The sequence below is a fragment of the Leuciscus leuciscus genome (genome assembly GCF_965113295.1).
Source record: "Leuciscus leuciscus genome assembly, chromosome: 12".
Lineage (NCBI taxonomy): Eukaryota > Metazoa > Chordata > Actinopteri > Cypriniformes > Leuciscidae > Leuciscus > Leuciscus leuciscus.
Window position 1 is genome coordinate 15100098 of NC_138736.1, and position 71851 is coordinate 15171948.

The 71851-nt window shown below is 37.1% G+C and overlaps 3 protein-coding genes and 2 long non-coding RNA genes across 7 annotated transcripts in view; 2 read left to right on the forward strand and 3 right to left on the reverse strand.

Annotated features, from left to right (window-relative positions):
- Positions 1-860, reverse strand: part of LOC309510470 (cyclin-dependent kinase 5 activator 1) — a 9465-nt gene extending 8605 nt beyond the window's left edge. Inside the window, exon 1 of the mRNA XM_082185250.1 lies at positions 321-860. The gene's annotated coding sequence lies outside the window, so the exon portion shown is untranslated. The remainder of the gene's footprint in view (positions 1-320) is intronic.
- Positions 861-7217: 6357 nt separating this feature from the next.
- thbs3b (thrombospondin 3b) lies at positions 7218-43383 on the reverse strand. 3 transcript variants are annotated; one of them, XM_082186368.1, is made up of 29 exons: positions 43241-43383; positions 37312-37381; positions 36955-37034; positions 34142-34234; positions 32939-33121; positions 31865-31941; positions 31610-31767; positions 21827-22033; positions 21436-21689; positions 20558-20660; positions 18804-18830; positions 18634-18716; positions 18500-18551; positions 17878-18026; positions 15746-15883; positions 15494-15568; positions 15216-15368; positions 14912-15022; positions 14305-14412; positions 13987-14146; positions 13782-13900; positions 12970-13022; positions 12575-12768; positions 11799-11977; positions 11636-11684; positions 11098-11294; positions 9250-9422; positions 8300-8439; positions 7218-8084 (listed from the first exon to the last, which is right to left on the reverse strand). In XM_082186368.1, exons 1-29 carry the CDS (start codon positions 43319-43321, stop codon positions 8029-8031), a joined length of 3522 nt encoding a protein of 1173 aa, XP_082042494.1. In that variant the 5' UTR covers positions 43322-43383; the 3' UTR covers positions 7218-8028. The 3 variants fall into 3 exon arrangements, with proteins under 3 accessions (XP_082042494.1, XP_082042493.1, XP_082042492.1); XM_082186367.1 differs by lacking the exons at positions 31610-31767; positions 31865-31941; positions 32939-33121; ... (2 more) ...; positions 37312-37381; positions 43241-43383 and adding an exon at positions 26160-26708 and having other exon boundaries at positions 18804-18827; XM_082186366.1 differs by lacking the exons at positions 31610-31767; positions 31865-31941; positions 32939-33121; ... (2 more) ...; positions 37312-37381; positions 43241-43383 and adding an exon at positions 26160-26706.
- Positions 34718-36884, forward strand: LOC309511293. Its single transcript, XR_014210572.1, has 2 exons — positions 34718-35193; positions 35745-36884. It is a non-coding gene; the product is annotated as an uncharacterized lncRNA (long non-coding RNA).
- Positions 43384-45057: 1674 nt separating the features above from the next.
- On the reverse strand, positions 45058-45758 carry LOC309511289. The gene is made up of 2 exons (XR_014210569.1): positions 45339-45758; positions 45058-45235 (listed from the first exon to the last, which is right to left on the reverse strand). It is a non-coding gene; the product is annotated as an uncharacterized lncRNA (long non-coding RNA).
- Positions 45759-45918: 160 nt separating this feature from the next.
- On the forward strand, positions 45919-49780 carry txnipa (thioredoxin interacting protein a). The gene is made up of 6 exons (XM_082186381.1): positions 45919-46374; positions 46932-47007; positions 47098-47245; positions 47401-47760; positions 47881-48195; positions 48486-49780. Exons 1-6 carry the CDS (start codon positions 46119-46121, stop codon positions 48531-48533), a joined length of 1203 nt encoding a protein of 400 aa, XP_082042507.1. The 5' UTR covers positions 45919-46118; the 3' UTR covers positions 48534-49780.
- The last annotated feature ends 22071 nt before the right edge of the window (positions 49781-71851 follow it).

Genomic DNA, 71851 nt, shown 5'->3' on the forward strand with positions numbered 1-71851 from the left:
CCTATATTCACATCAGCGTAATTGATTTGTAGAGCTGTATTTGCATATGCTATTTTATTAATGTTGTGAAAATAGCAACATTAAAGTACGGTACCTGAATAGCCTACTTGAACCAAATTGTTGTAATTAGTTAAGTTATTGTCACTGCAATAAAATTGGTCATTTGGTATAAGCTGCCTCTGTCATCAAGAAAGTTTAAATGACAGAAGGATTCTCACTCTGAGATCCAATTTTAATCTATTATTGTTTTACATTAATAGCAATGGTCACTGTAGGCTACTATTTAGGTGATCACTATTAGGTTACAGTGTTTTGCTCACCTGTTCGGAGGACATCAGTGGATCGCATCAGTTCAACCCTGCGTCTTGACTGCGTCCTGCACATCACACGCACGCGCTGAAACGCGCCGCACGCGCTTACTGCATTAATGTTTGCATTAAATCCTTCCGTCGCGCAACTAAACCTGAATCTGACAACATAGTAAACTTAAGCGCATCCAACAGGAGCTGTTCTCTGTGTCCGCTCCAGTTAGAAACAAAGTCGTTCAGGTTCACTGATGCCGTTCCTGTTCAAATATGTCCATTATCCAGAAACGCTGCTTGTTAAGTGTCCTCATTTGAAGTTGCGCGAATTAATTTGAAGAAGAGGATTTATTACACCACTTAACACTTTCACGGCATTCCAGTTCCATCTCTTATGCACTATGAACAAACAGCTGATGAATCCGAGTAGCCTATGTTTGGGCCAGTTACAGAAAATCCGCCAAAAATATATCCTATATGCAAAGGCGCACGCATATAAGTCTTTATAATAGAGCCTCCAGTCCTGGTATTGACAGCAGGAGTTTGTGCTCTGGTCCTCTTTGCTGCACATCAGGCTCTCTGTTTTCAGCGGAGACTCCTCCTCGAGACATGTGACCTCCTCCTCCTCCGCTAATATCGTCCGATTGACTGACTGACTGACTGACTGACTGGCACGCAACAGCTTTGTAGATAGGCCTACTCATGATGAACACATAGGTATAGCCTACAGAAATACATCGGCCCCAAAATATATTTATATATTTTTAACGTGTATCAACGTTAGAATTAATATTTTTTTCTTTTATTTGGAATGTTGCAGTTTTTATAGACTATTTCTTAAGTAGGCTATTTAATATAAAAGATTTATCCGTGCATATAATTGTTTTTGTTTTTTAAAATTATTATTATTGTTTTTCTTTTCATACACCCTCGTAATTTTTTTTATCAAAATAACTTCCCAGCCATCTTGCAGCGTCATCTTCTCTTCTCAGATGACGTGTTTACTGGCGTGAGGGCGGGGCAACCTATCACTCACATGACATCACAGAAATAGCAAACCACAACCATCCAATCAATTCCATATGGACAAATTCAAATCCGAATCTACATGCAGTTTACTTGTTCGAGAAGCCTTTTCACTCATCATAATAGGGAAGAAAAGACTATCGCAACTTCCATTTCATGTCAACTTAAAAAAAAAAAAAAACGTTTTTTTTTATTTTAGTTTTTTACTTTCTATGAATTAGAAACCCTAACCCTGACTCCTGAATTTTTTTTAATCAAAAACAGGCAATTCAGTTTAATATAAAAAATTAAGCAGCACAACTATTTTCAACATTGATAATAATAAGAAATGTTTCTTGAGCAGCAAATCAGCATTATTAGACTGATTTCTGAAGGATCATGTGACACTGAATACTGGAGTAATGATGCTGAAAATTCAACTTTGCCATCACAGATATACAAATATAATAAAACAAGATTTAAAAAATAAAATAATTAATAAAATTTCTCAGTATTATTAATATTTCACATGTTTTGATGAGGAAAAATTCGATGAGGCTTTACACAAACACACACACACACACACACACACACACACACACACACACACACACACACACACACACACACACACACACACACACACACACACACACAGGTAGGTTAGGTGTAGGGGATAGAATGCAGTTAGGTGTAGGGGATAGATATACAGTTTGTACAGTATAAAAATCATGTATATCATGGAATGTCTTCATAAAACATGTAAACCCAACATGTGTGTGTGTAGAACGCTGAAATGCAAGACCTATTTAGCCTATAATCTACTTACTGACATATATAGGCTACTGTAAATTGTATCATAATTAATTGAAATGCATGTTACAATTGTGAGCTTTTCATACATAAAAGTGAACAAATATCTCAATGCAGGATCTTTCTAAGGTTTCACGTCTTCCGGCATAGAGAGAACAATTGCCCCTTGTTGAGTAATAACAGCATAGAGCTGATAAGATCACAGTAGCACAAGAACTTTGTTATATCACTTGATTACAAAACGGCTCAGCAAATACAACAAAGTGTTCCTCAGAAAGAGTGAGTTGGAACAACTCAAGCTAACAGGTGCCCGTGAGTGGTTTTTTGTCAGAGTTGACATTTTCACCATTCAGCAAACAAGTAATTCTGTGTATTTGCTGCTGCACATGCTTCCTTTTCTGCCTAAGAAGGATTTATGACCAGGGTTCAGCACATGGCACTTCATGTATTGTGTTATTCACTGAATGGGGAATGTGCAGTTTGCAATGATGAAGGATCTGTGAAGAAATCTTTCTTGTTGTCTTTTTTTAGTCTTCATACTGTACCTGTTGTCATACCATTTCACCTTCTGTTGGTGTTGGAGCGGTAGAATGCAAGAGAGAGTTACTACCGTTGTAAAAAATATATATATAATAAATAAAAATAGTGTGCTTAATTGTATTGACTGTACTTTGTTGTGCTTTAAAGAAATTGTAAGAGTATGTAAAGTACTTGATTACAAATTCAACATTAAACATTATTCAATGTTCAAAGTTAATATATTTTAAAAGTACTAAAATTCAACATCACATGTAAGTACAAATATATTTAAATATATGACAGACACGTTTTAGTAGAAATGACATTATATTTTAGTTTACCATAAATGCTGGCAAGCATATACTTCAACCATAAAAACAATCAAATTATGAAATTCCATATAAAGATGTCATTTATTAAGTCCAACTTAAATATGTCAAATAGCACTTTAAATATTAGATAATTGCATTTAAAACAAATTTAATACATTTTAATTTAATTGCACTTAACATGCAGTAAAGTTCTAAAATATTACATTCAGTTTGCACTTAAGTATAATCTTTTAAAATATAATATTTCCGTGATAAGTACTCTTTATAAAGGTATGCTAAAAATGTTTTACTTCCTTTTCAAAAAGGTAGACAGATATAGTAGTAACTTTGGAAATGGAGCTACTGCGATTCCAGTCCTTCAACACTACAGCACATTTGAGTGAGACTGACTGATAGTGGACATGAATAGTGACTTGTGACCACTGAATTTGCAATCTCAAAGACAGTGAAATCAAGTGAGTAACAAACAGACTGCCAGAGATTTGTTTGTTTTCGACACTGTTGAATTTTACATTCAGGTATATGCTGCCCTCTAGTGGTCAAAAGCAAGAAAGCCTAAACGTCTATAGACTGACTTGGATTTGAACTCCACTGGTAGCAGACACGGCTTTCCCTGCTCTACAGAATGAGATATAAAGAAATTACATCTGACATCATATACCATGGCCAAACGTTTGAATGATTGCCTTGGCAAATATGTAAAGGAAAAGGGGTTCACCACTTAAAAATAGTAGCTATTTGACCAAAAGTGATAGAGCATGAATGACTATGTGAATAAGTAAAAGAGGAGAAAGAAGGACATTAAAATGACAGAGGTTATATTAAAATTCCTTTTTATAAATGCTAAGTATTGAATAAATGTATGTAGGGGAAAACCTAGATGCTTATTCAGTTGAAACATTTTAAAATGACTGTCTCAAAATGGCCAAAACATGCTCTCCCACTTTAGTTTAAATTTGGATTTTATTATAGCCTATGTACAATATCAGCAATATCTGAATATCTGAATCAGAAATATTTACGCTCTTGTTTTTTCTCCTGTCACAGTGACATCAGACCCATAAATCAAGTGATCTGAGTCAAACGGTAACCCAGTTATAATATAGAAATGTTTACATAGACTAAATAGAGCAAACATTTTCCACATGACCCAATTTCCGAGATTAACCTCATTCAGCATGTGATCAAGTTTCTCTTTCATTGGTTGAAAATCTAAAAGAGATAGAAACCTTGCATGAGTTTTGCATAAAAAAATAAAAAAAAACTCTTGATAGAATTGCAAGAAACATTTGTACAGGGACAAATGGAATATTTTAATAATCAAACACAGAAGAACACATACTGGTTGATCTGAGCATTGATTTATTTATTTTTTTAAAGTCCTAAAATAGCCTTTTATTTTCGTTTTTGCTGCATCCACTGCGTGACAGAACGAGGCAAAAGCCAGGCAGCATCATTTATCAAAGGCTTCTTGAAGACTAAAAATGTACTGTTTAATGTTATTTAGTATTATTTTTCTTTATTCATTTTCATAATAATTTCATAATGTATTTTGTGAAGTCAGAGTATGTTGTACCATGTGTAAGCATGAGGTATACGTTCCTTTTTAAACAAAAGCAACATGTTGTTCTACCTTACAAGGAAGTTGTAAGTCCCAGAGTGGTGTATATAAGCTCAATCCTTACTGTTTTGACTCAGAGAAACAGAGGCATGAAGGGGTGAGAAAAAGGAGAAACACTGAGAAACCATTTACAGCTGGCATGATGGGGTGAGGGGATAGAGAAATGGGGAACAGATAAATTTGGAATGAAGACCACCTCTCATGTAGCCTTAAGGCCTCATTATGCTTCTGCGTCAACTCCACGGCGTAGCTACGCCGTCACTCCAACGGCGTCGTGACCGTTTTATGGTTCTGCGTCGGGTTGCGTTGCATCGCGGTGCATTTCACCGCCAGAACGCTAGGGGGGTGGTGTGGTTCGCGAATCTCTTTCCTATATTTTCTAACATTATAAATGTCTTTACTGTAACTTTTGATCAGTTTAACTCATCCTTCATGAATAAAAGTATTGATTTAATTTATTTCTTTCCCCCCTAAATAAAATTAAAATTCTTATTGTTCCCAAACTTTTGAAGGGTAGTGTTTAATGTTACAAAAGCTTTCAGTTTCAGATAAATGCTGTTCTTTTGAACTTTCTATTCATCATAGCATCATGAAATAGAAATGTAAATAACTGTTTTCAACATTGATAATAATCATAAATGTTTCTTGAGCATCAAATCATCATATTAGAGTGATTTCTGAAGGATCATGACATTGAAGACTGGAGTAATGATGCTGAAAATTCAGCTTTGATCACAGGAATAAATTACACTTTAAAATATATTAAAATAGAAAACAGTCATTTTAAATTGTCATAAAATATGTTTTGTTTTATTGTTTTTTATATACTAAACACAGCCTTGGTGAGCAGAAGAGACTTCTTTTAAAAACATTAAAAATCTTACCGATCTAAAACTTTTGACCAGTAGTGTATAACACAATAAAAAAAAATAAAAAAAACAGTTTATCACCCATATACATATGCATATATTTTTGTGGGCTTTATACAAGAATTGAGCAGTATAAAAATGTTTAGAGGGTATGTAGTGAACTTTTATAATTATTGCCACACATTTCTATACAATGAGTATATTATATTCCAAGACATTTCACTTTATTAATTATAGAAATACTTTTAGATACTTTACCTTGTATGTATCTGATGTGTGGTTTCCAGCTTAAAGGGATACTCCACTTTAAAATGAAAATTCTGTCATCATATTCTCACCCTCATGTTGTTTCAAACCTGTATGAATTTCTTTCTTCTTCTGAACAGAAAGGAAGATATTTAGAAGAATATCAGTAACCAGACAGTTTCTGGTCTCATTGACTTCCATATTATATTTTTTCCTACTATGGAAGTCAATGGGACCCAAACACTGTCTGGTTACTGACATTCTTCTAAATATCTTCCTTTCTGTTCAGCAGAAGAAAGAAATTCATACAGGTTTGAAACAACATGAGGGTGAGTATATGATGACAGAATTTTCACTTTAAAGTGGAGTATCCCTACTATTTCTAATGCAACACCATCAATACTTAATAATATTTCTGCGTTTTCTTTATAATTACCAAACATCATTACCTTCGTTTTATTTAAATTCAAAGATAATTTATTAATATCCATCCATATTTTTAGTTTTACTAATTCTTTATTTACTGTCTTTATAAGTGTATTATAATTATCAGTATGAGGGTGCAAATGTTCAGTCTCATACAACATCTTGTGAACACTTGAGGCTTTAAAGCGGGAGGGGGAAACCGGAAAAGCTACACTCCGGAAATGATGTATAATCTGACCAATCACAGCCCCTGCGGTCTGCGTCACCGCGACGCGTAGTTACAATTTTTTGGAGGTGCACGTCGAGCTACGGCGGAGGGGTCGCGTCGACGCAGAGGGGTCCGCGGGGGTACGCCGTCGATTCGACGCAGAAGCATAAAACAGGCTTTATTTCTCTCGTATGTCTGATACATGAATACAAATAATAAATATAAGAGATCTCTTTGCAAAGTAACTGGTGTAGCTTCCGTGATTCAACCATAACGGGGAAAAGCATGATTTTCAAATCTACACTTCTAAATATTCTATCAAAATAACTGGTTTGTATCTCTGTATGATATAACATTACTTTTTATGCTAAATTATTCTCATAACATTTTTAACTGTGGAGTTAATTTCTATTTTTACATGAATGTTTGAAATATCGCTCATGTCCACACCTTGACCCTTGACAGGTTTTAATCAATATAATATCAAGGAGTGTGGGACGAGAGGTCAGATGTTACATTTTGTGACAGCTTCCATTTAGGAACCAGAACCCTGTCCCCTGTTTCACAGACAAGACTTTAGTCTAGTCCCAGACTAAAATGCATGTTTGAGCTATTTTACCTGAAAAAAACTTGCACTGACAATCTTAAAATATACCAGCACTATTGTTTTGTCTCAAGAAGCACACCAGTAATGTTTTTTTCTAAAGCACATTTAAAAAAGATACTTAAATGTCCTAATTGAACTAAAGCCTAATCCTGGCTTAATCTAAGAACTGTCTGTGAAACCAGGCCTATTCCAACCGACACACATCAATATTAAATTAATACACTGGATAGCATGATTTAAAGTGCATAAATCATAACAGTACAGATGTCTGGCTTAGATTTATTTTATTCTGTTAATATGTTTGAAATGTAAAATGCTAGATCAGTGAATTTGTTTAGCTTATTGCTGGCGTGCCCTTGTCTTGCTTATACTGCCATGGCTTCCAATTTCACACCAAACCAATACCGAATGGCTTATGTCTGGGATAAATCATACAAATACACCTGTTATGCAGTTTTGTAAATGTCCTTATTCATTTTCTTCACTAAATTCTTGCAGCACACTGAATAACAAGTACATAGATCACTGTCCATGGTGCTGAAATGAACAAAATAACCTCACAATCACAGCCTCTTTGGATGAAAAACAGGCGGGGAAAACCATTAGAAAAGAACAATTACTGAATTTAATAACACATTATGGGTTTTTATAATGAAACACAACTGTGTGTATTTTTAAATGTATGTAAATGTAGTTTAACTACATAAGGATATTTTTATTAGTATTTTTTGCAAATTCACAGTCAACCTATTTAGTTATATGTATTGCCTTTTTTAATTTACAACCTTATTAATTGCTTTTAAAACTTAAGGACATTTATTCCATTAGCTTTGCATTTTAAGGTTTGCTGATTCTCATCCAAATAGCACACAGATACCACACTCATATTTCAAGCATACATGATGGTGCACGATGCAACCTTGTGCAGTGTAGTGTATCATTTTGATTGACAATATTTCTACCCTTCAAAATTTCACAATATAAAAAACTAATTTTAATCATGATCTCCTCCTACCTCTCTGAACACACACATATACACAAACACACAGGTAGACATGATGAGGGGATGCAGCGCGATGCTTATGTCCTCAGTTTCATCTGCTTTTGGTACAGCATAAAGTCATCTGGTATGGAATCTGTGCAAAATACCAGAAGAAAAAAAGTCACCCTGAGACTAAAACACTGTATCGAGATGTACACGCTCTGAATGATGTGGCTTCAGTTTGAAGCTCACAGTACACTGAACCATTACAATTACGATTTTATATTTCTATATATAGCCTATCATTTTCAAATTGACCCTCAGATACTGAGATTCCATTTAGAATGCATCTCACATCATGTTACTTACCATTGCATCTATAGCCGAGATTAGACCATATGACGTTCTCCTGGGAGAAGCAGAAGACGCCCAACCGCCCTCCTCTCATAGTGGTGTCTATCACGACTCCTGAATCGGCCACCAGGGCTGTACCTTCATACAGTCTTAATCTGTCCCATAGATATAAAGAACCCAGTCAGACTCTACAAAACTAAATATTTCCAATGGCGCCACCAGGGGGTGGCCAGGGGTGGCCGTATAAATACCCGCTGGCCAGTATAAATTTTAGTAGCATCAGTTATGCATTTCATCCCTAATGCACAGCCAAGCAGGCAAGCTTGGCAAGCTTATTATGGTTTTGCGCACTGAAAGATTATTAAAAGCCTATATTTTTTATACCTAGCCTGCTCAATACATTTAAAATAAGCATAATTTAATTGTATATTATTTCTTTGTAGTGTAGGCTATATAAATATATACACTTCTGAATTCTTGACATTAATAAATATAATATATTTATATCTGCCAGTATCTGCTTTTCCCCAGTAACTGTTTTGTTTGCAATAAATGTACACCTTATGCCAAATATAATTGCAAAATACAACAGAATTGTTGTGCAACTCAAAATGTTAACTGTACTGTTAATAGTCTATGCACATTATATCATAGTAACATTAAATATAACACAATAAACCATCATATAGCCTAGTATATCAGTAGGAGTTTCCTTAAGTCTTTCTAAAAGTTTACTACAGGCCGGTTTACTACAACAGTAGAAAAAAATTCTGAAATTATGGTTTATAGTTTTGGTGTGCCACCCCAAGATTTTAAGTGGCCCCATCTGGCCACCCCTATGAAAAATTTCTGGAGGCGCCACTGAATATTTCAAGTTCTAATGGTAAGAGATACGATTGTGTGAGTCCTCATTCATAGAAAAATGTTTTGTGTCTCTCTTAAAGTTAAATCAGATCAGCTCTCACCTTATGTAGCCCACCTGTGGGCGGTGAGAGAGGTGCCAGCGATAGGACGTTCTGTCCTTCCAACCCACATTTCTTGGGTCCTTCCAAAGCAAAGTAACTTCCCCTGATGTGTCTCCTGTGTGCCACAGGGCATTACGCAGATACTCACCAGGGCCGGTACGAGACTTCACTGCCTGGAAGAGTGAGGTAAAAAGAGACAGAGCAATTTCTGAGTAATGTTAATAAAAGGCATTTAAACATGAATATATGCACTACTGTTTAAAAGTTTCCCGTCAGTGAGATTTTTAAAAAGAAATTTTAAAATTCTATTTCAAATAAATGCTGTTCTTTTGAACTTTCTATTCATCAAAGAATCCTGAAAAAAAATAAAAATAATAATAATAATAGGCAGCACAACTGTTATCAATAATAATCAATAATAATAAATGTTTCTTGAGCAGCAAATCAGAATATTAGAATGATTTCTGAAGGGGCAAGAATGTAACACTGAATACTGGAGGAATGGTGCTGAAAATTCAGCTTTGCCATCACAGGAATAAATTACATTTTAAAATATATTCAGATAGAAAACATTTCATAATAATGATATATTTTACTGTATTTTTTGATTAAATAAATGTTACCTTGGTGAGCATAAGAGTTTTTTTTTTTTTTTTTTTTTTTTTAAATCTTACTGTTGCCAATTTTTTTTATAATTTTTGAATCAGGCCTACATTATGTCCCAAATATTCTCCTTTCTCCCTCCACATTCCTTTATCACATTCGTAAAAATGCAACACTGGTGAATTTTTGTGTATTCAACTGCCACAATAAAGTACTACATTTGCTTTGCTTTTCTCAGCAAATATTCACATTCAATTCATTCATTAACATTAATCTGCATACTGTATCAGGATCCTTACAAAAAATAAGTATACTTCTTTAAGTATACTTAAGTAAAGTTCAAGTATATTTTGAAGTATAGGCTACTTTATGTATTATACTAATATCAATGTACCAGTAGTTTCCTTGTAAGTGTACTATTTCAATACTACTTGGGACTAAACTGGCCCACTTTTTAGTGTATAAAAGTATACTTTTAAGCATACTTTAAGTGTAACAGTAGTAATTTTACAACTGCGTTTTTCATTTGTACTGAAACTATAATACAAGTGAACTTATAGGTGTACTGATAGTTTACTAGTCAAATACTTGTAGCACATTTCTTAGTTTTACAGTAGTTTATTCGTAGTTTTATACTGCAAGTATACTTCTATCTTTAAGTGAACTTAACATCATACATATAGTTTACAATTTACTATATAATTTTTACACTTTAAGTATACTACTATATTTCTATTTAGCTATTCATTTTTATACTTTAAAAATACTTTTCACTGTACTTTAAGAAAATTTGAAGTCAATTCCTATGTACACTACCAGTGGACACATTTTTTTAAATACTCAGAATTAGGAACATATCTGTTCTCTTTTTAAATCAATATTTTTTAAACAGTGTAAAACTATGAGAAAATACTAATTAATAGGTTACTCAATCAAAAGAGTAAACACAACTACAATCCAAGTATACTTAGAATACTTAATTATACTTTTAAGTACATCTCGATCAAGAATATTGAGTACAAGTATAGGCCAAATATACTTAGACATTTAGAATTCAAGTATACTTAAGTGTAATTTTAAGTATATTTCTGAGAAGTACATAAAAAGTAGACTGAAAGTTTTATTTTTAGTTTAAAAGAAGTATACTAGTAGCACACATAAACTTATTTTTTGTAAGGGGTGCATAATTCAGATAAATATCAATTGACAGCCCTAATTTTAATGCATATTTTAAATTGACTTTACCTTAAGCTGTAGCCCAGGCTGAGCTGAGGCTTTAAAGGGTAAATTCTGCCAGTATGTCTGTTCTGTCTGTTTCCACATCACCACATAGAAGCTGGAAGAGTCCTGATAGCCAAAGATGAAGCCCACGTAATCATCATCAGTGGCCGTGTTCACATGGATCGTGCCCTCAAAATCAACACCATTAAATGCTGTGTAACCTAAGTAAAAAAATAAAGAGGTTAATAGTTGTTGAGACAGAAATGTCAATTAATCTGTTGAAAGTGAAGTAAATGAACTGTAAAAGTCACAAAACATCAACTGTGATTTTATGGCTGTACGAAAATGTAAAAGAGTTTTATGTACACTATCAAAACATGTTAAAACAATGTTTTACAAGAAAATACTATTTCAGTCTTTCTACTTCAAAAATTCACGTTTAATTCAATGTATTACTTGCAATTTCTTTTTAATTATTTGTGACTTTTACAAGTAATTTCTGAGTATAAATTGTTATAAAGTAGGCCTAAACCTTACACAAATTTTTGTTCAGTGTACATACCCACAGCCAAACCAGGGTCGCTATTCATGGTCTGCACAATCTCCATTCCCTAAAAAAACACCAAAGTTGTTTTTATAATACTTCAAAGACTTTGTCTACAATAAGCACAACAATATAGGAAAAGCTAGCTGATCAAATAAAAGCCATTTTAATCAATAATCACCTTATTTAGTACCAGCCAATTGGGGTCGATCTGAGCATCTCCTTCGGGGTCAAGAATGACTGTCTGGAACGCCCTGAAATCTGTAATAGTGACCTCAGCACTTTCAGGGCACGCATCCAACAAGTCATTCACCTTATCGTTGTCGAAGTCTGTCTCACACATGTCACCAACTCCATTGGCTGAAAGGAGAGAGGGTACAAAACAAATATGTTAATTTCTAGACTGTGTCAATAAGGTATATATGTAACAGGTATCTTTGGAAAAGAATACTAGCATACTGGTTACTGCATCATATTTTTACAATCTGAAAAGTCTGTGAAACAGCACATGTTGTTTTTTAAAATGTTATACTATACTATACTATACTATACTATACTATACTATACTATACTATACTATACTATACTGTTGTCACATAATCTCATTACTTCAGAAGTTTAGTTCAGTGAGTGTTGGTCCAGATATCATCTCAGAAATAAAAAATAAAATGTTGTGTAAAATGTCCCACTCCAATAAAACATTATGACCTCCAGTCAAGCAAATATGTTTAAAGTTGTGGTTGATATTACTTTGAGTTCCTTCGTCACATTGGAAATAGAAAGCCAAGTTGAACAGATAGCATTGTGGAATATAGTATTTTGTGCAATGCGCTCTGTTACTGCACATTCTGGCAAAAATAGTATGAAATTTAAAATGTACATACTGTGCACTGAATATATACTGCATAAACAGTAAGTGTAGTATGCTTTTACAAAATACAGAATTAAGAATCAGACCATCAGTGTCTTTTTGACTGGGGTTGGGAACAAGTCTGCAGTTATCTGGACCAGGAGGGAGGATATCTGGAATTCCATCGTTATCATCATCATCATCACACTCGTCCCCAATGCCGTCATTATCCGAGTCCAGCTGAGAACTGTTGGGCACTTCAGGGCAGTTATCTCTCGTGTCCTGATATCCATCATCATCCCTACACACAGAGAATCATTTTAAGTAGGTCTTTAAACATTAAATAAGCTGATTTTTCTGAGTGATGAATTATACCACATAAGAATTTGAAATGGACTTATACTAAAAGAAAACAAACTTAAAACAACTATTACACTTTAAGAGAACTGTAAAAACACCCTGTTCTTGGGTAAAATAAACATTTATCAACACAAATACTTACATGTCCTTGTTTGTATCACACACATCTCCCACCAAATCGTTATCCATATCTGACTGCAAAAAAACAAAATATGAGAATGAATCATTGCATTCATATTTAAAAAGCAGGGTGGCCATAGTCCCTGCTCCATTGCCTTCAGTGGATTAAGTGCCACTATTTGTTCACAAAATCTAACCAATTTCCTTTTATTTATTATTTATATGCCTCTTTAATAATTATGGAAGAAATGTTGATACATTCAACTAATGTCATTGAAGCGCTCACCTCTTGTAAATTAAACAGAAGTTAACCCTAACATAAGCTACTGTTTCTGTAGTTATCAACAGTTCTGAAAAAGTGATGGGTTGAGCATGTTCATTTATAAATACATTTTAAGGAATATGATACAAGTTTGCTTAAGTAGTCATGTTGTGGAATTTGGCTATTGAAAATGCAACATTTTAATTTGACTGCTCAAATGAGCAGAGTGAAATTAAAGCAATGGGTGAGCAATGAGCAGTAAACAATTTATGCAAAATATTTTGTCAGGTAACCTAAAAAACCCTGGGGTGCCTCAAGGTTCAGTGCTTGGACCTCTACTCTTCTCGATATACACAACCTCACTGGGCACTAACATAAAAGCACACTACTTCTCCTATGATTCAACAGTTTTCTCCTAATGATAGAAAGTTTTACGTCATTCCGGCATCTCAGCTGTATCTCTGCCTCCATTTTTTAGACATCTCAACCCAAGATGAAGAACCTTCAGCTTCATCTCTGGATGGTGCCCCCTCTTCCCTTCCTTTAGCATTATATTGATCCCTTTGTCAAACCTGCAAAGGATCGTTGACCTCAGGACAGCTGTCACACGCGTCACCCACACCATCTCCGTCTCGGTCTGTCTGCATGGGATTGGGTATCTTAGGACAGTTATCCAAAACGTTAGGGATGCCTGCGCAGAGAATACAGTGGCAGGAGTAGATGATGTTGTACAATGCTGTAAAACTACAGAACAGTTAAAAGTGAGTAGGCCAGTACCATCTCCATCAATATCATTGTCACAGATATCTCCTTTGCCATTGCCATCCGTATCAAGCTGATCTCCATTGGGAACGTTAGGGCAGTTGTCGCAAGCATCACCATACGAATCTGTGTCAGAGTTCTGCTGGTCCTTATTGGGCACTAGACGACAGTTGTCCTAGAAACATGCAATTAGAATAGCTACTGCTTAGGATCTGTCCTACAGACAATTGGTTTAAAAATTAAAAATTAAAAAAACATCAGCCAATATGAAAACGGTGTGGTATCTAATTATTGCTCAATATTTCAACAATCCTTAGCCACTTGATCAGAAACCTCAACATTTTTGATTCCATCTCCATCTGCATCCTCATCACATTGATCACCAATCCCATCTCCATCTGTATCTTCTTGTCCAGAGTTTGGGGTATTCGCACAGTTATCCTGCACAGGGATATTCAAATTATTAATACTCATATTATACCAAAAAGCATGATTAAAAAATCACAACAGAGATGTTAAGCAGAAATCTGTTCACAGGGTAGTAAACAATGACTTGGACAGAATGTGGCAAATTCAATTCAGTTTCGGCTAATTTAACCAGGTGATATTTGGACTGGTGTTGCGATGCAATAAGCATGTTAAATTAAGTAATAGTCTGATGGCCAATGTAATTTTGTTTAAACAAGATTTTGTACACTTTGTATCAATCAAGATGGTAGTAATTCATCAATTGCTAAAGAAGAGTGCTATAACCAGTGTTTCTCAGTATTTTAGACATTATGATCTAGCCAGTGCAATTCGGCATGGATATTTTATTCAGCACAAGTGTTTGTCTTCTGATGATTAATTTCTTTAGTGAATTGGGTGATTAAACAAGGCAGATGAGCAATTTAAAGAACTATCAGTGCGTGCAATTTATTCTTTGTGAATGAGTATGTACCGCTCTGCAGTGTTGGTCATTGTCAATGCATGGAAGTGGTTCATCAGGGTAACCATCAATGTCTGAGTCTGGACCACAAATGTTCCCATTACCTGCCCAGCCAACGTTACACTGCGGGACACAAAATGAAGAGAAGGATCAGCCATTTGGACAATTCTGGCTTTTTGAGTTAAAAGAAGCAAAGAAGTAATCCAAAACATTAAAGAATGTGTCTTCTCACTTAAGAGCAGCATGTGCTTTAATTACAAATGAAGATTTTAGATTCAGAATTTCCAGGTAGGAAAATTAATTTCTAGATTCTCACCAAGCAGGAAATGTCATTATTGCGGCCCATCGCACAGTGTGCATTTACATCACAGGGGTTATAGCCCAGAGTTTCACATGTCCTCCTTGCAAAACAGCCAACAGTCTGATTACCCACAAATCCTGCTTTACACTGGCCACACTTGAACGATCCCTATGAAAAGAGAGAAGTCAGTTTGACAGTGGTACGTTTATGTTTCACCAATTATGGCTACTCTGTTTGACTTGCGAATTCTGGTGTTAACTTATTTAAAGTGCAAATTTTGAGAGTTTACTCACCACTGTATTTATACAGACTGAGTTGGGCACACAGGCACTTGAGTGCTCAGCACACTCATCAATATCAACACATTCCTGAAAAAAATTTACAATATTCTCACGGTAAAAGCCTGTTCACACCAAGAACATTAAACAGTAAAGCTAATCGCAGACATAATGTCTGTTCATTGAAATAAAAAATACTGAGGTCTGAATAGGCCATATCTTTACATTTTGTTATCCTCACTATTTTTGGTTGTAACACATTTTTACCTGCTTGTGGCTCTTGGCAAACTCCAAACCAACCCCCCTGAGTGTTGTACCGGTGAATCCTATGGGACAGGGCTCACAGGTGAAGCCTTTAGCTGTGTTCACACACAACTCTGCAGAGAAACAGGGCTGAGCAGTACACTATAACAAAGGGAGATATTGCGAGAAAAAAAGAAAAGTATGGCGAAAAACAAATTATGTTGAAACTGTAACTTCAATTTTCTGCTGCAGCATAAATATCTCAATATGCTATGTATTTACCAAGATGTCATGAGTGTGGCTATGTGGTTGCTAGCTGCTTGCTTACTGAGCATATATATATATATATATATATATATATATATATACGTATATTCTTTTTCACAAGGGTATCTAGAGATCAGAACACTGTAGAAACTTGGGGGTTGGTCAATTTGAATTTGCCCAGTAAGTAAGCAGCTAGCAACTACAGTTTATATAAATAAATAAACAAATAAATAAATAAATATATATATATATATATATATATATATATATATATATATATATATATAAACTGTACTTATAGATAATATAACATCAATTAAATAAAAGTCCACTTAAGAGTACTTAAAGAGTGTACATTTTTGTTTCTTAAAATACTTATGTACACTTTTAAAAAGTGCACTTCTTAATGTCAAATTACGTTTTACTTTAAAGTACATTTTAAAACATATTTTTATAATCTTTTGCTGTGCTTTAAAGAAATACACATATTTTGATATGTTGATTAACATTCTAATTTGATTGATTCTAATTTTAACTGTAGTCTGTTATTTAATATTACAATATTATGTTAAGTCATGTTTAGTTTCATGGTGTTTTGGTTTAGTTTTCCCTGTTCTTGGTCATTGTTAGTTTCTATGGTTGTCAATTAGGTTACACACCTGTTCCCTGTTCTGTTGATTATCCTCCCTTGTGTATTTAAGCCCTCAGTTCTCCCAGTTCTTTGCTCGGTGTCGTCGTTGTTTTAAAATGAGCGAACTAAGGCACGACTGCGCAAAGATGGTCCTCGAGGGACATTTTTGCCAAATTTGTGGAGTGGGAGCTTGCTAATAACAATTCGCTGTTGACTGTCTGCCTCACGGGTGAGCCGGAGTTGACGCCTGAGCCCAACTTCATCCCGGAGTCTGACCAGTTGCGTGAGCAAGCAACACTGTCCGTCCCAGTGGGTGTCCTCGTGGAGTACAAGGGCATGGATTGGAACCCTGACCATATTCCCGATACTGAGGGGGAGATGTGTCTGGCCTCTGTAAATGTTTGTGAGGAAAGTGGTTATTCCCCAAAGCCTCCAACTCCGCCTTGGCACGTGGATCCCCTGGTTCTGCCTTAGGCTGCCAAGCCCGTCACTCCACCTCGGCCCGTTGACCAGTCGGCTTCACCTTGATTCCTCACCCCCTCGGCTCCACCTGGGACCATCGTCCTCACGGCTTCACCGGGCTCCCTCGTCACTCCGGCTCCGCCTTGGTCAGTCATCACTGCTTACGCCACAGGACTTCCGAGCTTTTGGCTGCACCTTCCCCTTCAGCTCTGTCCGGCTCCTCCTTACCTTCAGCTCCACCTTGGGCCTCAGTCCCATCGGCTCTGCCTCAATCCTCCGGCACCCTGGCTCCTTCTGCCCGCTCGTCACCACGGTTCCACCTTGGCCTCCACTACCTATGGTGTCACTCAGTCTCTGTGTCTCCTCCTTTGCCTGGGTCTCCAGCTATCCTGGCTCCACCGGTGGGTCCACCTCCTAGTATCCGTCTGCTCCAGCTTTTCGACCACCTCCAGAGCCGCCACCCTTCCTCATATGCACAATGATGCACCTTCTGGGAGGTGGGTGTTTTGTCAGAGTTATGTTTAGTTTCATGGTGTTTTTATTTTGTTTTCACTCTTCCCGTTTTGCCTGTGTTCCTGGTTGTTAGTTTCCATGGTTGTTAATTAAGTTACACACCTGTTCCCTGTTTTGTTGATTATACTCCCTTGTGTATATTATTTCTGTAATAAGTACTAATAAGTAATAAGTGTCCTTCTAAGTGTATGACTCTGGTATTTTTGGAGCAATATAAAAAATACTTGATGCCTTAGCAAACACAAATAATTATAATAATCAACTTTGCGATATTAGCAGGAACCTCATCAATGTCCTGGCAGTGTGTTCCGTTGCCTGTCATGCCCTCTGGGCAGGGGCCACATTGATATCCTGGGTACGTCAAACTCTCCATGCAGCTTACGCCGTTATAGCAGGGGTTAGGATGACACCGTGATTGAGGCTCATGGAATCCTGATAAACAGAGAGAGAGCAACATACAGATTACTTCTCTCCACCTTATTTTTCATGAAAGAACGGGCACGGCCATTTGTAAATTTCATAAATTGTAAATTTCTTCATGTGTCTTGGCTTCTGGTGTCATCCGCTTCCAATTATTATTAGCTGTCCAAAACAGCTTTTTATGCTGCTTGATATTGCAAACTGGTTATTTCTTACCACATTATTTTAACGTATTGTCAATTATAAACCCACTGGTTTGTAGCGCAAATAGTTTTACCATTTACTGCACTTTGATATTATTTTTGTTATTATATATATTATATAACAGCTAAGGAATTGGAAGCCTCACATATTCACAGAAAACAGCTTACTTCCGTGTTGAAAAATAAGGTTAATACCATGACAATCTTCTGACATGTTTTAACAAAACCTAATAGATCCATTATCAGATCCATTATCCTTCCTGCTTTTTCTCCACCACTTACCACACACTTGACATTCAAGGATGGTGTTTCTTATGAGAGACATCTCTTTAGTCTAAAAACACAGAAAAGCAGAGAGAATTTGATTAGATAAAATCCCATACCCCAATTAAAAACAGAAATGTGCAATACAAAACCTGTTCTCTGATATCCTCTCTCAGCTCTCCCATGATCTGGTTAAAGATTATCAGCTGTCCAATCAGAGCTTTGGTGTGATCACCTGGCCATATGAGAGGGTATTTTTTATTATCACAGAAAAGCATTACAGGCATGGAGATAATTCAATTTGATTATATTTGATATTTACCAAGGATGGCGTTGATGTCACTGGCTACTGTAAAGAAACAACATCAACATTTTATATATATAAAACAAATCTTGTTCTAAAACAAAATAATATACAGACAAATATTTTTGAAGTTTTTTATTTTTTATTTAAAAATCTTTAATTAATAAATTTGTTTTGTGATGTTATTTTTAATGATTTTAAAAAATTGTAATGCATATATCTCATGCTCACAAAATTACAGTAAAAAGAGTACTGTGAAATTGTCTTACAATTTATACTTTTCTATTTGAATATATTTTAAAATGTATTTTATTCCTGTGATGTCAAAGCTGAATTTTCAGCTTAATATTATCAATTTTAAAAACAGTTGTGCTGCCTAATATTTTTGTGGAAATTGTTTACATTTTTTTCAGGATTCTTTGATGAATTGAATGTTTAAAAGGACACCGTTTATTTTAATTTGAAATTCATTCAGTTAAAATCATAAAATTACAAATGCCTGGTGTCAGATAATGACAGTTCTACAGTGATAAGTCTATGGAAGCCACAGAATAAAAAAATTAAAAAGGTAATTTTGAGTTTATATCTCACAATTATGAGAGGAATGAGTGAATACATTGATGTTTTTAACATGACTGTGGTATGAAGCAGGTCGCGATTGCTAATGAGAGACAGATATCAGCCCCACACGCGAGTCCCGCGGATATAAAGGAATAAGGACATTTCATTCTACCAAAATACACGCAAGTGCAGAATTACTACTCACACAGGTCAGTTTATTAGACGAAACAACAACAGTGTGAGCGTGCCGCTAGACATAACACAGTTGTCCATGTCTGTCGCCATGGTTACTATGGCAGTACGAGGGTAAACCAGGGATAACGCGGATATTACGTCATTGACAGTGAACAGGGACGAGCCATTATTTAAAATAGGAATTTCTCTGAAATTAAAAATCTTTGGGAACTTTTGGGATATTGTAAGTACTCGACTGCAGGAAATATATCACACTGTGCAAGTGATTTTGGGATATTTTATTACAAAAATCTTACATATTGTACCTTTAACTGTAGGCCCAATACATTGTGTCCCATTTGAACTGCATATGTGAAAATTATGTAGACTTATTCATGCTTTAATAGTAGACTAATCATTTCACCAGTCCAGTCTGTGGCTTGTAACATAAATGTCTTTGTATAGTTTTAAAGGGCGTATTTGACGACGGAATTCTATACATCTATACATATGACATTCTAAGGCACAATAAATATAAAAATGATTATTCTGTGGATTTTGCCAGTTATCTCCAATTGTTACCACTGTTTTTCTGCCACCATAATGCGCATGCAGGTGCAAGTGACGTAATTGTGACGTCTGCTCCCAAATGGTCTATCTATAATGGGCATAATTTCTGCATTGCCACAAGAGGGCAGTATGATGACATGATAATGGAATACTATACCGCATATGGTATACTATGCAGTATGTACTGTCCTACCTAATATTTAAAAACAATTGTCTGAAAAAACATTATAGTATGTATTAATAACGGTCTGACAAAAAGTAGCATGCTTTAGTGCTGTCACATGATATACCGGTAGGTGGTTTATATTATTTCTAGTTTATTTGTCACAGTGTAAATGAAAGGATGAATTGAGTGCACTGTTGGACATTGAGTGCCCAGTGTGCTCTGCTGTAAATTGTGTATTTTTTTAAGATGTCTTGTAAGTTACCACATAGTTAAAGTTCCTCTGATACTGTGAAGTCATTACCTGCATTGTTTATAGCTGAATCTCCTTGAAATGGACAGTCAATGAGAAGACCAGCTGTAGCCAGAGAGCCTCCGAGAGCCAGTTTGACAGACTCTACTGAGCCCTAAAATGTATACAGTACATGTATATATGAAACACTCATTACTAGCATATTTACACATGTATCCTTATCCCTCTTCTTCCAGACTTCACCATTTAACACACTGACCTTCACTCCTGTGCACGCAGGAAAATGTATAAAATATCCGTCAGACCAGTATTTAAGTCACTTGAAAAGTTCAAACCACACAATTTGAAATATCATTTATGAACTGTGCATTATGTGTGTTCCTTTAACGGTTAAGTTCACCAAAAAAACTAAATTCTGTCATCATTTACTCACCCTCATTTCAAACTTACTTTCATTCATCTTCGAAACACAAATTAAGACATTTTTATCCTCTCATCCTTTTACAAAATTTGTATACATTAACAAAGCAAAAAAATATACTATGAGTGTAATTCATATATGAATCGAGAGGTTTAACCCAAGTCTTCTGAATATGTATGTATAAACGCCTAAAATAAATCTGTTCATCATATAAAGCGATTGTGTCTCTTCAGAGGACAATTCATATGGATTATCTTTACAATGTTGAAGCATCCGAGTTTTGGTTGCGTGGACTTGAAGGGACAGAAATCTCTCAGGTTTTATTAAAATTATCTTCATTTGTGTTTTCGAAAAAGAAAAAAGTCTTATGGGTTTGGTACAACATGCATTTGAGTAAATGACTAAATAAAAATTTTTACCTTCAAGTTTTCTAAACAGTTACTTTGATTCACACAGACTGCAAAACATGACAAAAAATGTGAATTAATTGTTGACCTAAATGAATCACCTGTATCCTGGCATAAGACTTCTGTCCGGTGCGAACATCCACAGATTCTGCCTCTGATGGAAGCCCGACAAAGGAAGGGAGGCCCTGAGCAGAGTCGACCAATCGGCAGTTTACATAAAGCTCTAAGTTTATGTGACTCCGTCTAAGTCCACCCATTCTGAGAATAAGTGATTGGGTGCGTCCCTCAGCGAGGACAGGATTTTGTAAATTGACAGCATGAGCTTTTCCATCAGAGCGCAAGTATCGCACGAGTACTGAGGAGGGAAAGGAGAATTGATCTTTCCAATGACAGGAATCATAAACAAAGACTTATTTAAACTATTGAGAACCTTTTGAAACACAAATGACATTTGGGGGAATGTTTGCAAAGGTATTTGGAAAAAGCACTTACTTTTGTTGATCTTGCCTACGGCAGCAATCTCCAGGTACTTCTTGTTGTCCTCCTTATCATAGAGGCCGAATAAAACGCCGCCGAGTTTGGGTGGCAGCATGAAGGTGGAGGTGATGTACAGATCTCCCACTGTCTGCAGAGATCCAGACAGATTCTCTATAGCTGCAGCTGTCTGACGTGGATCACGGAGCTCCAAAATATTTATCACTGAGAGAGAGACAGAACAGATTTTAAGAGATTTGTTTGCTTCAGGCAGGTATTATGCACAGATCATTTTGTTGAATACATATTCATTATATTTTTATTTAACCTGTTATATTCATTATTTAAAGAGGACATTTTAGGCCCCTTTTCAGTCTTGATTTTGTTTTTGGGGTCTACAAGAATAGGTTTTAATGCTTGAATGTTCAAAAGACAAATTATTTGTTACATATTTTGACATTGTTGCAGCACACTCTCTGCCCAGTCCATCAGTAACACTCTGTTTAGTTTTTGCCTCTATGAAGCCCCTCCTTCCGAAAAGGACAAAGGGCTCTTATTGGTCAGATGGACCAGTGTGTTGTGATTGGTCATAGCGAGTTTGGAAATGTCACGCCCCTTACCAAAACCGCAACTTTCTACACCCAAGTGTACCGCACACTACCTGAAAAGTGAAGCCAAAGCATTTCGATCGCCCCCTGGTGGCTGGAAGCAGTCTAAGGTCATAAACCCTAGCCTCTCCATGTAATTGAATGGGACAAGAGTCAAACTAAAAAATCCAATTACACGTCCATTATTTAATTTTTTTAAATGGTTTCTGTCATTTTAGGTAGTTCTCATCACACAGACGTATGTTAAGGTGTTCGTTTTAGCAATAAGTTTGGATTCAGTTAGTTATTTGATAATGGGGTGTAACGTCATGATTGACAGCAGTGTCTGCGGGAGTATGGGCAGGACCTTGATACACAACTCCACCTCAGGATCACTACTGCAAAGACTCAAGCTCCAAATGACGTAATCGGCAACAACCGTTTCTGGGATATTTTGGCTTCATTTCCCTATACAGTGGAAGGAAGCGGAGATGCGCTGTCCATCTTTTTTTCAACATAGGGCCCTGTTCCAAATGGAACCCTAATGGTGCGTTCACACCAAACGCGAATATGCGTCTGGCGCGAGTGATTTCAATGTTAAGTCAATGGTAAGACGCGTTTACGCGCGTCTGGAGGTCTTGCGGCGCGAATGAGGCGTTTAGCGCGGCGCGGTAGACGCGAATTCGCCTCATTCGCGCGAATTGAGCGTTTGGTTACGCGCGAAATTTATTAGTGCTATTTGTGCATTCACGCGTTTGACGCGAATTCGCGTCTGCCGCCCGAGTTGAAAAATCTGAACTTCTGCGTCAATTCGCGCCGCGTTAACCAATCAGAAGCCTGCTTGCTGCTGTCACGTGGTGAAGTGACAGTTTACAATGTTATTTTATGTTTGGCCTCAATAAATTATTTTGTAATATGACTAAAATGCACAACAAAGCAAATCTTTCACATAAAAACTCGATTTCAATATATGAGAGATACTCATTTTGTATTGAATGCTATTTATTCCATATCTATTCTAGATTATAATGAAACATTATTATTCTAATGTAAAGACAAAAATCACAGGACAGGTTTCACCTTTGGAGGCTGACTCCATTTATTATCAAAACAAAAATAAATGACAGATTAGGTGGGTGCGGGCGAGGGTGAACCTCGCGCCGGGCTGTAGAGCGCGGGCTCGTCAGGCAGCGACCACTCGAGGCCGAGGCCTTACGGCCTACGCGGTCCTCGTCAGCGTCCTCACCGTTAGGTCCACCAAACCTAGCTCCTGGAGCAAATTGTGAAACTCCTGAAACCCTCCGGAGGGTCTGGTGGACCCGAGTACAGCGACGATGATCCCTACGCCGCTGTTCTGCTCTCCAGAGCAAATACAGAGCGGCGACTCTCTCGATAAATGACCGATCAATAACAGACATCTTGTAAAAAGATGGCCGCCAACGGGGTTCGAAACTTTCGCCTCTGACGCGCGTGACGCGCGTAAATTTCGCTTCAAACTTATTTCGCTCTTGACGCGCGAATGCACACAAAGTGGTCACGCGTATAACTAGACGCGGCAGGCGCGAATTTTGACGCAGATTCGCGTTTGGTGTGAACGCAGCATAAGCCCTCGCGATCTTCCTCCGAGTCCACACTTTCGTGACGTAATGCTGCTTTGACTGACAGGTAGAAGTCTTCTGCGGAGCTTGCAGGCTTGTGGGCTCGGTAAAAGTGCACATCGAAGGCGCATAACGACCAAAAAGAGCCCCTTCTGAAACCTAAAATGACAAATGGGACACCCTATGGTCTTGTCAAAGTCCCTTTCAAGGAAAGTCTGTTCACTCGGCAGCCATATTTAAAACACCTCATGGCAGCGAGGCATCCAAGACCAAGTCCTATCTATTTGAGAGGGGGAATCCTGAAATCTCAAATCATGAACTTTCCCATAAATGTTGTTTCTTATTACTCAAATAGTGTTTAAAAAAAGCAATTTTTTCAGGCTAGACCAGCCAATGTGCATGTGCAGTCTCAGGTTTCTATGGGAGCTGGAGCTTCTATGGCAGCTGCAGTGACGCAATGACTTTACCAATCAGCGATTGGCTCTTTTACTTAGAAGGTGGGATGCATTACACCATATTGCACGTTGCAGTTTCACCAAGTCATAAGTAATAGAAGTGAACCGTTTTCCTATATCGATAGTCTTTGGTCTTGTGAACTTAACGGAAACGTGCACACTGCAGAAATCGTAAGTTCAAAAGACCGCAAGTGCACATGAAGTGAGCCATTTGGGACAGGGCCACACTACTAACGCAAATCAATCAGGCCTTGTCCCATTTTTTTTTTTTTTTCGTATGCCTAGGAATTATTTAAATGAGGAATATTGTGACGTGGATATTCCCAGAAGAAAACTCAAGACTATAATCGAGGCATTTCAGGGTGTTCAGAAACAGTGCTTACTGATACAGAGAATAACTCCCTTTGGAGTGGACTTTGTAACTTTGCAGTCCTTTTTCATGTTCAGACAGCAACAATACAGACTAAAGTAAGTTGAAAATGTAAAATAAGTTTGAATAAATCTGTCATGAAAACAGACACCTTTTAAATACCTTTTAATCCATCAAGAATCCATTTTCCAAACCATGTTTTTCTCTTATCCTGAATCACTACTGTACTTCTATAATAAGTGTTTATATTCAGACTATTTTAGACTGGTACGGGTCGTACCACTGCAGAGTAGCGCCCATTACACGCTTACAGTCAGGTGTAAATATTGAATGAAAACCTGTGCACACAAGTAAGCACTTGTATGAGATTGAGTAGGCCTATAATTGGCCAAGTAAGTGGTGTCTGACCAATATGTAAAATGACCAGCCAAATGCTTTTGGTCAGTCATTATGGGTGCAGGTGCACCAAAACATTTAGGCTGTCTCCATAGGCTGTACAGACAACACTGAAGAGTTTGGAAAATATATATATTTGCAATCGAAATTGTTCAACTCCCATTGCAAATCAGGTTCATTGTCAAAATGTACAGACTTTCAGCTGTTCACACTGCAACGGTCACAATATGACCACACTCTGCACTCATGGATTAAAAAACATAATTCAACATATAAACAACACTTTTTTTACTTAAAGTGTTTATTACAAATAAATCGTTAAATGCTAGAAATTAATACATGTAAATGAACAATCCTGTGAAAACCAATTATTGGTTGTTCAACTGAGTTGATTTTGTTAATAATTACATTTTCCATTTAAAATAAATGCATTTAGCAAACACTTTTATTCAAAGCAGAATATGCTAATGCAGAACATTGCATAAATAAACTAGAGCTTTTAAACAATATGCCACAAAGACAAAGAAGGCCCATGAAAATCAATTATAAGGGGCAAAAGGTTGCCCCTCAATAGAAATGTAATTTATTTCTACAGTCAGAGTTTGTACTGGGTAACGTTAACAGCTTCCACTTATTTGCATGATATTACCTCATTGTCTGGGGACATTGTCTGACCACTATAGGACTGGGTCACTAGGGGGAAGCATTAAGTGAGCCAATAAAGAACAGTTTTAAATGAGGAATTAACGGTTTAACAGTGCAACCCGCTGAACCCTTCATGAATGTGAAAGTTTTATAGCACTGAACGTGCACCATCACTTGTTATTTTCACATTGAACACAGTGGGGGGGAAATAATCAGGATCTAAGTCCAATGGAAGAAATCCCCCACACAAATTAGTGTTTCTATAATTCTATTACATTTTAAGATGTATAAAAAACCCACCTTTAATTTCCGATGATTCGGAGAAGTGGCCAAACGCAACATACAGGACAAGCAGGTTTGATACAATTTTCCTCAACTCCATCCTCTTAAACAAAGTCCAGCAAATATTGGTTGATAAAACGATTCGAATATATTCCAGTTTAAAGTCCTGTTTCCCAAAGACACGAACAGCTCAAAGCGCACAAGATCTTCATAACATCACATAAACCCGCTGACCGGAGAGTCGCTGTGACCTGAACGGCCCGGGGTTCAAAGTGTCTGAGCGGGTGCCGGGTGAGTCTGACTCTGCGGGTCCTCTGAGACTCTGCGGCGCTCAACACTTTCTATCCGAAATGAGAAACAGAAGTTGAGCTGTAGGACGGCAGGGGGAGAGATAACGAGCCTTGTCAATCAACTTACAAGTATTTATTGCGGGTCTCTCCCGCTGCGACTTCAGCTTACCGCACTGAGCTCGTCTCAGACTATTGCATTTCATCCCATTTCATCGTGCAAATGAAAATCTATGAAAGTTTTTGTTTCGGTGAACTAAAAATAGATATTTGAGTTTGGGTTCAATAGCCTACTACATAAAGCATAGACGACAGAGTGCAAATTAAAGCTACGACAACGGTTTGATAATTTTGAGGGCGGAATTCGAAGCTCACTGTTTTCGCTTGTCTTAATTAAGAGAAGCAGAAAAGAAAAAAAAAACTTGTTAAGTTATGATAAATGACATAAGTGCTTTTTTAATGTTTTTGCCACAAGTGTCTGGCTCTGGAACTGGCAGCCGGAAACTAGCGGAAAGCGCTAACTTACAGTAGTTCACTGTTGCTATGGCTACTTCGGCGAGCGTTTGTTTGGCGCTTTTACCCAAAAAAAAAAAAAAGAAGAAGAAAAAACACACACACGCACAACAACTTTGGTTACACGTTGATTTTGTATTATAACTGTTTTGTTTTTTAACACACAAATATGTAGATATAAGGGCTCAATGCAAACGATAACGTTTTCAAAAACTTGCACTTTGAAACCTGTTTTCAAATGTTTGCGCTTTCAGGACCCCAAAAACGCTGTTGTTGTGTAAATAAACGCTAAAAAATATCAAAAGTTTTCTTTTTCTTTAGTTGAAAATAGTGTAGCCTAGTGTAAACAGCCTCTGAGATTCTATGGATTATAACTTTATGATCGTGTCAAAAATAGTTTCAAACGCAAACCCTATGGCACTCTTTGCAATTGATTGGTTTAACCAAACTGGGATTTGAAACACTCTCAAATTACATTTAAAACCCAAACACCTCGAATCCCATGGGAAGTAGGAGGCAGAAATGTTCAACTAAATCTTTAACTTGATGCTAAACAGCAGCATAATTGGAACAAGACTACTGAAAGAATTTTGATCAAGATATGTCTGAAGATCATAAAACAAATGATAAAGTTAAACGCATGCAAGCTGTGTAAACAACCATCTACATTCTATGTTAATCTCGACCGATGATGACCTAATACTTAATGCTGAAAGAATTTTTTTTTTTAAAAAGGGAAAAAAAAGCCCTTAAACCTGTCTACTGTTGTTATAACCATTAAACGCTGCTTCAAAGTACACTTATGTCGATTTTTTTTATTATTATTTATGGACCAGCATTATACAGAAAATGCATAGCAGCCTGTATTTGTTTTAAACAAAACATTGTGTCATTAAATGTGGAATCCTTTCATGATTACACAGTTGCACAAGTTACTGACAGTAAAATACTTTTGTAGGAACTTTGAGAAGGTTTAACCCTGTGAGGTACAGCGTAGGTCTGGCCTCAGAGCAACAAAACGGATGAGCCCACTGTGCTTTGGGTTTCCGGTGAGAGATTGGGATGGAGAAGCCCAGCTGTATAATGGCCACAGACTCCAACTTAACTGCAGTGTTTGGCATGTAATAATAAAGTTCTCGTCAGCAGTTCTCTGGGGAGCTCTAAAATCTGGCTGATTTATAAAGCTTAGCATCTTGAGTGGTCAAAGAGCTCCAAGATGGTTGGTTTAAGATAAGAAGTCTCTGACAAGCTTACTCTGCAATGTGTTGGAAATGTTAATAGTTTGACAGTATGTTTAGTCTGCAGGACAGCATATTAGGTCACTGCACCATATAAATGTAATATTTAGAGTGTAAAAAGTGATGGAAGCATTACAATGCAGCTGTTAATGTTAACAACCTTTCTTCTGCATCTCTAATTTCAGAGCTGGTAACAGTCGGTTTCCACGATGATGTATGATGTACATTATACGAGCATACGGATTGCTACGTTGTACAGTTAACGGAGCATAGACCGATTTGCTCATATTAATGTGTTTAAAACTCACCAATACGCCGATAACTCCCAAAAATCAGTTTATTGAATTAACCCGTTGACCTGGTTAACATATGCAAACCAATAACCCTGTAATGCAAGTGAACCACGTTTACAAGATTTTATTCAAAAATCAGGTTATTCCCCGGTAAACCTAATCATTAGTGTATCTGACTCTGAGGGCCCTATCATACACCAGACGCAATGCAGCGCCAGGCAAGACGCAAGTGTTTTTTGCTAGTTTCAGCCCAACGCAGTTATCATTTTCACGTCCTGAGCCACGTTGTTTAAATAGCAAATGCATTTGCGCCCATTTGTGCGCCCATGGGCGTGCTGGTCTGAAAACGAGGTGTGTTTAGGCGCATTGTTGGCGCGTTGCTATTTTGAAGCAACTGAAATAGACTGCGCCATTGACCAAATGAAACCTGGTCTAAAATCAATAGCGCAATTTTTTAAATTTTTTTTAAAGAACGCATTAGTAATATGCGCCTATAGGCGGGTGCACAACGCACGTACACTTTGTCCCGTAGATGGTCAGTTCGCGCGCTTTAAGTTCACGCATGAGCAGATCTGTTTCCTCGCGTGAGAAACGTTCAGTTTTTCCGCTTGCAAATTCCACCATGTAAATAGGAATCCACCATGGTGCGAGCGCAAATGGCTTTTAAAGGGAATGAGAGATGAGACCCTGATTGGTATATTGCACGTTAGGGACAACCCTTTTACACCATGCGCGCCCACCATTTTCATTAAAAACTAGGAAAAAGTGGATTCAGACACGCCCTAAGTGCACTTGCTATCATTAGTTACTACTTGCTAAGTGCTCAGGCACTTTAGACCATGCACTTAGATCGTTAAAATAGGGCCCTGAGTATTCCATTTGTTATGTGAGAATGAATGCTTAATAAAGAAGCAGTATTTTGACAGTAACATTTCTACTTCTGCTGCATGGGATGAGAACACATTTTTATAATTTCTTGGAAAAAGAAAGAGTCTAGTTTAGCGATGCATTTCCTCCTCCCCCATCATGAAACGCTCGCTCTGTCTGGATGTGCTTAAATCCGCAGTAAGAACACTTTCCAGTTACATATCACATGTATGCACTTCAATAGGCCGACAGAACCAGGTTAATGTGTTTACATGCCAGGCGAAATCAGGATATGGGGTAAAAATCTAGCTGTCTCGATCGGTTTATGCTAAAGCCGTTTATAACCTTACTCCGATAAAGGAAAAAGGGTAAAAGACTTTACATGACCACATGCATTGTCGACTTAACATATAATCGGGTTAAGATCATACATCTAAACGTGCTTAATATTTCCCAGGTTGAGAGTTTTTTGAAGTGGCATGTTTACGTGAATGCAGACCAGGAGATAAAACTGTGAGATATATTTTAATGACCTAAAAAACAAGTTAAAATTCCTGCCTGTATGAGACCTGACAAAATGACAGACCACTGAAGAATCACAAGTATAACAATTATATTAACAATAATTAAAATAAAAGGAAAAGCACCAATATAGGGCTCGCTTGAGGCTACATCAAGTGAGCGATTCTGGCAGAGCGCACTCTTGCATGATGTAAAAAGAACTGAGGTAATAGTATGTGCAGCTCTGCTCTCGATGGCTGGTGAGCTAGAATGTGCGCTACTTGTCCCTAGTGGCACCCATCCCACTTTTCCTTTTGCATTTAGTCCTCGTCTTCTTCATCCTCGTCATCATGGCTAGAGTTGTTCAGCTGTGGCCGCTCACGCTTGATCTTAACAATCCCAGTGAAGATGGCGTAACCCAGCATGGCTCCCACAGCGAACAAAACAGAAAGAATCTGGTTACGGCGCTTGTGGGGCTCATTGTCGAAGTCGCCGCTTTGAGGTTGAACATGAATCTTGTGACCTGGTGCCTCTGAAAGGGGGGGGGGAGGTAAAGTTTAATTAAGTTAGTTTCAGAAAAAATGTCAAGGGTTATTTGAGTCCTCTTTAACTAAACCAAACTCAGATCCATTTAAATGGACCAAAAAGTGACCAGAAATAAAAAGAACCCAGTTCTCTGCATTTACACTATCAGCGGTCATAAAAGGAGGCTCAGATCTAATTTTACTTCATTTAGTTTACGTCAATGTTTTTAGAACCTTATTAAAATAAGTTAAAATATTCATTGATTAGTAATAATAATAAAGCATTACATTAAATGATCTTTTTTGGCATTATTATTTATATAATATTCATACTACTACTACTACTACTAATAATAATACGATTTTTTTTAAATTAATTTAAATTAACCTTTTTAAAAAGAAATGATTAAGTTTTAATATCATCATCCTTATTATTATTATTATGATTATTATGATTATGAATAATAATACTTATTCAATTAAGGAAAGGTTTTTCGTAATATTATTCATATAATATTCATATGATAATTAATAATAATGATAATTTGTATTATTAATTATATTATCATCATTATTATCATCAGTAGTAGTAGTAGTAGTAGTAGTAGAAGTAGTAGTAGTAGTATTGTTGTTATTAATAATACTTATTAAATTAATATAACATACATAATGTTAATATTAGGCCTACTACTACTACTACTACTACTACTACTGATAAAAATGAAAAAAAATTATACATTTTACTAGTAGTAGTAAAATACTACTAAAATTAAATGATAATTTAATTTATAAGGTTAATTTAAATTAATAAAAATAAAATGTATTAATAATTGTGTAAATATTATATAATTAATAATAATAATAATAATAATAAAAAAACTTTCCTTAATTTAATATTCATATGATTATTATTAATAATAATCATTTGTATTATTATTAACTTAACCTTTTACATTAAATTATTAATTATTATTATTGTTGTTGTTACTTATTACATTAATATAATATACATAATATTTGTATTATGCCTACTACTAGTCCTCCTACCACTACTACTACTAATATTATTAATAATGCATTATTAATCATTTAATTTAAACATTAAATTAAATAATAATTTACTATTTTTGGTATTATTATTTGTATTAGCTTCATAATATTTATTAACTACTAATAAAAATAATGATACTACTTACTACTACCAAGACCAAAATCTTTAACAAAATATAATACAGCAATATCCACCTCGTGCATCAGAGGGGAAGTAGAGTTCTAGGATGTTGGAGCAGTATTGCTGCAGGTTGTTCAGAGAGTTGAGGTGCTGCTGAAGCTTTCCATTAGGCAGTTTGATCTTCAACAGAGGAGCCAGGTGTGCAAACACATACGCATCCAGCGACGAGGGACTGGAAGCACATGAAACATCATGGTCACATACGCACGTTCTCACACAAACACATACATACACAAATTATGCAATTACACACAATTAGTGTTGCTTACGAGTCTCCAAAGAAGAATTTTTGTGAGCCCAGTCTCTGCGATAGGAGGGTCATACATTCAAATGCATCGCGATAAAGCTACAGAGCAGAAACACAAACACAAAGATTAAGTTGATCAATCAAAACTGCTGCCAATGTTTTTGTAAAAAAGGACATGTACATCTGTCTTTGCTCATAACTCAAAATTAATCACAAAGCCTTCCTCTAAACCCAACAAAGCAGTGATAACATGAAGACATGTTGCCATGGCAATGAGTCATCTGACCCAATTCTTTCTATGTTGTGTAAACATATGACGGAGATCCTGCAGAATGGTCCAGGACTCAGGAGTGTCTTTGAAACAAATGTAGACCACCAAGAGACTGTCAAAAACAAAGCCCACATATAGAAATTCTCATGGTTTGAATGTAGCAGCTTATATTGAGATAAGCTAAAAGAACTTCTTCCCCCTGGTTTCACAAACAAGGCTTAAGCATAGTCTCAGACTAAAATGCATGTTTGAGCTGTTTTAACTTAAAGCAACTTGCACCGTCATATCTTAAAATTTGTCAGTGCCATTGTTTTATCTCGAGATAGACACCAGTAATGTTTATAAAAGCCACTTAAATGTCCTAATTAAACGAAGGCCTAATCCTGGCTTGATCTAAGCCCTGTCTGTGAAACCAGGCCTTAATGACATGAATTTGGATGACATTTTACACCTTTATTGTATCGATTAGCGGTAAACTACACTTAAATAGTGAAAGCTTTTTAGAAAGGTTGTCTAACCGGTTACAGTCACCTAAAACAGCGCTTAAATTGCTTTCGGAAAGCTCGGAGAGCTTTCTGTCCCTCCATTTATGACCTACGAGACTACTCATTTCAAGCCCCAGAAAGGTAGTAAAGACATAATTAAAGTAATCCATATGACTCCAGTGGTTTAACTTACTTGATCCCAAACTTTAGAACAGTAGCGTAGATTGTATGTTTTATAATGTCACATATTTCTTATAAGCATTTCCTTTAAATTTTAAATCATTGAAGGAGAACATTGTAACAGAACTAAAATCTTCAGCGTTTGTTCCTCGCATCTCACCTCTTTCTCCAGCTGTTCACCGGGCTCCAGGACTGCGTCTCCCCTCACGAGTCTCAACTTCTCCAGCTGCTGGCTGTGCATGCGGTTGGGTAGCAGGAAGTTGAGAGGGAAGGGGATGTTTTCTGCATACCAGCCCCGTGTAACATCCACATAGTTTTTCGAATCTATCCACAGTGTGTAGACCTACCCAGACAGAATGGTTCAGAGACATATGAAGTTTCTCAGAACTCCAATTAAGTTCCACTAAGACTGTTAATGTCTCCGTTTTACAGTTTTAAAGGGGAAAACAGGATGTGTTTCACATCAGTAAACATGACGGATGTCCGCAGGGGAACAGTGAAAGATCAAACATCAGCATTTGAATGGTGTCATCATGCAGAGAGTAAAAATGACTGTACAAAGAGAAATAGCTTTGTAATGAACAGAAAATATTGGATACAATATAAGGGCTTTGAATATGTTTTTTCCAGACAGAGGTATCCGTTTTAGGGAGTTTTCAGACCTGTAGATCATTTGCTTAGTTCCGAAACAGGAGTTCAAATAGTTACAATGTTGCAATTTCTTCTTGGTTTGGTTTGCTATCTCAAGGCAGCATTTCTAAGACCGAAATTTGTTTATACAAGTCAGGTGCGAGTAAACTGTCCTCTCATTGGTCAGGTTGCACCTGACAAACTTATCCATTTCATCTCCTGGACTCTCAATCTTGCGAAGTGAATCTCAAACTTTTATGTATGTATTGTTGACAAAGTTTTTTTTAGCCTACGCACGACACTGTTCCACAGAGCGATTAAAGCACATCTCTTTGAGACGCTCGCTAAACACCTTGTAAACTTCTGTGTTTCCGCGCGTTTTGGACAGTTGTTCATCCGACCAAATTTAAATTAGGCTTTTCACTGCTGCTTTTTATGCAACTTACGTAATTACTCGTAAATAATTTGTGATACAGCCTGGTTCGTTGGTCCGTTTGCTTTCTTTCCACAAGCTAACCACATCATAGGCCAAAGTTGATAGTAGAACCATTGCTCTCTACGATCAACTCAGCTCACGACACTTTTGATAAACGCAGCCCATCTCAGACCGATTTCTTTAGTGCGGATGTGGCAATGTTCATATATGCCTAAACGAACTAAACTAAGGGAGAAAACGCGCCAGGTTCACTAACAGGTGTGAAAACGCCCTTGTCTTTTGCTTCTCACTTCTCACCAGTGCAGGTAGCAGTTTCTCCTCCAGTAGAGAGACAAAGGCAAGCGTATCGGCACCCTCCTTTGCTGAAAGGTCATAGTCTGCATTGTACTTCTGAAACAAGAGACAGATAATTATTTAACTGCAACTTTCAAAAGCACTCATCACATTTGGATTGCATCGCGTTCTTCATCTACTGTAAGGGTGAAATAAGCAGTGACTAACCATCAAAGCAGCAGCTGCAGTATGCCAGCAGTTGTTAATGTGAATGTTAGCAGTGAATGTAACTGACCATGATGTGTTTAGACATCTCTGAATGTCTACCACATTGCCAAAAATAACTCTCTCAATGATTAATGGATATAATAAGGAAAGGTTAAGCAAGAAATTTGTCAATTTCCAGAGTTCTTTCATGGGAGTAACTCGGACATGCTGTGTATGCTCTTAGTTCACCACTAACAAGCCATAAACGCTCATGCCATACCCACCGCCTTTAAAACACAAACCGGAAGTTGTTATTGGGAAACCGCTCTCAGTCTCATGACAGCTACAACAACCAATATGACCAACAAAGTCAAGAATACTGTCGTACTCCATGGGCGTAGGTTTAGGGGGGGACGCTAGGTACTAGTCCCAATCAATATTTTGAGATGACAAATTTGTCCCCACCAATATTTAGCAAGCTCATTTGAACTGCTATTTGGATCTTTGCGCTGCTATTTGGATCGATTCCAACGGCCAAAACAACGACAGTACAAGAAACGCCGTAATTTGATTGGCGGCGGTGTATCTGACAGGCTACACGCGCGGGCCGGGACTAATTTTGTGCTTGCACTGGCAGCGAGCGGGTTGTGTGTGTGTGTGTGTGTGTGTGTGTGTGTGTGTGTGTGCGCGTGCGCGCGTCGACGACGCCGACGGTAAGTTACCAGGGCTGTCTCTCTGCCACATACAAAGGCCAGAGTAAAACATTTTAATATTCCGTTTTTTGCCACTTTTTGTACTTTGTAGATAGATCAGCTATGCCACCCAAGAAGAAGAAAGGGGACATACGAAGCTTTTTCATAAAGCAGAGTGTAAGTAGGCAAAATAACTAGCCACACAAATAAACTAGCAGTAGTAGTGACTGACCAGGCTTTCAAATGCAGATTCTACTGTGGAAAATAGTATTGATTGGTGATAGAATGTGTTACCATGTTGTTACAGTTAAACCTAGCAGCAGCAATCTTTCAACTAAGGTTAAGAGTATTGATTAGGCTGTGCAGCACTGATAGACTCATAGAAGTCACGCTATCATGATAGAATGCTACGTTAGCAAGTCACTGAATGTTAATTAGCTGACCTTAACTTAGAATCTTGCAGTCAACATAAACAGTGGATCTGAGACATTTTTCGTTTCTACATTCTATTTATGTGATAGTGAGTGAGTGTAGCCTAAGAATTTAATATTTAAGAATAGAATATATCAATAGAATTTGATATAGAATAGTAGATACAATTTTAGTATTAATGGAATACTGTAATCATGGATAATAATAATAGATAATAATAATGGATTTGTTGTGTTGAATGCATACTATGATACGTGTGTATTTAATTCATTTGTTCATTATTTAATTACATATAGAAAACTCATTCCAGGGGGAGGGGGATGTCCCCACCAAAGCTGAGGCCAAACCTACGCCCTTGTCGTACTCTTTTAAAATATCCTGCAAATATTCCATTAGGATTGTACAATAATAATTTTACTGAGATTTCTGGGTGGATTTCCATTTGTATGTCAGGTAAAAGTCTTTTGAATTGTATTTATTATTAGCATACAGATATTCAATAGTGTAAAATATCGGTTGGTGTTATATTATGAAATAGTCAGTGGATCGACTTATTATTCTAGGTTTTTCTCTACATAAACTAGCAGTAATGAATTATGCAGTATCATTTGAGATTATTAAAATGTTTTTCTGCTGCTCACCAAGGATTCATATATTTGATATAAATACAGAAAAAACAAATATCATTACAATTTAAAATAACAGTTCCCTATTTGAATATACTGTAACATTTTTGTGATGGCAAAGCTGAATTTTAAGCCGCCATTATTCCAGTGTAGTGTCATATGATTCTTCAAAATTTATTAAATATGCTGATTTGCTGCTTAAGAAACATGTCTTATTATTAATATTGAAAACAATTGTGCTGCTAAATATTGTTGTGGAAACTGACTTTGTATGTCTTCCTTTTTTCTTCATAAAGTTCAATAGAACAAAAATATTTTTTAAATAGAAATATTTATGTTTAAATATCTTTAATATTTTAAATATCTTTACTATCATTAACAACATCCTTTTAAAAGAGCTTCAGAACAGCTGTCTTTACATCACTCAACACCCTTTCACAATCTACTTAGCATCTGCTCATAACCTGGTTTAAGGAAAATCCTTCACCTGTTTTCTGAGGATGCAGATCTTGATTTAGATGCTGAGAAGCTTTAGAGTCTAATCCTCACCTGTTGAGAGAGAGAGTGTGTGTGTGTGTGTGTGTGTGTGTGTGTGTGTGTGTGTGTGTGTGTGTGTGTGTGTGTGTGTGTGTGTGTGTGTGTGTGTGTGTGTGTGTGTGTGTGTGTGTGTGTGTGTGTGTGTGTGTGTGTGTGTGTGTGTGTGTGTGTGTGTGTGTGTGTGTGAGAGTGAGTGAGTGAGTGAGTGAGTGTGTGTGAGAGAGAGAGAGAGAGAGAGAGAGAGAGAGAGAGAGAGAGAGAGAGAGAGAGAGAGAGAGAGAGAGAGTGTTCATCTTGCCCCCAAAGGTTGTTAGCCTCTGAGGGCTGAGAGGGGGTCGTTCACCTGTTTTCGGAGATGAATGATGATCTTGCTGGGTTGGGAGATGCTTCCTTCTTCCCTAGTCTTCAGAGCAGGCAGAGTACCTGTTGGGAGGAGGAAACAACTCGCATGTTAACCCCTGCAGCAGAATTTAATTGTACATTTAAATTTAACACGTGTATTCATATCAAACACACTCCACACAGGGTTCTAGAAGTCAGTGGAGGCTTGACACATTGACCTATGACCTGTTGAACTCAGCTCATTACACCCTCTTTCAGTTTGGGTCACTCTAAGGTTTCCTCATACAAGCTGTCATTCAGTCTTCAGTCCATGGCAGTAGCTAACTTTAACAGCTTGATGTATCAGATGACCACTCACCTGTAGGACTTCTCCATGGGTTGGTGATTTTGTGAACTTTGAGAGGAGCTCCAGCAAACTTGGCATAGGCCTAAAGAGAAAAAAAGAAAGAGAAAACATGGAATAAACTCAGATATTTATTCCCAAGAAAAAAAAAAGAAAAAAATTAGCGCAACAGTTGAGTTCTGGAAGTAAAATCCCAATAATGTATCCACAGAGAAATAGTTTTTCATATGAACATGAGTAGGTCTTACAAAGTATGACAACCATTTGTAAAGTATCTGGACCCTGGAGAAGCAATCAAACAAGTCAAACATTGTTAAAATTGTTCATATAAACATACAAGATGCTATAGCTATAATAATAACGTTATAGGCTATATATGAACATGGTTTTTAGTAAAAGTTTTTATTTAAAAAAAGTACTTTTTGGCCTTAAACCTCTTCGCTTAAAAAAAAAAAAAAAAAAAAATGTATGTGTGAATCAGTGCTATTTTAGGATCATTGAGATACTATAATAGTTTTTCATTGAGATAACTATAAAGTTAAACTCAATGAAAATCAGAGAAAATGAGATGTTGCCCTGACAACTAGTTGACTAGTTGAAAATAAGTTTAATTCTGTTTAATTATATTTGGTCTCAGATAATGTTTATTTCATTTCAATTACACAGTTTTTTAATGGTTTTAGTTTACTACAATAACCTTGGTGTGTGAATTGCATTTTTTATGTATAGAGCATAAAATTAAAGTCATGACATGGACCCTAATATAATATGAATTATGGCACAGGTGGAACGCTGTAATGACCATTCAGCATCTAAGACTAGAGCTATGCATTTTATGAAGAAAAAATATATACTTGGGGGGGAAAAAAGTGATGTTAATTTATAATAAAAATAAAAAGTCTGTCATTACTCCTCAAAGGAGTTAAAATTTCACACGGATGAGTAATAGTAGGGCTGGATCATCGTAGCATTGCTACATTGCTATTGAGACATTTCTGTGGGGGCTCAACGGGTAAGTCACTAATTGTGCTGTCCAAAAATGTGCTGACTTGAGTTAGTGCCTGGGAGGGTTTTATGTTTGCCAATGGGGAGATCAAATTCTGGACTCACTCCAAGTCCGGATAGTAAACAACATTTTGCAGTCAGCTATATTAAATTGAACATGAAGACGCCAATCATAGCTCTCACACTTAGTGGAATTTATGAAAGTCACCCGAACATAGACGAAGGTAAGTAGGAAAGATTAGATGAGAGAGACCTGATACGTAGTCTCTTTTATTTCCAACCCATCACAAATGTACTATTAAAGAACATCAAACAACAGCGCTGCCGCTCTGTAAATTCCAGTGTGGTTTGCGGCTCTTGACTGCCGTGCTGAGATGGCATTTAACAGGAAAATAATTCATAGAGTTATGTTTTCTTTGTTTATGGAAAACTAAGAGAGGGAGTATAATAGCATGTTTGTAACAGAAATTAATCATGTATCCAAAATACAAGATGAGATCATGGGACACAGTAAAAATTTAAAGCAGTAATAATAGACAGGCTCACATAAATGCAACATCTTTAAGATTACGAGTTGAATGGCAGCAAGCACAGCTGGTAACCTGAGAAGTGCCCTGAGAAACGTCTGGATGCAGTTAAAGTAATGCTTATGTTTTTCAATCTCACACACAAGCCAGCTGCCCCACCTATCCATGTGCTACTGGTCTTAAAACCTTCATTCATGTTTTTCTAACATCGACTGCACATTTATGTTGCGGTCTGAGCAGCTCGAAAGGGTGCTTTTGAAATCGTCTAGCCTACTCTCTAAATAAGTTCTTCTTTTAACTACTTTAAAAAAAAAGAAAAAAAAAAAGATGTTCTATTCAGCATCAATGTGTGAACTCATTTTAAGTTTTCAAGTCTGTCTGTGTGTATCAATTTGTATTAAAAAAATTTTTTTGCCTATATTTACTTTTTTTTTTTTTATTAGTTTCACTTTTAGTCATTTTGGTACATCAAGTCAAACTGTTGCCTTGCGGTTTTTTTTTTATGTGGTGTTTACTAGAGGGTTATGCTATTAAAACAGTTATAATAGCCTGGCATAGCCAGGGAAAGATGCATTTTTGTATTCAAAAACAGCTGGATGGAGTGCAACGGCATAGAACAGAATCCAGCGTTCTCGAAGCATGTTTTAGAGTTTTATTGGTAGTCAACTAGTCAACTATTGTGACCCATCCCTGCAAAAGACTTGTCAACAACCTATCATTGGAATTTGACACTATTTTAAGTTTTGATGAATTGGTGGTGAGTTCCTATAATCTCATTTGTACGCTTCCGTACAAACTGCTTACATCCGACTGAGGGTTAGGTTTAGGGGTGGACCTTCATGCTTATTTTTTAAACATAGAAGTTAGCCTATGTTTTCTCATGAGATCGGGTTGGACTTGTTCAGGCCAATGAAAAAAAGCATAGTTTTTATCATAAGCGTTTTGTATTGCATTGAATATAGCATTGAACAAAACGCTTATGATAAAAACGTCTGACAAATGCATAAATTAATGTGTCAAACTTCATAAAATAAGAAAAAGCAGTACCAGTGCAATTGACTGCCCTGCTTTAAATCTAAATCCAGATGATTTATTGGCCTTTTTTACACATTGTTTTATCTAACCAGTTGAACCAAAGCAATTTTGTGATACAGCTCCCTTTCCCAGCATCTGCTTATATAGCTTTAATCTACTCAAAGAGCAACTGGAGACTTGAGCCTCTGTGATGACTTTTCTGTAGACATAGAAACCATAAACCACCCGTTCTCCATGAGAATGTTTAGGCTAGACAAAAGTCGTCACCATTGTAAAAACCTCTGCTATATCATTTCTACCACAGAGCAAAAAAATTCATGTTTTTCAGAAACTATGACTAATGAAGACCAAAAAAAAAGTGAAAAATAGTTATCCCTGGGTTATTCTAAACCCCAGGTAACCGGAATCATGTTTCACATTGCTCACTGTGCATTCCTAAACCCTGGGTTAACATTCTTATTTCAAATAAGTTATTTGCATATTTGCGGTGTCAGTGTCACTGATCGGACAAACGCTGTACGTGATACGTAAATGTTTACAAAAAGGCTCTACTATTGCATATCCTAATATAATATATGACTGACTGTATCAAGATTATCCTCAATGGACTTTTCAGACTATAAGGGTAAAGGCCCATTCACACCAAGAAAGATAACTATAACGATAACTATATTAGTGTATACAACAAACGATACTGTTCTGTTTATTCTAATAAATGATTATTCTGCTGCTTTAAATGCCCGAGCTCTTTAAAGAATGATTGATTCCGACAGGATGTCATCTTTTTATTGTATCAGCTAGAAAAAATTATTCTAAAAGTGATTCCAACAATATAATTTCTCTGTGCCGTTATCGTAAAAGTTGTGGTATGGACTCTGCTATTCTTTTATACTTAGAATGATCTTTAGAACTATATTTTTATGGTTATGGTACAGCGGCATGATTAATTCCTTATTAACAATGATTTGCCATTAAAATCTGTGTTGGTGCTGCTGCTGACCCAGAGAGAGCAGTTGTCATGAAACAGCTTCACAAACAGTCTTTTCAACAACACACAATCATTATTTCTGTGTTACAACAATTCAAATAATCTCAGAAGTACTGGGATCAAAGTTTGGATATAAAACAGTGATGTCTAATGGTAGCCATAAAAAAAAAAAAAAAAAAAAAGAGTAGGCTAAATCACCTTTTGGAAGTAACTTGATGCTTCAAATAAAGATTGTATCATTACATTAATTGGTACACCAGTATGTGCACCAAGTGACTGATAGAAAAATGCATTTGTCAATTAATCATTCATTCAAGAGATTTGTTCAAAAATGCTGATTCTTCAATAATGAAAAAAAGGTCTTCATGAGTTAAGGCCAATTTATACTTCTGCGACGTTCATACGCATTGACGTGTACCATACGTCGTACCCTTCGCCGTACCCTGACGCGCACCTCCTCAAAAATGTAACTACGCGTCGCGGCGACGCGGACCGCAAGATCTGTGATTGGTCGGCTGGATAGCATCGCGTTTCCTCCTACGCATTTCCGGAATGATCTTCTGCACTCTGCACCGCCCGCCCGCCATTTTTAAATTCCGAAGATCAGTGAAGAGCCATGGAAATAGACCAAGTGACCGAGAGATTGCTTGAAGAAGTGCGGAAATACAGCCATCTGTATGACTCCTTCAGTCGCCATTGCTCGTAGAAACCTAAACTCAAAACAGCTGCGAGGAATGTAAACACAGTGGAACATTAAAACCCACCCGCGCCAACTAGCGTTTCGGCGGTGTAACTGCAGAGCAACACAGACATTCGCAGAAGTATAAATACTCACGACGGCGTCGCCTACGACGTACACTACGGCGTACACTCGACGCAGAAGTATAAATTGGCCTTAAGTCATTGAATCAATCATTCAACTTTTTAAATTACTTTTTTTTTATAGACTGCAACAATTAACATTTTGTCAGAACCTCTAGTAAATTGCATGTTATTGTGTTGAGTTGTCTATTCAGAATCTTGGGAGAATCTCTATTTAAAAATAGAATCAAGCAGCTCTACATTATAGGATTAAAGGACAGTATACAGGGCGGAAATATGCTAATACGGGACAGTCCGTCAGTGGTTGTGGGCGGAGCCTGAGCAATATGACATCATATTGCTCAGAAAATCCAAACGGCTTAATTATTGAGAGTGTTTAGGCTTTAGACAGGTGTTTAGGCTTTTATACTGTCTTTCTTACTTACTGTCATGACTGACTACATTTGTGCCATTACCTGATTTGTATAATTCCCTAGTTACATAAAAGCAATCGATTCATAGTGAAACACTCATTGAAGTTGTTTCAAAGTTACACGGTCAAAAAGAAACTCAGATAAATAGCTGGATCACTGTCTGCATGTCCATTCATGTTGAAAAGTTTCAGTTATTATCCTTGTCCTGAAGTTATTTTTTTGTATTTTTTTTCATTGTCGAGAAACATGAGAACCTCTCGATTACACTGTTTGTTTTTGTGTTTGGGGAGTTTAGATATCTACACTACGGGACCCTTCACTCCCTAGCATACACAAACTGTTGGTTGTTTAGACAGCTGTGGCGGACAGGCAGATAATCCTGTCTTTCTCTACTGTCATCCACAATGAGTAGTATACACAAACAAAGACAAGTGATAATAGACACACACGGCCACTTCACACTATTATTGATGTCTTCGTTCTTTCCAGTAAAACAATGGAAGTTGTATAGTAGATCTGAAAACCCAGCATCTCTGCTTTAAAGGGAGGGGTGTAACTTTAGGAAAAAATACATCTCATTAAATTATGCTTAAAAAATAGTTGAAAATTCTGTCATTTACTCACCCTCAAGTTGTTGTAAACTTATATGAATTTCTGCTGAACACAAAAGAAGATATTTTGAAGGATATGGGTAACCAAACAGTATGGGAAAAATCTATGGAAGTCAATGGGGTCCATCAACTATTTGGTTTGCCAACATTCTTCAAAATATCTTCTTTAGTGTTCAGCAGAAGAAAGAAATTCATACAGGTTTAGAACAACTTGAGGGTGAGAAAATGATGACATAATTTTTCATTTTTAGGTGAACTATACCTTTAAATTACTGTAGGCTAATTGACGTACCCCATCCACTGAACCAAAAGGACGACCGCTCAGTATATTATCAGAAATACAACGGTTCTACATATGAGAGTTTGAAGTTTGAACCCATAGATATGTGTGTGCGATTTTGGCACCATCAATAACGCGTGCTGGAAGTCACCTCCCATCTTTCCTGACCACCGACACACAAATACATCACATTTATGACAAATACCGCAAAGCATAAAACATAAACTAATGTGATAACCAACCAACCGGTGTGTTTTTCTTACCAGCACAGTTAAACAGTCGATATCTACTGAAGGTAATCCATAGTCGCCTTTCCAACAGAACAACTCCAAGGGAGCAGCCATATTTGAGTGACTTTTCACCTGGAAGTACTGCGCTCTGCCTCTGTGGTTCCTACTGGCAACTGTCAGTTGTGTGGTACCCTTTTTTTCCCCAGTCTATGGTGGTAGCCTACCCATGTTTCTATTAAAATTATGTATTTTGTATGATGTCTTTTCAACCACTTATTAAAGGAATACACGCTAAAACACTCCTTGCCTATTACTATAAAACGGCAAAGTGACACTAATATTAAATAGACTGTAGGCTACACTACATGGCAGTTATACCTCAACCTTTTAATGATATAATTATTACAAACATTTCAACGGTGGTTTGCAAACATGGAAGATTTATTCAAAAGATTGACTTTACTTACATGTTGTAATGTAAAATGTAATAGTAGATTTTTATCACACCACATTATAGAGCGTCAAGTAATTATTAGTAGTATTATTTAGTTTTAGTTTTTAGTTTCCTGAATTTGAAAGCACAGCTGGCTCATTAATATGCCCTGAAACACTGGATACGTTTTGAGAATACATTTTAAAAATGGAATGGACACATACAGAAAGATTATCATTGGAGTATATACACCATTAAACATTACTATTTTTAATGTTTTTGAAAAAAGTCTCATATGCTCATTAAGCCTGCATTTATTTGATCAAAAATACAGGGGAGGGGGGGAACAGTAATATTGTAAAATATTATTACAATTAAAAATAATGGTTTTCTGTTTTAATAGGCTACTTTATCATTTATGTGATGCAAAGCTGAATTTTCAGCATCATTACTCCAGTCTTCAGTGTCACATGATCCTTCAGAAATGATTCTAGTGTGCTGAAAAACAATAAAACATAAAAAAATAGTAATGTTTCCAAAAATCAGGCATGACTTCTGTTGATTGTGCTATAAACGGGGATGAAAAGCAGAGGGAGCCAATGTTTCTTTCAACTCAAAAATCTCTTGATCTCTTGTTCCAGTAGAAGGCGCTGTGGTTCTCTGTGGCAGCAGCGGATCAACTGCCTAACAAACATCACATTCATATTTTCACATTTTTATGGCATGCTTAAATGGTCTCTTGGGTCAAAACTAAGAGAGTATAGAATGTGATTACATGTGTTTCACAGTTTATTATTCACTCTAATTGGAATTCTTACTAGTAACAATTCAATTGTAGAGCTCTGTAATTAAAAATGAATGGAAGTCAATGGGAGACGTATGACTAGTAAAAATGTATTTGTAGAGCTCTCTAATTGGAATTGTTACTACTAGAAATGAATTAGAGAGCTTTGTAATTGTAATTCTTACTAGTAATAATTGAATTAGAGAGCTCTCTAATTGTAATTGCTACTAAGAACTGAATTGTAGAGCTCTCTAATTGAATTCGTACTAGTAAAAATGCAATTACGACGAGTAACGCTGGGTACAATTTAAGCTAAAACTGCTTGCCATATATTCTGCAAGTTACATATCAAATCCAAATTCTGGAGAACAACAAGGGGGGGGGGGGGGGGGGGCAGTATTTATCTGAAAAATAAATAGATTAAGATTTGCTTCTCAAAAGTTTAGAAAAACATTATAATATTGTAGTATATTTCTTTGAACACTAGATGGAGTCAGCAATCCCTACATGTGTTTAGAGGTCCAGGCTCCAGGTGCTGTATATGCATTTGCCTTTTGTGATCCAAAGATAACACATGCCACGTTTTTATAATTATTTTTTACAAAAATGTAAATAAAGAAAAAACTCAAGAAATGTAATTTATGTTATTTTTATTAAACAAAAAACAAAAACAACAAAAAAAGTTGTTCTTACATTCACAAGAGTGTGCTAGTCCCCTCTGTGATGCCATGTCATATATACAGTAGTATGTATCAAAACCCTGCAGAATCTCTCTCCCAAGGCAAAGGTAGGGGTGCACTTCGTCTAGGACCTATAACAAACATGTTGATAAGTGTAAAAGTGCATTCAATTGTTCACACAGGACAAATGCATAGTAAATCATACAAAAATATGCTAAATTCATAACCACATACATATTCAGCCCTAATTCTGTAAACATAGTAAAGTGCCTTTTATTCATTAGATGTTAACCTAGTTTGTACCAGCAAGGGCATCAGTTTCCTTCAACACACCCAATTTATTTTTTTATTTTTTTCAAGGGAAAACCGCCTTTTTCTCTCTCCTCCCTGTGTACTGGTACTCATCAACAACCAAACGTTGCACGTCGCTCACATTTAAGGTTTCAGTTGAATTTATCATTGGTTCTCCAAATTGTTGGGCATGCCCTTGCAACATCGCTACATTGTTCAGAAACATCTCATCATCAGGTTCACTCCTCCTCCTCAGTGCCTCCTCCCTTCCCGCAGCTGCTGTGCACTCGCTCGGCGCTCTCAGCCACGAGGTGTCCACGCGCCGCTTCTGGCCGCTGATTGGCCAGTGACGACATAAACACCTAATTTCGACCAATGGGAGCGCTGTGCATGCGCTGAGCCATCCATTGCATTCCACTTCCACATGAACAGCTGAAATGGTAAACAAGCCTAGTGAGTCACTGGCAGAAGTGTCTGAGTATAAAACCCTAGCCTAGCCCAGCGTGCACAAAGCTTCTATACTAACCATGCGAGCCAGCAGTGTGAATTGTGAATTTGCATAAATCACAAATTTTCTGCAATTTATTCCCTACCAAACTTTAATTCGTTTGGACTGAAGACTGGATGCACTTTTGAAGGACTACTAAATATCTGGCTGATTTACCAACTTTTAGTTGCTTAGAGACGCGTATCTTCCTTCTTCTTTTTAGCTTGTAAATCACTATGGTAGCGATGACAAAAAGAGTCAAGGCCTTTGAGATCGTTTTCAACGATCCATCCAAGACATTTTACTGCAGTGGAGATAAAGTGGCTGGGAAGATCTTGGTGGAGGTTTCGGAGGTGACCAAGGTGATGGCCATGAGGGTCGTGGGAGTCGGATGCGCTAAAGTGGAGTACGCGAAAGGCAAACAGAGATGCCGTGAAGAAATCGACTATCTGAAGTATGAAGAGGTTGTCTACCTGGACGACCATCCCGCAGGTGATTTAAAACGGTTTATCTTGCTTTTAATGTTGACTTTGCTCTGATAGATGCATTTCCTGGGATGATGCTGATGTTGGAATGTGGCAGTTCATTGTGAAACACTGTATATTCTAAAACAAGTCGTTAACACTTTGTCTTCAACTACGTTACGTGTACTTACAGTGCACTTTCCTAAGAAAGTACTGGATAATTTAAGGTAACATAAGTTAAGGTTAGGTTTAAAGGATAGGCGCCAGGGACAGGTCTGGATAATAGGTCTGTAAAATAAAGTGCTACCATTTAAGTGAAACATTTGATACAATACACTTATTGTGTACAAGCATGTTTTACATTGTACTGATCTTCTATAATTACACTGTTGAAAGTTAGTGGTCCTAAATGTCATGTCAAATGCAAAACATATAAACAATAGCCTAGCTCCTAACTGAAAGCAAAGTAAGATTCATAATGAGGGGATTCCTTTGCTAAAGTTTTTAGTGGGTTTGTTTTGTCTCATTTGTTGAAGATCTCTTGAAACTGTCCAAAACTAATATACTTATCTTTGCTTCTCACAGACACAGATGGTTCGGTTGTTCTCCGTCCTGGCAACAAATACGAATACTCCTTTGGCTTTGAGCTTCCTCAACAAGGGTAAGCATTTTAATTGACAAGCTCTAGGCATTCATTTCCGTTTAAGTCACATTTGCCTGTAAATTAATACAAATGTAATTTTCCCAACAGGCAACTGGTGTCTTCCTACAAGGGCAAATTTGGGTTTGTTCAATACTTTGTGAAGGCTCTGATGGAAAGACCCTCTCAGCCCGCCCTGGAGTGTAAGAAACACTTTGAAGTTGAAGAGCCCTTGGATGTCAACACTCCAGACTTGCTGGTGAGTTCCTCATATTAATATATTTTATTAGACTGATATCAAAACAGATGAGCTTTAGGCCATAGTTCATCACTTTTGGTTGGGCTTATCCAAATTCTAGAGGCTGCTGTTCTGTTAATCAAGTTAATCATATCTGTTTTTCCATCAATCATCAGTCCCCTACTGGAGGCATGAAGGAGAAGAAGGTCACCTGCATGTTCATCCCCGACGGCCAGGTTTCTCTGAACGCCAAGATTGACAGGCGTGGCTTCTGCGAGGGCGAAGAGATCTGCATTGATGCCAAATTTGAGAACACCTGCTCTCGCATCGTGGTACCAAAAGCGGCGATCATCGCCAAGCACACCTACCAGGCCAATAACCGCACCAAAGTCTTCAGGCAAAAACTCTCCTCAGTGCGTGGAAACCATATCATCTCCGGCATGTGCGACGCCTGGCAGGGGAAGAGCATTCGTGTGCCTAAGATCAAGCCCTCCATCTTAGGCTGCAACATCATTCGAGTGGAATATGCACTCATGGTGAGTTTTTTTTTGTTTACGTTTTTTTGCATATTGCAGTTACTGTAGTTGCATGATGTTGTGTTTTTCATCTACTAAGTAGGCACTTATTGAAATCTCTTTGTTCTTCTTTATCTACAGATTTATATGCACATCCCTGGCAGTGATAAGTTGATTCTGGAGTTGCCTCTGGTTATTGGGACCATTCCCTACAATGGCTTTGGTAGCCGCACCAACAGTATGAGCAGCCAGGATGGTTCCGTCAGCACAGCGTCGGCGAGCTGGGTGTCCCTGCGAATGCCGTCATCCGCCCCACCAAGCTACTGTGACATTAGACGCGACTGCAGCCTAGATCAACCTCTCACACCTCTATTGGATGACTATGATGGAGGAGACAGTCCCATCTTCATGAACGCACCCCAATTCCAGTTCCCCCCACTCCCCACTTATTCTGAGGTGAGTGTAAAGTATATTCGCCTAAGGTGCGATCACATTTACCTTTGCTTGCCGAAATTTCCATAAGAATTTGCACGTTTGGGAGTTTGACATAAGGGCGGAAAAGTTCGCCACGCAGATTTTGCTCATGGTTTAGTTGGTCACGTGGCAACGTGGTGCTGACCAACCATCGAAATTTTACCAAAATAGTACTAATGTGATTGCACCTTTAGTGTATACAATATGAATACCAGTCGCTATTGAATATCAACATAAAAACTGATCTAATTTCTTGTTTTTCTGTCGTTAAGGTGGAGGAGGAATTCAATGGAAACGCCCGCATGCTTCCTGTCTGCTGAACCTACCCAGCAGCTCTAGAACTGAACTGATGCCCATCATAAAAGGGTTTTTTCCCACTTTAAGCACTCCGGGCTTTCACCATGCGGATCAGAGGCGGTTTGAGAAGTGTCGTATGGATGTATGAGAGTGAAGATGGAGCGGAGGATTTTGGGACCCGAGTGGCCCCTCTACAGGATGAGCTAGTCGAAGTTCAGAGGAAAAAGGAGTGAAGTCCGAGCTCACTTGTGCCTGCATTGCTGACAGCCATCTTATATAATGCATCATTTAAGTTAAACATGTTTCTGTCATACTTTTGATGCTGTTTCAGAGTCTGAAAGAGGGCGCACAGACTGTTTGGCGATTCGAGATTACTGCCTGAGGTGCAAACTGATTGTGCCGCATTATAGCCATTTAAGCACACATAGACTTTCCCCATTGGTGTTCATGTACTTTCCAATAGTCCCCAACATATCATTCAATAGCAATCCGCTTATTTTCATTATCATTCCATTACAACCCAATGTTTTTTTTTGTTTTTTTTTGTGGGGATGAAAGATTTCATTTGTAGAAATGCATTTGGGTTTTTTTATGTTGGTTGTGAGGTTAAGTCAATGTGCTAGGCAGAGATATATTATTCTAAGTAACTGAAATGTAAAGAAGAAATGTAGTATATCGATATTTTCATCAAGGAAAATCATGCAGTGTCAGTCTATAATGAACCAGTGTTTTGTTTTTCATTTGAATGCACTTTTTATGGATGCAAGTTACTGTATAACTTACTCGCAGGGAGATTTCCTTTGTTTTTGTTTTGTTTTTCTCTTGTCTTCCAAAATTGTTCGCTGAGGGATCAGGCATTGCATGTTTTATTCAAGATTCTGTACTGTAATGAGTTCAAAACCTCGTCCTAAGAAAGGGCTCCACTGATGTTGCCTTTTCCACTGTGGACTTGAACATTTGGCCAAAAAAGAACTTAATACTTCAAGTGCCAAAATTAGTGTCTGTTTGGACTTCGAGCCCTGACCATGTTCATATGCGAGACCAGAACCTGCACTGTGTGTAGACATATCCTGAAGACATTTTGATCAACATTTTCACTTGTGGATATCTTCCTTAACTTCTCGTGCGTGTCTGTGTGTTGTTTCTTATAGAGTGTAAGATGACTGTTACTGTTATTATAAATCGTGCAAAGTATCCTTTTTGTATCTAAATTAAAGTTGTGTTTTTTTGTATGAGCATTTTCAATAAAAGTTTTAAGATGATATAATAATTTCTGCGTTCTTTTGTTCAGTTGAAGTATTCATACATTAAAACCACAAACAGGCTGTAAGAGACATTTTATGAATCGATATCATAGATAAAATGCTTATTGTAACAGATGATTTATTAGTGGTGTATTCTTAGGAAATTGGGATTTTATTAATTAATTTATTCGGGACACTGCACATTAATGAACAATCTTACACTTCTGTACAGACTTTAAATGAGCCAGATTATAGCATAAATGCAAATTTTCATCTGTAGTCCCGAGGCTTTTTGAAGTATTAAACTTTAAAACTCGTCCAGTTTGTGCTATGGACAATCATACCTCAAATCGTGCATAAGTTGATTCTGGAGTTGCCTCTGGTTATTGGGACCGTTCCCTACAATGGCTTTGGTAGCCGCACCAACAGTATGAGCAACCAGGATGGTTCCGTCAGCACAGCGTCGGCGAGCTGGGTGTCCCTACGAATGCCGTCATCCGCCCCACCAAGCTACTGTGACATTAGACGCGACTGCAGCCTAGATCAACCTCTCACACCTCTACTGGATGACTATGATGGAATACTTTTTGAAGTATTAAACTTTAAAACTCGTCCAGTTTGCGCTATGGACGTTAATCACACCTCATATCGTGCGACTTATTCAGTGGAAGTTTTATTTTCTAAACAATCAGACTTGTGATTTCCGCCTAGCTCATCAAACGAGCAAAACAATCCCATGTACTTGCGTTGAAGGTCTATCTAGAGACCCGTATGTCAGAACACGTTGGTGAGCTCTTGACTTGGGCCAGTAATTGACCGTTCAAACATCTATTTGGCATTAGCATTGTGGTGGAGGTTTAGAATCTGTGGTGTCAGATGGAGAAGATAGCAACACATTACAAAAACCCTTAAAAGCTCTCTTTCTCCAATCCAAAACAATTCTGCTGATAGAAAATCCATCGTTTCGCGGTCACAGGTCATTGTTTATTTTCAGTGGTTGGCTAAAGAGAAGATTTTAAGGCATAGTTCACCCAAAAATAAAACATACTGTCATTGTTTACTCACTCTCAAATTGTTCCAAATCTGTATAAATGTCTTTGTTCTGCTGTACACAAAAGGAAGACCAAGCATATCTCGGGTCCCATTGACTACCATAGTATTGTTTTCTTTCTGTGGTAGTCAATGGGACCAGAGATCTGTTTGGTTACCAACATTCTTCCAAATATCTTCCTTTGTGTTCCGCCGAGCAAATTTATACAGGTATGAATTAACTTGAGGGTGAGTAAATGGTGACAGAATTTCCTTTAAATGTGGAAACAGGAGACCAAAAGTGAATTTTGAATCAATGCAAGGTAAACAGACATGGATGTTCATGTTTGTTGAAGGCAAACATCAGGATCTGATTGATGACAGAAAAAAAGGCTTATTCAATAAAACCAGGGATGTTGCTTGGGATTCAAGGACCCTGGTACTGGTAAAACACATCTAAATGACCCATAATGTTGGTGTTTTTATTTGTGATTATTGATTTGTATGTAGTTTACAGTCTCCTGCGAGAAAAATGGCAAAACACTCAACGCTGTTGGTCTGAATTTTGAAAAATGTTTTAAATTTGATCCAAATTTGATTCCAAGTAGACACCCTGCACAATTTTTTTATCACATGAATCAGATCCAGCCTTCGTGTTTTTCTTTGCTTAAGCAGTTTTTCTTACAGTCTTGTAGAGTTGGAGAGGGGTCAAGGCATTAACGTCATTTTCGTGCTGCTCTCTTTCTTGTGCGCATGAAGCATTTGTTGAGACGTGCCCTGCTGCCGCAGAGCAATAAGCGATAAGGGCAAAACTGTTTATCTTGTGCAAAACACTTGCTGAATGAGCCCCTCTCCTTCGTATGCTTTCTGTTCATCTACCTCAGGAAAACCCTGTCATTTTTAATGCACTTGCCCAATCTGCAATCCCTCTCCCAACATGGCTGCTTTAATTCTAATATTAAATCTAAATCTTCCTCTCTTATATCTGTATAAAATATGTGGTTCCCAGCAGATTAATTCAGCCCATATTACACATACGCTGGTTTGACAGGAGAAATCTCTTGTTCTAGACATGATTAAACTGACAAATCCAGTGTTTCTTGTATTTTGGTACACTCTAGAATGCAAACAACGGTGTGTTTTTTTCCCCCCTGATTGTGTAACTGACATTAGGTTATTTCAGAGATGTTTATTTGTTCTTTTCTGAATTGCATAATATATTGTTGTACGTTGCAGATGCAGTACATAGCACAGCCTCATCAAGGACAAGTGGATGTACCAAGTGTTTGAGATTTTGACTTTGAAGTCCACAAATTTCACAGAAGTTAGTATTATTTTTAGGAGCTGGTGCTGTTGATGGACCCCAATGAATGAATAAAAAAAAAAAAAATACTGTGGAAGTCACTGGGGCCCATCAACTGTTTGGTTACTGACATTCTTCAAAATATCTTCTTTTGTGTTCAGCAGAAGAAAGAAATTCATACAGGTTTAGAACAACTTGAGGGTGAGTAAATGATGACAGAATTTTCATTTTTGGGTGAACTATCCCTTTAAGTGCAATTAAAGAAAGTACACTTTCATGACTGTTTCTTAACACACTACACAAAAAAAAATCATTATTGGGTCAAAAAGCACTCTAAAGTTCAGCTTATTTCATTCAATATAAATGTCAACTATAATACATTTTAAATTTTAATTTAAATTAACATACATAAAGGATCTGAAAGCATTCAGTTAACACTCAAGCATTATTTTAAAGTATATTACTTCATTTTAAAAGTAGTCATTCTTTTTCACAAGGGTATATGGGACTGTGATCTTGATACCATGACCAGCCTGGTCTACAGATGTGCTAAACACATGGGGAGGTATAGGTGTCATTGATAATTTCCCATGCATAATGACCAGGTGACCAGGCAGACCAGACAAGGCACGTCTTGTGTTCAGTTATTTGCTGGATGCCTTTCACATGCCTTTTGGGGAATGCTTAGCATTATTTTCTAAAACACCACCTCTGAAGCAGCCTCAGGAGCATAGGTACATGTGCTACGTGCTCAGTGGCCTACAGCCTACGTGAAAACATTGAAGATTCACTGTTTCTACATATAGACCCAAATTCCTAATTCGGAAACGGATAATGGCTTCAAAATGAATAACCGTTTAGGCCTACTGGATAACAGCTGGGCCAAGGGATAGTTAGCAAATTAAAGCCTACACAAACCAAATCATACGCAATGATGAGTGCGTGTCAAGTGATTATAAGATTCTACATGATCATACATATTTCTACGTAATATGTTTATTTAAACCTTGTTTTTTACGATATGTGAGGCCAATATGTTTCTCGCTGCTTATGTAGGCCTACTTTAGCCCATAATTTGTTCAGATTTTAATTTACATGCATAGTGAAAGTTGTTTTAGCAATTTTCAATCACTGAATATTTCCTTTCAACTTGAATTTCTCTTAGCACTTTTTAAAAAATATAGAATCCTCTCTTATCTCCTTATTTGGGGTTGTGGATGACTGACATAAATTTGTTCTTCTGGAAATAAAAAATTCCTTTTATTTAACATTTAGTAGCATATTGTTTTAAATGAGAAGATAATACATTTCAATACATTTTAAGGGCTAATTATAATTAAAAAATAAATATTTTATGTGCTGGAATATTTGTTAAATGAAAACTATGAAGGGAACAAAATTGCAGCTGTAATTTCACGAACTGATAGAGATAGAGATAGAGAAAAATATATGATATAAAGATATAAAAAGATATAAATATAAGATATTAAAGATATTAATATAAATATAAAGAAAAAATGACAGATTCTCAATTTATAATGCGGCTGTGAGCTATAGGCCTAACACACGTTCTTTCTGCATGTCTTTTATGTGTTTGCTAGAGATTGAATTCAAATCAAATACTGTCAAACTGCCCATATTCTGTCTACTTCATATAGTATGACAATTATGGAAATATATGGTTCAGATCACTCAAACCATATATGGAAATGAAAAAGTCCTTTATGGTCACCAATGAAGTCTGGTTGTAATAGTGGAAAAGTTTGGTACTGCGCCCCAAACAAAAAATCTCATGGAAAGCTATAATTACTTGAGTTATCAACCTCAAATTTGGAACAAAACTTAATTGTTCAGATTAATGGCTTTGTTTTTCTTGCAGTTTTAAAGTAAAACATGTTTTGTAAAATATATATATTTTACGTAAAAAAAAAATAATACATATATATATATATATATATTTAATTATTTACATTTTATAAAATGAAAACCTTTTTCACTTACATTTTTTTTTCTCACTTCTACAATAATTTGCCACTTGTCTCCTTTAAAATGAGACCAAACTTAAGTCTGTGCTCCAAAGTTTTCAAGATTTATAACCATTTAAAGTGGAAATGTCATTTATGGGTCTATGCCCCAAAAATGGGACTGACAGTTAAAGGGTTAAGAGTCTTGAAAGTGTACTCTCTTTAAGTGCACTTGAGGGGCCTTTTATTTCATTAGTATTATATTACCTGCAGGTATAGTTAAAAATATACATTGATGATTTGAAGTACACTAGTTCACATTTAATACAATTAAAGGGATAGTTCACTTTGAAATTAAATTTTGGTATGTTTTAGCTTACCTCAAGGGCATCCAAGATGTAGGTGTCTTTTTTTCCGCAGTAGTTTCAATTTTGATATTTTTAGGTCAAACCGTTCTTGTCTGTCAGTCATATAATGCAGGTCGATGGTCACTGTCTCAAAGAGCATGCACAGAGTCCAAATTAAAACAATTCCCCGTCGTCCAAATTAAACAATTCCCCATCGTAAGTACACATTGATGGCCTAAGACACAAAACGAGCGGTTTGTGTGAGAAAACGAACAGTATTTATATCGTTTTTACCTCTTGAACACAGCCACGTCCAAGTGATCTGAGAGCGCGGGCGGGTATAGAAATATACAATAGAAGTCGCCTTGGCTACGGCAGTTCATTGGAACGAAACCGTAGCTAAGGCGACATCTATTGTATATATCTATACTCGCCCGCGCTCTCAGATCACTTGGACGTGGCTGTGTTCAAGAGGTAAAAACGATATAAATACTGCGGAAAAAAAGACACCTACATCTTGGATGCCCTTGAGGTAAGCTAAAACATACCAAAATTTAATTTCAAAGTGAACTATCCCTTTAAGCACAGTTCTGGGGGCTTTCACTTTTGATGTAGATTTGTACCTATTGCCGAAAAGCAAACAGATAAATTGTTTCATGCCTGAAAATAGTTCAGTGGGAATATTTAGACAGACAGGTCAGACACTCTTGACCTTTGACTTTAAACAAATATTTTCTTGACCTCTGGGAGGAAACAAGCCTTTTCTTGCCATTTAAAGCTTCACAAATAAGAAGTCAATGACCGTAAGAAGCATTTGGAAAAGTTTTTCAGAATCTTTTAAACAATGCGAAAGTTCATGTACTTGCGATAACAAATATCTTCCTCTGCTCTTTCTCAAACCAGCATTTTCACCTCTAAAAATGTAAATAAAAGCCGCTTATACTTTTTAAAACTATACCTTTTTATAGATTATCATTATCTTCAACACCAGATCAGCACATTAACCTTTTAAACCTGCCTTGAATAAAATCGTAGAGCCATGAGACAGTTTCAGTTCAGGATTACTGGTGTGCTATGGATTAGGTTCATATAGTTTCACACTGCCTGAAGCATACAGTTGGTTACAGACCAGACATGTCAAAACTATTAGCACTCAGTCTCTAGTATTCAGCCAGAGGTTATAGATTTTTCTATTCCTGAGAAATGTCACTTACTTAACCTATATATAATAAACTATAGATTTATTTTTAGTAGCACAAATAGTTGATGAGTTATGTTTGTTCAAATTCCTAGGAGCTAATAGTGATGCTTACATTAGCAAAAACCATTAATCAATAAATTAAATAAGAAAAAAATACCATTATGTATATATGATTAATTTATTAATGTATATTATTAATTTATTTAAATGTATTTCATAAATGTATATTAAATGGAACAATCTTATTTAATTTTATTTACTTAGAAATCATTGTATGTAATTTGTCAATAAAATAAAATATATAGAAATACATTATATAATAATTCAATGAATGAATCAGATTTTAGTATGCTTAAGTATCAAATATATTTCAGAATATTTGACCACACCCATTTCTTTCTATTCTTTGGCTAGCTAGTATTATTGGCTCTCTCTTGGTTGGTTAGCACATGCATGGTTAAATGTTCTGTATAGTCAGGGGTACAGGGGTAAATATGTTTCCTCATGGAGGGACCTTCTCTTGTGTCATTGTCAATTCTTGGAAATGCAGCACTGGGTTGCAGACAGTCTGTGATGATTTGTTATGGCCAAACTGGACAGGCGTATTTTCTCTAACTTTATGACTGTCAAATATGCTGTAGATTTAGGAGAATATCTTTGATGTAGCCTAAACTAATCAGCCTAAATGTTTTGTACACACACAGTCTCTTCTCCATTCTTTCTCTTTTCTTAGCAGTATTGTTGCTCCATCCATTTCCCATAATGGAAATGCAATTCATGGAGTCATTAAGCCAAACTGAGAATGGAAAATGAGTTCTGCCCTTCTTCGAAACTTTGGGGCGAGCACATAAACGACACACACACACACACACACACACACACACACACACACACACACACACACACACGCACGCACGCACGCACGCACGCGCACGCACGCACGCACGCACGCACGCACACGCACACGCACACGCACACGCACAATCAGTTTCCTGGTTTTATGGGTACTTTCCATAGACATAATGATTTATATACTGTACAAACTGTATCTTCTATCCCCTAACCTGAACCCTACCCCTAAACCAATACCTATCACAAAAAACTTTCTGCATTTTTACATTTTCAAAAAAACATTAATTAGTACGAATTATAAGCTGACCAAAAAAAACATGTGGTCCTCAACCTCCTTTCCACAGCAAGTCTTATCAGTTAACTACAGGCATGAGAGATACCTCAAATCATGCTCACAGAAGATGTCTACGTGATTGGACTTTTGTGAAGGGACAAAGGAAAGAGCTCTGTTGATTGATTATTAACCACCCATAACACCCAAGCAACGTACCTAAAACATTTAAAAAACCTTAAATGCATAGAAATGGCTTGGAAAGCACCCAAGACGTTGCCATTGCATTGAGTTTTGCTTGGGCAAGCACCACACTACTAAAAATCATCATAAAGTCATCAATTTATGATTACATCCTCAAATTATCCCCTACACACTCTTAAAAAGAAAGGTTCCAAAAGGGTTTTTTTCACAGCGATGCCGAAGAAGAACCATTTTTTTGGTTCCCAAAAGAACCTTTCAGTGAACAGTTCTTAAAATAACTTAAAGTAACTGTGTGGAGAAAATAATCTAAAGAATAGTCTAAAGTTTTTCAATTGAAAGTTTCCATGGATTTGAAAGATTCTTCATGGCTCCATCAATGCACATAAAGAACCTTTATTTTGAATGGTGTATTACTCCAGTGAGTCCATCATAAGAAACCCGAGCTTGCTGTATGACAAAGCTGCCAGCTGCTTCTAAAACAGGAAGTCACATGTGACAGCCTCAAAAACTGCTCTCTTCCGTTCACCTTTCCCCTAATTCTTACTGCTTTTTAGTCAATCCTTAATCTGCCATTCATGAGTGGGAAAATCAAGTCATTTCCTTAACAGTCACAGCACCCCACTTGACTTTTCATTCTTTTCTGCCTTATAAATACACAGCCTCTTCAACAGTTTCACGCAAAAGACTTCCCGTAATTTAATTATAACTAATGATGTATGTACACTGTTTGTTTATCATCAGATGCTCAGACTTTTTAGCCCTGAACGTCATTCCTATGCACCTGTTTGAATATGTTCCATTTGAGAGCTCAAAAATAAATTGTGCAACAAACAAAACGACTTATGAGTTCTTTCACCTGTCACCCAGGACAGCTCAGACGTCTATCTGATACAATACAATGCTTGTTTGTTTTGTCATGCCATACCAGCCAGTCTGGGAATAGTACTAGAGCTATAGACTGTATAGTGATCTTTATAGACATAGTAAACTGACTGCACACGTGTCTGTTCAAAACAAACAAACAATGATGTTAGTATTAAAGTGCACATTTACAAGTTCATAATTTTATTTTTGGAGTCTGGATATATTTACATGATTTAAAAACCCATTATTTATCTATACTGTGCATTGCTGCAGCACCTCTTTTTACCCTCTGTTTTAGATTCTTTTCTCTTTATATCCCACCTTTCCAAATACAGTCTTGAAAGGCCTGTGAGGGGTCTATTTTTGCTTTAAAAAACATGTTTTTATTTTTTAAGTTTTAGATGTAGAGTCAGGTGCTGAGCGGGTAGGGACATTGCAAGGTTGGCATCTCTGTCTTGATGTCATATTATGCAAGCTTGGCATCAAGCCATGTGGAGCAAAGGTGATTCTCCATTGTCCTACAGTAATGGAAACTCATCTCATATTCATGTTAGGTAACGGAATGCCGGCTGTTCTTTTTCCTCTGCTTGTTTGTAGCTCCTCATCATAGCATATGCTTTATTGGAGCTTCTGTATACAAGCATGTGATGCACATCATATGAGAAACAAAGAATGCTGACCTTGTTACGTGAATACATTCTACCACATGTAGGGAACCGCACATTCCAGTTTTATTGCAGGGCCCTCTCTTACTGCAACAGTGGAGAAAGGTTTGCTACATTTTGATTGGATCTAGGTGGACTTGGCGGTCTAACCCCAATCAGATAAGGAAGCTAGGACAACTGACAGGCACCTCAAGCACGGGAAGGACAGGACTTCTCATTGGTCCACAGACAGTTTCTGCCCTGCACCCATCATGAGACTAATCCCTGGTTGAAGATAACCGCATAAAAATGATTTAGGACTTTTTGGATGCAAGAGCAATGGCTGAAACAAAGGGAGGCTACAATGATCCATCCAATCCATTCCAAACTATGTTTGGAAACCGTAAAACTGATGTACACATCCATTTCATACTTATTTAGAGGAATAAGTATTCCCAATGACAGCTATTTGTAGTGCAACATCTTACACTAATTCAGCTGTTAATGTACAAATGAATGAATGCATGACAGTTCAATCTTTTCCCATCTTGTTTGGACTCTATTTGTTTAGAACATTGCTAAAGGTTTGGAAAGTGAGAAATGCATTGGGAAAACTTTTAAAAAGTGCTTTAGATTGTACAAATGAGTTCAACAGGGGAAAGAAGGTGTAAGGTCCACCCAATCGGCCCAACGACAGTTTGCGATAAGCAGGTGAAGGATTACTTCATGTTCGGTCATTTCCGTAAGTAGTTTAATTCCAATTTACTTTTATCGTGACCTTGAATGTAGGTTGGAATGCCAATTAGTTATTGGTAATTTATATGATAATTTATCTAAACATTTGATTATTCCATTTTACTCTTTACTCGTACTTTACTCGTTCATTCAATGTCGCTAAGGGTCTTGCGGCGGCCGTTTAACGCGGACCCCACAATCACAAACTCACGAGTCTTGGTCACTGGACAGATGTAATTGACTATATTATTTAGAGGCCTGCTCTCATGCTTACTCTCTCTAAAAGTATTTTGTTTAGTTTCCATAGATATGTATCCACTTGAATTAAAGCAACACTATCTCTAGTCAGAGGTCATGAATCCTGCTATAGATATAGGCTGACCAACATTACTTTCTCTGATAGTAGTTTTGGTTTCGTTTTTTCATGGTTCTCCATCTACACTAGCTAGGGAAATATTACAATAATCAAACGTAGCGTCAGTTCTGGCAGGTCACGTTGGTCAAGCTGGCATCAGCTGACTCTCAGCTGATCCACGTCTACCTAGGAATATGACGCCTATCACTGTATACCAGAGATGCTCACAAGTCTCTGAGCTAGAGTCCAAGTCAAGTCTCAAGTCTTTGAGCTAGAGTCCAAGTCAAGTCTCAAGTCTCTGAGCTAGAGTCCAAGTCAAGTCTCAAGTCTTTGAGCTAGAGTCCAAGTCAAGTCTCAAGTCTCTGAGCTAGAGTCCAAGTCAAGTCTCAAGTCTTTGAGCTAGAGTCCAAGTCAAGTCTCAAGTCTATTGTGGTTATAATAAGTGTTGCATCACGTACAGCGACCCATCCAGGCTGCTTAGAACACTGCATAGCTATATATAAGGAATTCAAAGCATGTAATATGTTATTATGACTCCTTTATTTATTACAGTATCAGCTTTGATTTTGGTATATACTCAATGTAAACAGGCTATTGCAACATGACAAAAACACAAAGAATGCTTTACTTTTAAGTTAATATCTGTATTTTGCCTTGTAGCATGAACATACAGTACAGACCATAAATTGAGTTTCTGAAGTGAAAGGACTCCCTTGTCTGTCGCTGAATTATAATGAAAGGCCTTGGCTCCTATTGTGCTGGCTCTGTGGGGCTATAAGACCAAATATATAAAAATGTTATACCTTACACTTACAGTACTAAAATTGACATACTCCTATTTAGTGCAAAACTGCAAAACATCACATTGTAGCTAAATGCAAAACACTATTGCAACGAACCAAATGATGTGAAATATACTATTATAAAAATATACTTTTATTGACCCCTTTCCGTGGATGAAAAACACTGATTGATCGATATCATGTATCAGGAATATACATTTCGGTAAGTTGTACTGTATCTTTCAACAGCGTCATGTTTATTTACTATTAGCTAATAGAAAGGGTCGGTTCACGTGCCGTTAGGGATGTGTGACCGCGCGCCGCAGTTACGTAGGCAGGTTATAGGTAACGGAGGGAGGGGAATAACAGCGAGCTCGTCAGACGTTTCCTAATAATAAACATTGTTCACGAGTCCCGCAGCTCGAGTCCGAGTCGAGTCTGAAGTCTTTCGAGTCCGAGTCTCAAACTCGAGTCTCAAACTCGAGTCCCCATCTCTGCTGTATACATATATAAGCTCCTTCAGTATTATCAACATCTATCGCGTTTCTCAGTAGTTACCCTCCTCCATCCCCAGCTCCTCCTCTCGTGCAGTCAGGATTTGGCATTCTGATTCCCCTTTGAATCAGACTAAATTCTCATTTGTACTTTAAAATCTTGAATTAATGATGTCTGCAATACATTCATGTTGGTTCTGTTCTGTTTACCCTAAGGGGGGTTATTGCTGCTCTCCCTGCTCTTATCCATGCTAGGCTGCATGGATGTGCAGAGAGCTCTTGCCCAGAACGGAACCATACCGCCAATCCTAACTGTATGCGAACTGTCAATCGTATTTGATGATAGTGGTCCTGACAGAAAACAGAGGTAAGGCTCACTCTATTTAGGTTGGTCGAACAACATTCTGTTGTCCTAAACGGAAATTCTCTTTATTAGCCTTTACAGTATAAGTACACTTGAACTAGCACCAACATTTAGCCGGAACTCTAAAATCTCAGTTGGCGTGCCCTATGCTCCACTCAAAACTGGACTTTAGTCTGTTACTAACCTGACACAGATTTGTGGTAACAAAGGATACAACATAATAAAAGTAGTCCGAATAAAATCAAATGTAACAATTTATTATTAGTTAACAAGTAATTGTTTATTATTTAGCAGATGACACCCAGGGGATGTCCGATGGAGATGCAGCTACAGGAGATGGAGACCCAGGTGTAGCAGACGAGCCGAAGAGCCCATCACTGGCACTGGACTGGAGCTTCCGAGGAGTGACCTTCCGACTCACGCAACTTGGTCAGACTCTCTGAGGGGCGCAGGCTCCAGGTCGATGTCCTCTCCTGTCCTCTCTGTTGGATTAGGCTCGTCGATCGCGGCAGGCAGGTCTCCCTTGCCTGTGGTGGACTCTCTTATCTCCATCGTGCCAGTCGTTGACGGATGACAGGTCTCTGGATGTGGAGTGGGGCTGGTGTGGTCCTCTGCCAAGCCAATGGTGAACAGGGAGTTGTTGTTCACCAGCACCAGCACCCTCTCTTTAATTTTTTGGTGATCTGCTGCTTTTTCAGTTTTATGTTTTCAATTAAATGAATTTACTGTAAATGTACCTTTTATCACTTGGCCTATTTTATTGTATTCTCTTTATTCTGTCATGTAAAATACTGATTGACTACACTTGATTGGAAGCAACTTGCATGATTAACTGCTGCTTGTTCTTCACTGAAGGTGAAACATCCAGTTCAGTAACCTGTTTCTGCAGCTTAACTGGTAGAGCATGACATCAGTAAACTGACATTCGTGGATTCAGTCACCAGAAAACACGGAAATACACATATACTGATCAAATGCAAGCTTTAAAATGCACTGTAAAATGTTTTGGATAAAAGCGTAACATAACATATAAGACACACATATACAAAATCATGTATCTGATATGTGAGATTAGGATGTTTCTCTCTCCCTCTCTCTGTCCACACGTTTTATAAGAGTTACCATGAGTTAACTCTAGCTATAGACTTCTAGCTAAAGCTATAGATTTCTAGTTAGCTAAAACACCCCTCTAAATAGTGTGGTTTTTAACTAGTTTGGGTATTTGGTATTTTAGTTGATAACATTGACTAATGTATATATTGAATTTAGTAATATAGTTTAACTAAACTCTGAAGAATGCCCATGTCAAAAAAAATATTTCCAATCAGTAAATTATATTTGAAGCTATTTTTATACCTGCTTCCCATAGCTGATGTAGTTTCACTGTGCTAGTGCGTCATCATGTAATGTTACACCTAAGAGAGTATTCTCTTTCCTAAGATTCTGACTAAACCTAACCACTGCATTAATAATTCATTACCAGTAAGTGTGAACTATAGGCTGGAACTAAATATGAGTACAGAGTAACCATCCATGTGCAAACTAACTAATAAGGATATGAAGGCAATATGTGCCTTCCAGCCAATCAGGGAGAAATTAGTCAGCTGCAATGTAAAATCTCCTTCATTTATGAAAATGGAAATAAGTAGCCTAGTTGTTTAAGTCATGAATTCCTCAGATACAATAAAAACTTTATTACACTGGTCATTCTTAAATTGCGTTCGATTTCAGAGAATGTACACTCCCATTTACTAAGCTGATAGATTGAACTTTCAGAGAAAAACGAATGTTGTGGTTACCGTGTTAATGTGTTACATGTCAATCGTTATGTGTAATCATCATATTCTATATACACTGTAATATTTTGACCACATAGCATAGGCCTATAGTATTTAGAGTCTGCCATCTTATATCTTATTACTTTTATACATTAGCATTAGCTCAGGACTGACCTAATACAATAAAATGTTTTTGAAAAAGGTTATGTGGTTAAATCTAGAGCAGATAATTGTAATAAGTTTAATCCAGACTAAAAACATTCACAGGGATTTGGGGACATTTAGGGAGAATTTGAGTATATTATTGTCATAAACCAAGCATTAGGTGCATTGTGTAGTCCAAACGGTAAACTGAAAAATCCTAAAAACAATCCGTGTTCATTTCGGTAGCATACAGAGGCCAGATATGGCTTTCCCAGCCTCCCAACACAAAACGCCTCTGGTATGCCTGAACTCTGGGCTTACTTGGCAGTACTACAGTAACAAAAATACAAAAACAGCTCCACTGTTCACATGCATGAAATGGTTTCGAGGAAAAGGGGAAATAATTTGTACTAATGCCAACTCTCTGAGCTCAGAAGCAGAATCTGAGGGTAAGTGAGTTCTAAGGTTGATAGACAGAATAAACAATTTCAACCACAATTTCAGTTTCATTTTATCTGCTATGCTCCAGCCTGTCACAAATGATGACTAAACTTAGATGGGAATTCTGAGTCAGAGACAACTCATTTTCACTTAACTTGCTGTGATCAAAAAGTCCCGCTATAAAGTTATATGTGTTCAGGTTCAGAATTTCCACGTAAGCCCATGACAGCAACTTTCTTGTCTGGCTGCATAACTGTGCCTTCCTTTGATTGGCTAAACATACATAATCATGCATGTCATTGGTTGAGCCCAGTGTTTTGCAAGCTTTCATTCACCTAATGCATGCTCGGGATTTCCCATATTTTTTGTCTTCCTTCTTTATCTTTTGGTTTCTCTCTCACACACCCTTTTTTCTGTTTGGCTATACTGTATTTTCTAGCAAATATAGTACAATTAGAACAGTTAGAACAGATTAGAAGGTCAGATTCTAATATGAATCTTATTTTGAAGAAGGAATCCCAAATGTTTGTTATTTTCCGACATCGTTATGTGTGATAAAATGATATGTTCTGTTGTGCTTATGTATATAAGCTTCAGCTGAAACGGACTGTTCCTCTGGCTTACAACTATCATGGTGTGCAGTTTAATTCCCGCAATAGATACTCTCAAAGTGGCCCCATTCAAAGTATTTCAACACTTACAAAAATGTAAAACTTTCACAGCATTAGATAAAGTATCATCAATCCAAGTGGCTAGCAAAGAATAAATTACATATAATGATCTAAATGTCCCTTTGTGGTTGTCATATGTTAGTGAATCATGTTCATATTAATTTATGATGAACTACAACTGTATGAAATTGAGGCACTGACTTTCAATAGAATAGCCTACTATAGTATAAAAAAATCATACAATACAATAAAAATAATATAATACAATTTATTGTATTAAATATTTTATTAATACTATTTTTTTTCTGAACTATCAAACATCAATGATTTTAGAGGACAAACATTATGCTAAATTCCAAAAAATTTAAAGAGCAGGCAGAATTCAAACTCTATGAGGTCACTCTTTTGACCCGCACATTTGGATACCCCCACAGATTCCTCTAAATGTTCCATTTCCTCACTCTCATTCTTCATGTGTTCTAAGTTGCAGTTTTTTTTTCCCCCACCCACGTCATCCTTCCCTGGCTTGAGGCTGAGAACATTACTTCCCCTATATTTGTGTACACTCAGTCTCAACTGTAGCTGAAATGTCTCTGACTTCTGATTGGTGGTTGACTCTGATCACGCTCCACCTCATTGGTTGGATGGCTTGAGCATGCTGTGATCACGCTGTGAATTCATGCCAGCATCCCCTGTTGGCTGATGTGTCTTGACTCTTCCCTGTTCTGTGTAAAATGCAGGTGTCAGCCCTTTTATGGAGTGTGGCAATGTCTTGGGCTTGTGAAGATTGTGAAAGACATAAACACGGAGAGAGCAAATCTAAACCTGGAGACTCCAACAGCACCTTATTTATCTAATTTATTTGTATACAAGCAGAGATGTACTGAACTTTCTGGTGTCTTGTGGGTCACAGTTAGTAAAGCACTACCTATAAGTATTAGAAAAGGCCAATAGGCTAATATGTGTCATATGGATGAATGTGATTTTACTAAGTACAGTTCCTTGAGCAGCAAATCAGCATATTAAAATGATTTCTGAAGGATTGTGTGACACTGAAGCCTGGAATAATATATAATTTATATACGTAATATATATTATAATGTAATATATATTTATATACGTTTTAAAATGAGTGTAAAAAAAGTTCTGTGAGTAAAATCCAACAGTATGTCGAAATCTGTTCTGCACAGCAACCCTAAAGTTGTTGAATGTTTTAAAAGGGGAACTGAAGGTCACATTACATGTTGTTAATTTTAAATAGCTGTCTCAACAAATTCAGGCACAGAGAACCGAAACAAGGCAGAGAAACTGATTAAAAATAGGGAAATGGGATTTGTCCAGAACATCACATTTAGTGTTCATTTTTCAAAACAAGACATGGTAATCTTAGCATACGTGTTACATACAATTAGTAGATAAAAAAATGAAAAAAACGTTTTGACTGCTGCACTGCAGGCTCACATTATTACATCACTGGGGAAGTGTTGTTTCTCATCCATTGACACATTGTGCCAGATTTCATGTGCGATATGATCAAAACAACCTCAGGGCTCAGCACGAGCTGCAGAAATGTACACAAATATGTTTTCTGATTTTCTGTGCTGTATGCTGTTGAACGCTTCTGTTGGCCTGTATAGCAAAAGCAGCAGACACACTCCTCCCATGCTGCCTCTGGATGAGATCGGAATGTTCTGTTTACAGTGAGCGGAGCAAAAACACTTTGAGAAAGAGGAAATATCTTTTCAGCTAACCTTGATTTGTGCTGTAATGCCTACACTGATATATCATGATGCACAGGAACAGAAAATGCATTGTTGCTTAATTGTAACTGGACACAAACTTCATAATGAGTTGATATATAATAGAAAGTACAAAACTCTTAGGATCAGTACCAGTTAGGCTTTTAAATGAAGATCTCTTCATTGAAAATAACTCACAACTGCAAAGACAGTCCACTCTGGAAAATGATCAGGGATTCCGAAATGAGGGTTTGTGAACCCCTAGAGGTTTATGGCGGAACTGCAGAGAGTTTGAGGAATTAAATTAAGAATGCCTTTGTTAAATTGAACTAAATTACATTACATTAAATGAACAATGGTAAGCATTAAAAAGTACACAACTCATAACTCATAAGTTGGGAGTAAGAACGCATTTTATATTTTTGTTCAAATCTCAGTAAAGATGAATTAACCCATAAATGCATGTATGTTTCGCCAATCATTAATACATATTCGGGACTTTAGCGACGCGGATCTATATCTAAAATGGATGGAACTCTACCAATAATATACAACTCTCCTGATATTAGAGTAACAATTACATACGAATAAAATAAAGCATATTTTGTTACCTTTTGGAGCTTGCAAGGGTTCTGTTTGAGCAGATGTTTTATATCATCATCACTGTCCTTGTCAGAGCTCATTTCCCAGTACATTCAGCATATATTCGCCATCTCAAACATATTCTCACACTATAATTTTCAACATCTTCAAAATCAATATTTTGATCGCTGACAGCTTCTTCACCAGATCCACCATCAAGTGACAGTGACACTAATGTTTGATTGTGTTCAGTACTTGCTCTGCAGTAAATCGCTGAGCCATTTCAAGTTTTGCTGATGATACTTCCAATTCTTTTGTTTTCTGCCTGCAGTAACTATGAATGAAACATCACTTCATTGTGTATCGGACATTGCCACCTTGTGGAATAAAGGTGAATTGCACTTTTTCAGTCATCAAAGATTCAACCATTATTGTGCAGAATAAAATATACTTACACAGTTACACACCTCGGGTCATTAGCGACCAAATACAATTTTTATTTTATTTATTTTTTCATTCTGGGAAAACAGGTATTCTTTTATAAAAACATTTTTTTTAAATCTTGTTATATTGTTAATAATGAATTAATTGAGGAATACTAAAAAGGTTGATGTCTAACTTTAAATAATGAATGAGGACGAGGGTAGTGTCACTAAAGACCCGATGTATGCATTTAAGGGTTAAATTAATCGAAAAGTGACAGCAGACATTTATGAAGTTGCAAAAGATTTATATTTCAAATAAATAATGTTCTTTTGAACTTTCTATTCATAAAAAAATTATCATGGTATGTTAAAGGTGCATTGTGTAATATTTAGGAGGATCTGTTGACAGAAATGCAACATCATATACATAACTATGTTTTCAGAGGTGTATAAAGACCTTACTTAATGAACCGTTATGTTTTTATTACCCTAGAATGAGCCACTTCTATCTACATACACCACGGGTCCCCTTACATTGAAATGCGCCGACATGTTTCGTCACTATAAAGTCAGCGAATAAAACTCTGACACAATGATGAACAAGTAACAATAATATCCGCAATAACATATCGTTTTACTGAATAATAAAGTGAACATCATTTCTTAATTTATCTTTGTAAAGATGAACTGAACTGGCCACTCTCTGCTGTCTCAGACGACGACATCTTTTCCTGTCGGCCACCGTAACTTTTGTCGGTTGCAATTCGTAACCTCACCACTAGATGCCGCTAAAAATCACACACTGCACCTTTAAGCAGCACAACAGTTTTCAACATTAGCCGCTTTCCGACTGGAGGAACCTTTTCACAGTTCCTAGAACTATTGGCTAAAGTACCCGGATGTCGGCGTGTTCGCACCGCAGGAACTAGGAACGATTTTAGTTCTAGGAACTCCATTTGGAGGAACTAATTTAGCTCCTACTTCAGAGTAGGGTCTAGCTGCACTATAGGAACTACTCGTGACGTTAGTGTACGCTGATGACCAAACGCACGCAAAACACCAGCACCTGCCATTTTTAAAACAGCTATATGTAAACACACAGAGTATAGCCTAACAGTTATATATTTACTCCAGAAACTAGATACAAACATGGAAAACAGTGATAGATGGGCCTCTAAACCTTTATGCTGAAGTGAAAATCCAACGCAACGGGACCAAGTCAAACATGATTATGTATTTCTGCTCAGCTAGCAACACTGGACATTAACCACACGGCATAGGCTAATAACTTTTTTTTCATATACTGTGTACTTTCTATAACAATTATATCTAATAATAACATGTTAGACAGATCGCTACCTAATGAACACAGAGAATGCGAGCATTGTTTGCTCTGGCGTTCTCAGCGCCGTCAAAATAAAGGTCCGTCGCTCAGTCAAAATAAAAGTCGCCGTGCTTGCGTCACTCCCTTACCCCTCCTACTAGTTCCTATGGTCACTTGGCCAGTGCGAACGCAAACAGCAAAACCGAGTTTGGGGGAGAGTAGTTCATAGAACTGTTTAGAAGTGGACAGTTCCTATAACTAAGTTCCTGTAACTACTTGGTTGGAAAGCGGCTATTGATAAGAAGAAATGTTTCATGAAAATCACCTCTTGATCAAAATGTAATAAGAAACATGCATTTTTGATTGCCACTTTATAGCTCCCTAATTTTATACAATACAAAGAGTTATCAAATGTATTTTTCAATGTATCCCTTAAAGGTGCATTGCGCAAGTCTCTGAGTTTTTGCAGAACTATGCCCCCTCTGGCGGCAAGCGAAACTGCAGTCCGAAGCTGTTCAGTTAAGGTAAAAAAAGATACTTAGTTCACCTTTAACCGAACAGCTTCGGAGTCATTGGAATAGTTATATGACTTTTTTCGGGTTGAATGGTGGTCGTCTCGCACCCCCCAAGCGCCTGTGAGACGAAAAACCACCCTTGCAACTTTGAGGTGGCGGGCCGCTGGCCTCAGCGTCAGGAAGTATCGCGTGATATCAGGTCTCGCGATGTAACGAATTGCTTTACGGCAAAAAAAATCTGCTAAAATTCTGTCATTATTGCGCTCCCTCACGCTGTTCGAACCCGAATGAAGAAGACGTTTTAAAGAATGTCCCGTCTGCTTTGATGTCGTTGATCTACTAGCCTCTGGTATCTGAGAGTCGCCAACGAGTTTTTCGACAGTGTTGTCAAATATCTATTCCGAAGCTGTAGGGGGAGCTCTATAGAGAAACCTGCAAGCAAAAAGCGAGAATACAGCGAAGAAATTCCCGAACTGCATAGCCCTGCTTTAAAAAGGTCAGAACACTAGGGTGTTCCAAATACCAGGGACTTCATCAATCATTTGTCAAAGTGTTTCAGCAGATGGTGGGGGGAATCCTTGCTGGCAAAGGTTAAGTGGCTCAAGTGAGCATTGTTGAGACAGCAAGAGTGTGATATCAACGCTGCAGTTTCTGGGTCACTCTGTCTAAGAGCATCCCTTTAGTAGCACATGATTGTAACCACTAAGGCTGTTTGCCTGTTTGCCCGTGTGCATAAATTCATTAACATGACCCCACTGAACTCAGCATTAAACAGAAGTTCTATGTGGCGTATATATGAGTGAAATATACATTCATTTAAATAATCTAATATGAAATCTCCTTGACATGCACAAATCAGTGAAGCTCAAACTTGGTCACACAGTCACCTCAGCCGCTGAATGAGCCATGACTCAGTCCTTCAAGCCAATATTAAAAGGAACAGCAACACCTGCGGCTTCATTTAGGGGTGACGCCGCGGACTGATGAGCTGCTGACAAGCCTTGGCGTGAAGACAGTGTCATGATATATCACAGCCCTAGTGTCAGTGAGACCTAAGCTGACAGTGACACAACGAGGAAGTCAAGGCACTGAACATGCTTTATGTTTGACCCAAAGCAATGATTTGGTACTGGCACTGATATTTTGGGCAGTGCTAGTCAGCATTACGTCAACATTTCAGCAGTGCAGCTTTAATTAAGATTCTGGAAGGACAAAAACATCAGTAAGAAAGCCAGAGATAATGTTCATTTTACCCTTGATTACATCTGTCTCCTGTTTAGTCTAAAAATCTTCTGATTCCCATTTAGCGCCCTAATCAGAGAACTCTACGCAAACAATAAGCACACTTCCCTGCTTTCACGTGGTTTTTATTATTGTTGTGTTTTTGAACATTGGAATTTTTATACCAGTGTGTGGGAGGAAGAGCCTTCATCCAGTGCAGATTGCAGGGTCCATATGTCAAAGCAACTAAACAGGTCAATTACAACATTCAACGTTTAACATTATTCTATGCATTAATACTAGCAAGTGATTTCCTAAAACTTTGATATTTTTGTGTCTCTATGCTCTTTTTCTTCTTGCGTTATGAAGTTATTTCAACTCATAGCAACATTTTAAGTTCATTTATTTATGTCCATTTATGCTTCATGTCTGGGATCAAATGTTGGAATTTGTTTTCCAATAATGATGGGCTGTTTATTGTACATTATCCCAGACAGACTGTTTTATATACCGTTTCCCTGGAACAACCAAGAGTTTAGTGTCTAAAACACAATTGTGAAAACACATACATGTCTATATGTGTTCATTTAAGGCCAAAAGAACTCAGTTAAGTTCAGAACAAGTGCAAGTGCAGTGCAAGTGCACTTTAGTCAAATGAAAGGTTTTACTTGAAAGTACATTGTACAGTAAACACATTGTTTTAATAATCTTTTGTTGAGCTTTAAAGACGTTTTTGATGTGTTGACTAACTTACTAAAGCACATGTAAAGTATTTGAATTACATTTTAACTTATAAAAAAAGTTATTAGATATTGTATTTAAAGTTAATATTTACATAATACATGAATAATATGAGTTAAATGAAAAGAATTCCAACTTTTTAAATGCGTAATTACAAATATATTAAAATAATTACATTTTAATAGAAATTACCTTAGTTCACCATAAATGCTTGACAGTATCAATAACTGTTTTAAAGACAATAGAAATGACTAATATTCACAATATGCATATTAATATGTACTTAAGTTGAAAAAGCACTCTAATGTTCAGCTAATTGCATTTAATATAAATATAATCTATAATACAATTCAATTTAATTGCAATTATCATGCAATTAAGTGTCCAGAAACATTATTGTAAGAATGCACTTGATTTTAAAGTATAATGTATTTTCTCCTTGTAAAAATAGTAAGCATGAAGGATAGATAATGTAGATTTGAACAATCTGCCTAATCCTAAGTATTGAACTTTAGTGCCTAAGTTGTCATGTACCATTTGAGCAATAAACATTAAACAAAATATGAGGTACAATGAAGTACATATACTGTTGCTATGTCACGACTTCAGTTTAGTACAAATGTATCTGTTAATGTTGCAAACAAGTAATGAAAAAAGCAATGCATGCAAAGCGTTGCGCACACTGTGACTGTTTATTGCTTTACTTCAGTTTCATTAACTGGACTGTTTATTGCAGGAACAAGAACATTGTGTCATTGAATAACAGATCACGAGTTATGAGGCAGTAAGAACTGTTAACTAAGCAAACAGAGGAAGCATACTGCAGTATACTACACGTTCCATGAGAGCACAATAGAGAGGTTGATTCAGGAGCCGAGATGACCCTGAATATGAGGAAGCAGGAAAAGGGTGGCGCTGAGTGAGTTCTCCCATGGGATTAAGGAGTTAGAGGTGGTTTCTGAGGATCAGCAAAGAAATGTAGATAAGCGATTGCTGTATATATACATAAATCTTTTTTGGTTTGGAGGAGTTTACTTGTTTCTGCTAAATGGAAAGCAAATTCAAGCAATTACTGGGGTAATGAAATGATGCAGCACAAGACTAGTG

Bases quoted from the DNA above. Each gene is read 5' to 3' on its own strand.
- thbs3b (XM_082186368.1), bottom strand. From the start codon at position 43,321: ATGGCTGCTCCCTTGGAGTTGTTCTGTTGGAAAGGCGACTATGGATTA. The intron at 20,661-21,435 runs GTGATTCATTTA...TATACATTTTAG, and splicing joins AGTCTTATGCCAGGATACAG to GGCTCAGTAGAGTCTGTCAA. The intron at 18,552-18,633 runs GTTTTGTATTGC...CTGTGTTTTTAG, and splicing joins GAGAGGATATCAGAGAACAG to ACTAAAGAGATGTCTCTCAT.
- txnipa (XM_082186381.1), top strand. From the start codon at position 46,119: ATGGTAGCGATGACAAAAAGAGTCAAGGCCTTTGAGATCGTTTTCAAC. The intron at 46,375-46,931 runs GTGATTTAAAAC...TGCTTCTCACAG, and splicing joins CCTGGACGACCATCCCGCAG to ACACAGATGGTTCGGTTGTT. The intron at 47,008-47,097 runs GTAAGCATTTTA...TTTTCCCAACAG, and splicing joins TTTGAGCTTCCTCAACAAGG to GCAACTGGTGTCTTCCTACA.